This window comes from Myotis yumanensis, unplaced genomic scaffold (genome assembly GCF_028538775.1).
Source record: "Myotis yumanensis isolate MYYU_CA2020_CCGP unplaced genomic scaffold, mMyoYum1.0.hap1 SCAF_46, whole genome shotgun sequence".
NCBI lineage: Eukaryota > Metazoa > Chordata > Mammalia > Chiroptera > Vespertilionidae > Myotis > Myotis yumanensis.
Window position 1 is genome coordinate 178,385 of NW_027223797.1, and position 72,089 is coordinate 250,473.

The following is a 72,089-nucleotide window of genomic DNA, read 5'->3' on the forward strand; positions in this document are numbered from 1 at the left end:
CCGCTGCGTCGGACAGAGACCGGGAGCCAAACCTGGGTTTGAATAAACGACTCTTTGCTTTTGCATCGGAAGAGGCTCCCTGGTGGTGAATTATTGGGGACCCCGAACTCTGGGCATAACAGGGAACACATGAGAGGTTTGCCAGAGTTATAGGGCTGCTGGCAGCGAGCGCAGCCTTAACCATCAATCACATGTATCAGACATAACATGTCTGAGACAACTCCGTGTTTGCGGTGACATCATGATGAGAACAATGAGAATCAACTTTTTCACATTCAAACATCTAAATATCAAAGTTCCATATCCAGAGCCTCCCACTCCCTCTGTCTTCCTCCCTCCCTCCCTCTCCTTCCCCCTCCCTCCCTCTCCTTCCCCCTCTCTCCCTTCTCCTCCCTCCGTCTCCTTTCCCCTGCCTCCTTCCCCCTCCCTCCGTCTTCCTCCTTCCCTCCCTCCCCCTCCCTCCCTCTCCTTCCCCCTCCCTCCCTCTCTTTCCCCCTCCCTCCCTCCAGGAGTTTGAAAACTTCAACCAGGAGCTCCGGAAACACTGTTGAGTTGTTTGTAATTAGCAGGCGCCTCAATGACTCCCACCCACCAGGCCTGGGCCTTTGCTGCAGACCCGGGAGGAAGTGCAGCCGGCCCAGTCCAGGCCATAAGGCCGCATTTCCAGGGAGCACCTGGGACACACAGGGGGTGAAAGGAGGGTTACAGTCCTTCATCTGGGAAATAATCCAATAATCCTATCTAATAATAGACAAACATGGTAATCAACCACACCTTCCCTATGCCTTCCATTGGCTAATCGGCACACTATGCAAATTAACCACCAACAAAAATGGCGGCTAATTTGCATACTGCAGGCAGGGCGGGACAGCGCACCGCCATCCAGAGCAGGCCAGCCCCAGAAGCTGCCCGATATGGTAGTAACTCTATCAGTAAGCACTCTGAAAGTCAGTGGCATAAATGCACCAATTAAAAGACAGATTATGAGGGTGAATTAAAAAAAAACTCACTTTAAATATAAAGACACATATAGATTAAAAGTAAATGAATTAAGCTGCAGCCTGTTTTGCTCAGTGGATAGAGCATTAGCCCATGGACTGAAGGGTCCCAGGTTCGATTCCAGTCAAGGGCATGTACCTTAGTTGCTGGCTGGATCCCCAGTCCCTATCAGAGCATATGCAGGAGGCAACCAATCAATGTGTCTCTCCCTTCCCCTTCACTCTCTCTAAAATTCAATGGAAAAATATCCTTGGGTGAAGATTAACAAAAACAAAGTAAATGGATTAAGTAACATTAAAGAGATTATAAGAAAAATATATTCCAAATTTTGTTAGTTGTATAATGGTTATGTTTAAATTATTAACACCTAAGAAATTGGGTGAAGGGTACATATAATATGCTGCAGTATTTTATAGGTTTTTTTTACATGTATGCGATTATTTCAAATTAAAATATTAAAAAATTAAAAATTAATAAAATATTAATTGAAATGTATCTGCATTACATGAAAAATCTCCTAATTGGTTCTAGCATAATTTATTAAATTGTGCTAAAATTCACAAGGGTTCAATTAAAAAATATCTTAATTCTAAATGATATAATAGAAAATATATAATAGGGCAGTTATAAGCACTTATCTGAAAATAAAAATTTAAAGAAGTGAATTTAAAGAAGGGATTAGCCAAAGAAAATATATGCACAACCCATGGACACAGACAACAGTATGGTGATGGCCAGAGAGAAGTGGGGGACAAGAGCTGGGTAGAGGGGGCAAAAAGGGGGAAATAGGGACATCCTATATAATAATAAAAGGCTAATATGCACATTGACTGAACGGCAGAATGGCCGGTTGCTATGATGCGCACTGGCCACCAGGGGGCAGATGCTCAATGCAGGAGCTGCCCCCTGGTGGTCAGTGCACTTCCATATGGGGAGTGCCACTCAGCCAGAAGCTGGCTCATGGCTGGCCAGCGCAGTGGTAGTGGCAGGAGCCTCTCCCACCTTTGTGGCAGCACTAAGAATGTCCAACTAACGATTTAGACCCGATCCCTTGAGGGCCTAAGCCTTTAGTTGGACATCCCCCAAGGGCTCCCTGGCTGCCAGAAGGATGTCTGACTGCAAGCTTAGGCCTGATCCCCTGGGGAGTGGGCCTAAGTTGACAGGTGGACCTCCCCCAAGGGGTCCTGGACTGTGAATGGGCGCAGGCCAGGCTGCGGGACACCCCCTCCCCCGAGTGCACAAATTCTTGTGCACCAGACCTCTAGTCTATATATATAAAAGCTAAGTGACCGTTACAACCGAATGACTGGAATGACTGGTCGACCAGTCGCTATGACGCGCACTGATCACCAGGGGCCAGATGCTCAATGCAGGAGCTGCCCTCTGGTGGTCAGTGCGCTCCCACAGACAACTTCCCGCACCCACCCCTGCCGGCCGGCACCGCCCCCCATAGGCCATGATTGGGGGGCCGGCTGGCCAACTTTCCGGGGTTGCTGCCACTGGCCAGCAGGTCCCCCCCACCCCAGGACTTCAATCGCCAGCCAGGCCGAGGGACCCCACCCATGCACAAATTCATGCACCGGGCCTCTAGTCTATCTATATAAAAGGCTAATATGCTAAGTGTCCTTCCCACCTTCCAACCAGTCAATATGACCCACACTGACCACCAGGGGGCAGATGCTCAATGCAGGAGCTGCCGTGACGTGCACAGAGAAATGACACCATGTACCTGGCACCCAGAAAGCAATGCGTGGCTTCCCCCAAGTGGGACACAGGGCCCACCACCACCCCAGAGCGACACCCCACCAAATCACAGTGGACGCTGCCAAGACCCCGTGGCGCAAAATGCAGCCCATAGCCCAGCCCATCCTGGAAACGGTGGCTGTGGCCGCCAAGTAATGATGTCAGGTAGCAACGCCCAGCTTCCTGTCCCTAGTGACTAGCCTCCTTGGAGTTCTAGGAACACAGATGGAAACTTTTCACACTTCAACCAAATATCTGTGAAGTGTTTTCCCATGCCTCATCTCTTTTGATCCTCATGGAAGTCTTGGAGTAAGTAGATAGGAGACTCAGTGGAATCCTATTTTCTTTTCATTAACCAGAAAATGGAGATTTAGAAAGCTTAGAAACTTGACCCTACTGAAAAGAAGAAATGGTGGCCCTAACCAGTTGGCTCAGTGGATAGAGCGTCGACCTGCAGACTGAAGGGTCCCAGGTTTGATTCCAGTCAAGGGGGCATGTACCTTGGTTGTGGGCACATCCTCGGTAGGGGGTGTGCAGGAGGCAGCTGATCGATGTTTCTCTCGCTCATCGATGTTTCTAACTCTCTATCCCCTCTCCTTCCTCTCTGTAAAAAAATCAATAAAGTATATATTTAAAAAACGCGCTGTCCAAATGATAGGCCCAGTTACATGCTCTTGAGCCCTGGAAACCTGGCTGGTGAGAGTGAGGAGCTGGAGTGTAAATGCTGATCACACAGCCGTGCGTGGTTACTCCCGTGGTGCTGCACAGCTAGCTACAGAGGAGCCATTTTAGGGCTCCTTAGGATATAAACAGTTAGCTTTTTAGAATTTTCTTGAGTGTATGTTCTTCCAGTTCCTTATTTCTGTGCAGGGTGCATGCTGTTTAGTGTGCAATGAGGTATGTCGTCCCTATCTTGGAGAAAAATACACAGAGGAAGTTTAAACAAGCACAGGAAAGACAACATAGACAGACCAGCGACAGCACAATATGCTTTAATATTAATAAAAAGGCATATTATACCAAGTGTAGAGGAGTCAGAGGGACAGGAGTCTCTTCAGGAGCAGGAGGCGCGGGGGCTGGGCATGCTGCCCATGTGCAGGGAAGAGAGAAGGAGTGTCTTCATTACGCAGAGGTTGCAGGTTTGATCCCCAGTCAGGGCACATGCAAGAAGCGACCAATGGATACATAAGTAGAACAGCAAATTGATGTTTATCTCAACCCCCCACCTTCTAAAATCAATCAATAAAAAGATGCTACCTTTAACCAAGACTTAATCTGAAAACTCGAGTGTGTTTTTATGTGAGGACTGGAGCATTGTTAATGTTAACAAGCACATGATCGTAAGCTTTAGCAGAATGATCATTAGTACCAATGCCATGTTTGTAACTAGTAGTTTATTGAACCTTCTCCCCACAGTTCCCACTCCCCACCTCCCCCCTCACTGCTAACTCTAATCTTTTCTTTGTCGAGTGAACAAAAGCTAACATGACAAACAACTGGTCTGAGAACCTGGGCCCAATGCTGTGTGGTCTGGGAAGGAAGCTGCTATGGGTTGCTGCCCAGTGAGTTGGGTAATAAACTGAACACTTTCTCTCTCTAGAACTGGAAGTGGAAAATTAGACTTGTCCCAGCCATTCTCCGCTGGTAGTCTTAGTCAAACCTCTCGTTCTGAGCCACAGTGAAGTGATTCTTCCAGTCTCCAACTGCCCCTGAAAAGACGTGGAAGTCAGAGCTACTGGAGGACTGTGTGCCCTCTGTCCTGCTCTTGTATGCGGTGTCCACTCACCCTGCAGGAGGGCAGGGCTGGGCTCGGCATTCTTCCTGCCAGCCCATCCCTTTCCATCTGAAGGGAAGAGGACATCTGTCTGATTGTGAGGCCAGGAGAGCCTGCTGCCCCTGAGCCACATTATGGCGGGGGTAAAAGGGGGGGACACCACGTTAAAACCGCAGGCCTGGGGGCTCTCCTGTCTTTCCCCGTCCTCTTGCATGTCAGATAGCACAGAGCCATCTATATCATGGATGCTTTGCTCCATCGGACCTAAGTGTATTTCCACCTTATTATTGAGAACTCTGGAGGGGAGTGAGATAAGGCGGTGGGTTTAGGCACTAAACCGTACTCTCTAGTTGTGGCTACACATTGGTTTCATTTCGTCTGTGGTCTCTTAAATACTCCTTCCCCAGTATCATTTATTATGGACCTTGTCTTATCCACAGAAACCTCCCCACAGGCTCTGGGGTCCTCGGCAGTTCTTTCAAGGTCGTGACGCACAGAGAGAATCACCTTTCCTCATGATCGGAGACACCGAGCAGTCCATGACCTCCGAGGGGACTGCCGAGTAGTTCGCCATGGGATTTTGCTTCATAGCATCAAACGAAGTGTGATGGACAATTTTACCCAGGATGCTGTCATCCAGCTTTTTCCCAATAAATTCTCCCAGCTTCCAGATTTCATGCTTTGGGTTCTGTGATCAGAGTGAAAAGAAAAGTGAAGATTTGATATAAAACAGTTTAAAAAATATTGCATTAAATTAATAATGGTGATAAATAACATAAAATAAAAAACAATACTGCCTCCCAAATGCTCAACTTTCCAGAAATGACTCATTTTAATACAGTGACACAGATTTTTAAAAATTAACCATAGACAACCAAGATGGCAGCATAAGGTATATACCTGTACCTGCTGCCCCCCATAACCACATTAAAACTACAACTAAAAGACAAAAGGGCTATCATCCAGAATCACGGGAAAGCTGGCTGAGTGGAAGTTCTACAACTAGAAGAAAAGAAAAAAGCACACTGAGGCTGGGTAGGAGGTGCGGAGGCGCCAAGAGCAGAGGTACGGAGGCGCGCAAACCAGGATGCACCTGGGTATGCGGTTTTTTTCAACTGGAAGAGAGATATAAGCTCCGGACTGCACTGAGCTCATTTCCGGCGAGACTCTGGGGACCCAGACTCCTACGGGGAGAAACTGGAGGGTCTGGCATCAGGTCGGAAAGCGAGGGTGGCTTTATTGCAGAACTGCTCACAGGGATCATTGTTACTGTGGGGGCACGGGACTCGGGGACTCGGCGACGTGGGGACCTGGAGATGGCTGACCGACAGGCATCGCTGTTTGATCCACCCTGGTGATTCTCTGAGACCCCGCCCCACCCAATTTATAACCCCACCCAAGCTGTGTGCAGCGATGCAAATGAATTGCCTGTCCTTTTGCAGCCTAACCTAACAAACTGCAGCTGGGTCAGAGAGCTCCAAAATTTCCAAACCCCAAACAAAGAGGAGAAATCTGCAGATCTCACGGTAGCTCCTGCTAGGTGGACTCACACATTGGTTGAATTTGCACCTCCTTGGAGATCCAGGAGGCAGTGTGTGTACCCAGTGGTCAGATACCATAAGTGACACACTCAAGAGGCAGACTCAGTGAGCACCAAAGACCCATTGAAGCAAGTCCTGCCCCATAAGGGTGTCTCCAGCACAGCAGTTCTTCCACTATAGACACAGTGGGTCCTTGCAGTCAATTGGCCTGGAGGTCATTTCCTCCCAGGCATACCAACAGCAATCAAGGCTTAACTACAACAAGACTGTGCACCCAGCCCACAAAGGGGTGCACTAAGGGTGTCCACCTCAGGTGATTGGGGAGGCTGAGCCACTGGGCCCAATAGGACACCTACCACACAAAGCCACTATCAACACAGGGAAGCAACTAAAATGCGGAGACAAACATGTCACAAATTAAAGAAATGGAGGAAAGCAAATTACTGGATTTTGAGTTCAAAACCACAGTTATAAGGTTACTCAAGAATCTTCTACAAACTTCCGAGGAGGAACTTAGTGAGACCTTTAAGGATCTTAATGAGAATGCCAAAAAAAAAATGGAAAAGGACCAGTCAGAAATTAAGCATACACTGACTGAAATAAAGAATATTATACAGAGATCCAACAGCAGACTAGAGGGTCGCAAGAATCAAGTCAAAGATTTGAAATACGAGGAAGCAAAAAACACCCATCCAGAAAAGAAAAAAGAATCCAAAAATATGAAGATAGTGTACGGAGCCTCTGGGACAACTTCAAACATACTAACATCCAAATTATGGGAGTGCCAGAAGAAGAGAGAGAGCAAAATATTGAAAGCTTGCCCTGACCGATTTGGCTCAGTGGATAGAGCGTCAGCCTGCGGACTCAATGGTCCCAGGTTTGATTCCGGTCAAGGACATATACCTTGGTTGTGGGCACATCCCCAGTGGGGGGTGTGCAGGAGGCAGCTGATCGATGTTTCTCTCTCATCGATGTTTCTAACTCTCTATTCCTCTCCCTCCCTCTCTGTAAAAAATCAATAAAGTATATATTTTTTAAAAAAGATATTGAAAGCCTATTAGAAGAAATAATAACAGAAAACTTCCCCTACCTGATGAAAGAAATAGACTTACAAGTCCAGGAAGCAAAGAGAACTCCAATTTAGAGGAATTCAAAGAGGACCACACCAAGACACATCATAATTAAAATGCCAAGGGCAAAAGACAAAGAGAGAATCTTAAAAGCAGCAAGAGAAAAACAGTTAGGTACCTACAAGGGAGTACCCATGTGACTGTCAGCTGATTTCTCAACAGAAACCATGCAGACCAGAAGGGAGTGGCAAGAAATATTCAAAGTGATGAATAGGAAGGACCTACAACCAAGATTACTCTACCCAGCAAAGCTATCACGTAGAATTGAAGGTCAGATAAAGAGCTTCACAGACAAGAAAAAGCTAAAGAAGTTCATCACCACCAAACCAGGATTTATAAAATGCTGAAGGGTATTCTTTAAGAAGAGGAAGAAGAAAAAGGTAAAGATAAAAATTATAAACAACAAATACATATCTGGGGGGGGGGGGGTAAGAGATCAACCGAAGGACTTGTATGCATGCATATAAGCATAACCAATGGACACAAGACACTGGGGGGTAGGGGAGACCAGGGGACTCTCAAGGGGGGGTGGGGGGAGGAGACCTATGTAATACTCTTTGTAATACTTTAAGCAATAAAACAAAATTTAAAAAAATACATATCTATCAACAAGTGAATCTAAAAATTAAGTGAATAAAAAACCTGATGAACAGAGTAAACTGGTGAATATAATAGAAGCAGGGGCATAGGAAGGGAGTGGACTGACAATTCTCAGGGGGAAGGGGGTGTGGGAGGTGCGGGAAGAGATTGGACAAAAATCTTACACCTATGGGTGAGGACAGTGGCTGGAGGTAAGGGCATTGGGTCGGGTGGGAACCAAGTGGAGGGGAGCTATGGGCAGAAAAAAGATGGACATCTGTAATAATCTGAAGAATAAAGATTTATTTTTTAAAAAATTAACCATGCCCTAGCCGGTTTGGCTCAATGGATACAGTGTTAGCCTGAGGACTGAAGGGCCCAGGTTTGATTCCAGTCAAGGGCATATGGCCAGGTTGCGGGCTCGATCCCCAGTTGGGGGCATGCAGGAGGCAGCCAATCAATGATTCTCTCTCATCATTGATGTTTCTCTCTCTCTCCTTCTCCCTTCCTCTCTGAAACCACTTTTTAAAAAATTTTTAAAAAAAGAAAAAGAAAAATTGACCATAATTATTAAGCTTTTCCTGTTCTGAGATGGAAGCACCACTGAGTATGATGCAGTGTGTGGGAATGCTGCCCTAAATTTATTTCCAAATGTCCTGCTCGGGCCGTTCCTGGAGGGTCTTGGTCGGCCACGTGTGCAGCAGGGAGAGTCTGTAGCCTGGTGATGAGAATGAAGATACCACAGAGGCACGGGGCAGGCGATGGAGGCCTGACGGGGGAGGCTGCTGCTGGCTCTGACTTTGACAGAAACGCGCCCAGACAGTGCTGTGCGGCAGAGGATGGAGAGGACCTGTTGCACTCAGGAGGCGACTGAGAGGCGCTCATGGCTGACGACTCCAGGCCCAGCCCGTCTGACCGGTGCGTAGGTGTCTCAGTGCCTAGGGAGCAGTGTTCTCTCGTCAGAGGGAGGCAGAGCCCTGGGAGATTGTGGCCGTGGGACGTACCTGTTTCTAGAAGGAGTGGGGGGAGGGCAAGTGGAGGAGTTTACCCCAAGACTGTATCTTTTGCTTTATGATGAGCTTCTGCTTTAAAAGGTTGGATGTTTAATTTGCCCAGGCTGGGGGCTCAGTGGTTAGAGCCCCTGCCTGTGATCTGAAGGGCCACAGGTTCAATTCTGCTCAGGGGCACGTACCTCAATTGCAGGCTGGATCCCCGGCCCCAGTCAAGCCACGTGGGGAAAGCAGCTAATCCATGTGTCTCTCACATCTATGTTTCTCTCTCTCCCCCTCCCTCCCACCCTCTCAGAAAGCCAATGGGAAAAAACATACACTTGGGTGAAGATTAATGACAACAGAAAGTGCTTAATTTAATTGGCCTACAGAGTAGGAATCAGCAAGAGTGCGGAAAACTGAGCTTTGTGTGACTACGTTCAGGGAATATTCCAGAATAAGACCACAGAACATGTAAAAGGGTTTAGGGACTCTGAGGTTAGACTGCCTGTGTATTAGAATATTAGAAATGTAATAAGTTATTTATTTTGAAAAACCATAAAGTGCAATTTAAAACAAAAGAAGAACTCATAGACGTGGGGAACAGACTGGGGGTGCAGGGGCAGGACGGGGCTGCGCGGAGTGGGTGAGGGGTCAGAGGTACAGACGCCCAGCTGTCCGCTCAGTCAGTCCTGGAGTGTATGTGTAGCAGGCAACTGTGGTTAATAATACTGCGTTGCATACCTGAGAGGAGCTGCACTATAAGGAATAATTATAACTATATTTGGTGCAGATGTTAAGTAGACTTATTGTGGTGCTCATTTTGCAAGGTGTACAAATATCAAGTCATCCTGTTGTATACCTGAAACTAACACTATATTACACCTCAATTATCTCGATTCAAAACATAGAAAACGATTCTGTGTTTTTTCACTCTCAATATTTTATATCTGGCAGTAAAGCTAGAATTTGAATTCAATAATTCTGACTCTAAATCATTAGTATTTTCCCATTATACCATCATTTCTTAAACTGTTTCTTGAAATTGATGTTCCTCAATGGAAAAAATGTGTTATAAAAACGTTTCCCTCCTAAGCAGAATTTAAAATACATGTGCTGGAAGGCGAGGCGAGGGACCAGCAGCCGGGGGCTGCGGGAGAAGCGATGCAGGAGCCAGGACAGCCCAGTGCATTGCGCACAGGGACAGCTGTCGCCAGTGAAATGCAGCCGTTCTCTGTTCCCTGTTCCCTGATGCAGCCGCTACGCTATGATGTAATATTTCATGGTCAAATAGGAACGTGCCGCCCCTCACCATCTTCAGGTCCTCTTAGAAGAGGTAGAGGATGTGGTGTTGGTCTATGGCTTCCCAGAGCCCCAGCACACTGCAAGACAAGGTGGGGATGGGGCCAGGGAAATAGGATGGAGGCCAGGGGAATGGGACAGGGAGCAGGGCCAGGGGAATGGGATGGGGACAGGGACAGGGGAATGGGATGGGGACAGGGGAATGGGATGGGGAACAGGGCCAGTGGAATGGGATAGGGCCAGGGGAATGGGATAGGGGACAGGGGAATGGGACGGGGGACAGGGCCAGGGGAATGGGATGGGGACAGGGCCAGGGGAATGGGATGGGGACAGGGACAGGGACAGGGGAATGGGATGGGAACAGGGCCAGGCGAATGGGAAGGGGAACAGGGTGAGTCCCACTCACCAGCTGACACTCCACCAAGGAGAGAGCTCCCAGTGTCAGGTGGTGATCCCCTCACATCCAAGAAGGCAGGTCCCATGAGTCCTCAGGAAATGACCCTTTTGATGGTGTTGGAGGCTTAGAAAGGGGTTCAGAGCTGAATGCTCATACCTTTCCCAGTCAGAAAGCTCTCAAAATACTCCTCCCAGGTCCCAGGGGCCAGAAGCGCTTTATTCATCCTGTGGAAATGATAGTAAGACACCAGGTTGTCCTTGGGGTTTCTTGCCACATAGATTATCTGCGGGGAGAGGGGGGAGAGAAATAGCCCGTGAGGCCGCTGCGCGCTGGTTAGTGTCCACAAGCTCCGTCTGTCCATCCATCCATCCATCCGTCCGTCTGTCCGTCTTTCGGATGAGGATCCCGGATGTGGGTGTTGGGAGGTGAAAGGCTCAGAGCCGCGTGCACGCGGTTGTTGGGAAGAAGTGAAGGGTTTTCCTTTAATAAGTGAAGAGCTTTCCGAGGAAGTAGATTGAAGACCAGAGTGTCACTCAGAACTCCTGTTGCTCTTTACCTGACAGTTTTTCACCAGGAAAGACGGAGGCAGCAGTTAGAAGGGAAGGTGTGTTTTCAGGGTCCGTGGTGAGGGCATCGCATTAGCTTGTTCCAAGCCTGTAAAATGATTCTAATCATTTCCCACTATTGTTCGCTGTGCTTCACAATATGCTGCTTTCACTTCACCACCTGAGGGCCAACTGGACAATGTCAGGCAGCTCTGTGGTCTGACCCACGAGGATGTGTCCAACCGACGAATTAATGTTCTGGCTTGAACAATGTCTAACCATAACAAACAGCAAACCAAATAAATAAGAACCCAAATCCCAACCTGTTGACCAGAAAATCACTTAGGCTCCTCCTTGTGGAGTACAATTAATGTCTAATTAGAGGATCAACATTTAACTTCCTTCCATATGAACAGTGACTCCATTAGAAGAGATGGCTGGAGAACAGCATGGGCCAGATACAGTTTTTTAAAAAGACAGTCACAAGTATATTGATATACTTGTGTGAATGTCTAGAGTTTTGGGAGGCTATTTGATAGTCAGCATTCTGAGTCTGCATTTAGGAGTATAATCAAGTGAAGTTATTCCACACTCACCCGATCCTATGGACGGGATTAACCATTCGATGAAAGGAAAACTCATGTGAGTAGGTGCTCGTTGAGTTGGGTCAACATCACCTTCATTTTGTATTAAGTCCACCATCTCCTGAGTCCACATGGTCCCTTGTTCCACAGGGAGGTAGAAATGAGGAGACCATTAGGATACTGTATCCTTAAAGATGGCCAAGTGTTTGTTAGACATCTGTGTGCATTGTGAAGCCAGGTTTGTGATGGAATTAAGAAAACGTCATTCTTTATACCTTGTTTTACCATAGTATGATTTTTATGAAAAAGCTCCAATGTGAAGTAGACTTATGTGCAGTTCATTGTTTCCTGCCACAGCTATTCACTGGGCTGCTGTCCTGTTGACTGAGCTGCACTGTTCCTTAGTGTTATAATATGTTATGGTCATAAGAAAGCCCCTCTAAGGTGTGGAAATAATTAATGTGTGAAATGTTAGCTGTGTGAAGACCCCAATACTCTGTAACTTCCAAAATGTGGTGAATGCCCCACTATCTTCATGTGAATGTCCTAAGCCCTTAAAGTGTAAACACCCTGCTCCTAGCATAAGACACACCGTCTGGCCCACACTGATAAGACACAAGTTGTTTACTACTGGCTATATAAGCACCATATTTTTCTTCAGTGAACGTTTCCTGCCTGATGAGAGGTGGACTCCACATGAGACTCCGTGGACTTTCACTCCGTGAGACGAGCCCCTGACTGATTGCTGTGCTGTATGAGCCTGACCCAACTGTGGCCACCTGTCTGTCTCCATCTTCGTCGTCCGTCTTTCGGTGTGCATTGCCTGGTGGCCTTTGCTGGAGCCTAGGACCCACTAGGAATAAGTAAATAAACCCTGTGTGATTGCATACTAATTCTGTCTTGTGTGTTCATGTGTTCTGGTTTGGCTCAACTGTCTAGGTTTGAAGTACCAGGGATAGGCCGTTATTGTTGACCCCTGGTCATCTGCATATGTCCCACTAAATCTAGACAGATAACTAATTAATTGGGGCATAATTGGGATAATTGGCGTAGCCAGCAGGATTCCAAAACAAATTTCTCTGCAGCGCAGGCGGATAATTATTTAAAATTGTCAAAAACACTCAAGTTACCAATGAGATCAAAGAAGAAATTAAAAACATCCTGGAAACTAATGACAATGAAAACACAACAATCCAAAACCTACGGGACACAATGAAAGCAGTCCTCAGAGGGAAGTTTATAGCTCTACAGGCCTACCTCAAAAAACAAGAAAAAATGGTAGTAAATCATCTAACTCTACAACTCAAAGAATTAGAAAGAGAGCAACAAGAAAAGCCCAGAGTGAGCAGAAGGAAGGAGATAATAAAGATCAGAGCAGAAATAAATGACCTAGAGACCAAAAAAACAACACATAAGATCAATGAAACCAAGAGCTGGTTCTTTGAAAGGATAAACAAGTTTGATGAACCTCTAGCCAGGCTCACCAAGAAGCAAAGAGAGAGGACCCAAATAAACAAAATCAGAAATGATAGAGGTGAAATAACAACAGACCCCACAGAAATACAAATTATTGTTAAAAAATATTATGAACAACTCTACTCCAACAAACTAGACAACCTGGAGGAAATGGACATATTCCTAGAAAAATACAACCTTCCAAAACTCAATCAGGAAGAATCTAAAAATCTCAATAGACCAATAGCTATGGAAGAAATTGAAGCAGTCATCAAAAAGCTTCCAGCAAACAAAAGCCCAGGGCCAGACTGCTTCACAGGGGAGTTTTACCAAACATTCAAGGAAGAACTAAAACCTATCCTCCTCAGACTATTCCAAAAAATTCAAGAGGAAGGAACACTTCCAAGCTCATTCTATGAAGCCAGCATCACCCTAACACCAAAACCAGATAAAGACAACACAATGAAAGAGAATTACAGGCCAATATCCCTCATGAACATAGATGCCAAAATCCTCAACAAAATCCTAGCAAATCTGATCCAGCAGTACATCAGAAAGATCATACACTATGACCAAGTAGGATTTACCCCAGGGGTGCAAGGATGGTACAATATCCGCAAATCAATAAACGTGATACATCACATAAACAAATTGAGAGAAAAAGACCACATAGTCATTTCAATTGATGCAGAAAAAACATTTGACAAAATCCAACACCCATTTTTGATAAAAACTCTCAGCAACGTGGGAATAGAAGGATCATACCTCAACATAATAAAAGCCATAGATGACAAGCCCACAGCCAACATCATACTCAATGGGCAAAAACTAAAACCATTTCCCTTAAGAACAGGAACAAGACAGGAATGCCCACTCTCACCATTCCTGTTTGACATAGTACTGGAAGTACTAGCCATTGCAATTAGACAAGAAGAAGAAATAAAAGGCATCCAAATTGAAAAAGAAGAAATAAAACTGTCCTTATTCTCAGATGACATGATATTGTACATAGAAAACCCAAAAGACTCCATCAAAAAACTATTAGACTTAATAAATGAATTCAGCAATGTAGCAGGATACAAAATTAATGCCAAGAAATGTATGGCATTTCTATACACCAATAGTGAATTACAGAAAGAGAGACTAAAAAAGCAATCCCATTTACCATATCATCAAAAAAATTAAGATACCTAGGAATAAACTTAACTAAGGAGGTAACAGACTTATATGCGGAAAACTACAGGACATTGAAAAAAGAGATAGAGGAGCACATAAACAGATGGAAGAACATACCATGTTCATGGATTGGTAGAATCAACATCATCAAAATGTCCATACTACCCAAAGCAATCTATAAATTCAACGCACTACCCATTAAAATACCAATGGGCATATTTCACAGACCTAGAATGAACTCTCCAAAAATTCATCTGGAATAAAAAAAGACCCCGAATAGCTACAGCGATCTTGAGAAAGAAGAACAAAGTAGGTGGGATCTCAATACCAGATATCAAACTGTATTACAAAGCCACTGTTTTCAAAACTGCCTGGTACTGGCACAAGAACAGACATATAGATCAATGGAATAGAATAGAGAACCCAGAAATCGACCAGAACCAATATGCTCAATTAATATTTGACAAAGGAGACAAGAACATACAATGGAGTCAAGACAGTCTCTTCAATAAATGGTGTTGGGAAAATTGGACAGATACATGCAAAAAGATGAAACTAGACCACCAACTTACACCATACACAAAAATAAACTCAAAATGAATAAAGGACTTAAATGTAAGATGGGAAACCATAAAAATATTAGAGGAATCCAAACGCAACAAAATCTCATACATACGCCGAAGCAATTTCTTCACTGATACAGCTCCTAGGGCATTGGAAACTAAAGATAAAACAAATAAGACTACATCAAAATAAAAAGCTTCTACACAGCAAAAGAAACCATCAACAAAACAACAAGAAAGTCCACTGCATTGGAGAACGTATTTGCCAATGTTATCACCGATAAGGGTTTAATCTCCAACATATATAGGGCACTCACACAACTTAACAAAAGGAAGATAAACAGCCCAATCAAAAAATGGGCAAAGGACCTAAATAGACATTTTTCAAAAGAGGACATTCAGAAAGGCAAGAGACATATGAAAACATGCTCAAAGTCACTAATCATCGGAGAAATGCAAATCAAAACAACAATGAGGTACCATCTCACACCTGTCAGAATGGCTATCATCAACACATCAACAAACAACAAGTGCTGGAGAAGACGTGGAGAAAAGGGAACACTCGTGTACTGCTGGTGGGAATGCAGACTGGTGCAGCCACTGTGGAAGACAATATGGAATTTCCTCAAAAAGTTAAAAATGGAACTCCCAGTGATTTGACCCAGTGATCCCACTTCTAGGAATATATCCCAAGAAACCAGAAACACCAATCAGAAAGGCTATATGTACCCCTATGTTCATAGCAGCACAATTTACCATAGCGAAGATCTAGAAACAGCCCAAGTGCCCATCAGCAGATGAATGGATTAGAAAACTGTGGTACATCTACACAATGGAATACTATGCTGCTGTAAAAAAAGAAGGAACTCTTACCCATTTGCAACAGCATGGATGGAACTGGAGAGCATTATGCTTAGTGAAATAAGCCAGGCAATGAAAGAAAAATACCACATGATCTCACTCATTCATGGATAATAAAGACCATTATAAACTGATGAACAAAAATAGATACAGAGGCAGAGCAGCATCGAACAGACTGTCAAACTACAGCGGGAAGGTTGGGGAGGGTTGGGGGGTGGAAGCGGGGGTAAGAGATCAACCGAAGGACTTAGTATGCATACATATAAGCATAACCAATGGACACAAGACACTGGGGGGTAGGGGAGGCAGGGGGAATGTCAAGCAGGGAAAAAAAAGGAGACATATGTAATAATCTTTGTAATACTTTAAGCAATAAAACAAAATTAAAAGAAATAAATAAAATAAAGGGCCAGATGGTTGAGAACCACTGCTCAAAAAAACAAAACAACAACAACAAAAAGACACTCAAGTTTCAGTCAGAGTATTAAGGAAACAGCCACCGAGTTTAAAGGGGATTAATCTGGCACCAACTGAAAGCGAACTAGTCTCTAAGGACACGGGTCAGTGGTCGTCCACCGCCAGGGCCTGCCCAGGAGAGTCTGACTCCCGACTGGCTGAGGCCTGAGGGTCGCAGCAGCCTCTCTGTCCTAGTGGAGCCGAGTTGGCGGATTACAGCAACCAACCTGTTCCCAATCCGGAGACTCGACACCGGAGCGTAACCGGGTTCAGTCCAAAATCAAAACTCCCCTTCAAATTAAGAGATTTAAATTAAAGGAAACTGAAAGTAAAAGGAAAATGAATTTTTTTTGAAGAATAAATTTACAGCAGAGCAGAACTTATGAACAGAATTTTGAAGAAACTAGTTAAAACTCTCCCTAATTTTCTAAGAAAACTAACAACGCTCCATCTAGAAACCACGTACTGCAATAGGAACACACCGCATACACAAGGATTCTGTCGGTTTGGTGGGTACGCACCAAGACTCCGCCTCACTCAACACCATGCAGAAGGTTAAAGACTTCTTCAACAAGCTTTCAAAAGAAACAACCCTGCCGAGCCTAACATACCATCAGAAAGCAAATGGAGACGGTAGAGGACGCCCTGAGGGCCAAATATAAAATCCAGACAGCCCCTGGCCTCAGCAAAAACATAGTAGATCCTAACAATCTGAGTCCAATAATACAGTGGTTCTCAACCTGTGGGTCGCGACCCCTTTGGCCTTTGAACGACTTTCACAGGGGTTGCCTAAGACCATCCTGCATATCAGATATTTACATTATGATTCATAACAGTAGCAAAATTACAGTTATGAAGTAGCAACAAAAATAATTTTATGGTTGGGGGTCACAACTTGAGGAATTGTATTTAAAGGGCCAGAAGGTTGAGAACCACTGCAATAATAGAAAGAAGGCCACAGGAGGTAGTAAGAATATTACTACAGACAATCCATCACCTGCAGGAGGACACTGACAAGGGAAGATCACTAGCACAGAAGGTCGTTGCAAAATACTCCAGCAAGCCAGTAGTAGTAAAAAAGAAGGTAATCAGATTGGAAAATGAAGCAATCAGTAGAATGCACCTCCTTTTCAAGGCAGGAATTAGCAGAACTCAGAAAACGATTGATTAAAGGAGAATTAACGGACATAGTATGAACTTGGAGGCGACACATCTATGTTAAGTGCAGATGAACTCACAGTAGTAATAGATGCAATACAATTAGCCAAATTAAAAACAGCACTAAAGGAAATTGCAGAACAACATTCAAATACAGTAAGATCATTATGGAGCTGGATAGGAGATGTGTGGAGAAGAGCATTCCCAGCAGTGGACCTGTCTTCAGGACAGTTGTCAGAACATTGGGGTCTCTTACACAATTACAGACCCAGTTAAGGAAATGGGTGATTCTAACAAGCCTCTCTAAACCACCATGGGAAAATTCAGAGGTAGAAGGGATAGTCAAGGTACTAATAAGAAACGCCCAGATGGCTACAAAATGCAGCCTCAGAACCTTATCGCAGGGTCCAGCACTGCAGAGGATTTTAAAAAGAAAATCCAACTGCACCAAGACCTGTTAGCAGAAAAGAAATTCGCCTTCACAGCAGAGGAATCAAAGAAATATTCATTCCCCATGCAACAGTATAGGGGACCTCCAAAGCCCTTACAAACACGCCAAACCAATCAAAACAGGCAGAATGACCAGTACAGACAAGGACAAGCTAATTACTGGAGAAGGAACAATTCATTCTTCAAGAACAATAATCCATTCAGAAGTAATAATAACAACTCAGTCAGAGACAATAGTAATCCATTTAGAAATAATAATCTATTCAGGAATAATCAATCCACCCAGCCACAAAACCCATTCAGACAAAATGACCCTTTTGGGAACAATAACTTATTTAGAAATCGAAACTTTAAACGAAATCCCAACCCCTTCCAAAATGGACAAGGCACTAACCCCTTTAAACAAAACTCAAATCAAATCAGGGAAACTGGTAGGGCTCCCACCGACCACAGCAAGTTCAGCAGTAGGGGGCACAAACAAATTTACCCACCCCTACCCTTTGGAACCCTCCCCAACATAAATATTACAGAAACATTTCTCATGGAACATGACAATAGACCATACATAACACTACAAGTATCACTACATGGAAGTCATTTTCAAAACCACTCATTTTTAGTAGATACAGGAACACAAGTCTCTTTACTAAAAGGCACAGTAACACACAACAAAGTAGTCACAGAAGGAGTAATGGGCAATGTAATCTGAACAGCACCCACTCCTGAACGCATATAAAGGAAAGAAAATCCCAGCAACCTTTTTGATAGCACCAGAAATTCAAAACATTATAGGTATGGACTTAATCCCACAACTCTTTAGTCACATCATACATAAACCTACATTACATAACATACAGACATTCTTAACAGCACTACAAATACCTCCATTAACATTACCAGAACCAAATACACATTCATTCACACCTCAAAGCCCTCTAAAAGGAGGACATGATGATGGAACCAAAGCACTTAAAAAACTTCTGGAAGAGGCTAAAATAGAACCAGGCAGGTCACACATTTATAACAGCTCAATCTGGCCTGTAAAAAAGCCTAACGGCACCTACAGGATCACAATAGACTATCGCAACCTGAATAAGGCCTCACCAAAGAGAGATGGCTGCCTGCCTGACGCACAAGATGTAATCAATATGACCCAAAAAGCCGACCCAAAACGCATGGCAGCAATTGACCTATCAGACATGTTTTCCGCCATCCCAATAGCTAAGGAATCCAGACCTATTACCACATCTACATGGCAAGGTAAGCAATCGCAATTCAAAAGACTTCCACAAGGATACAAAAATTCACCTACAGTTGCACACAATTTACTTGCCAATAACATCGACCCCACCAAATGTAAATCTACAATTATACAATACATAGACGACATCCTACTCTATAACAATGACAAGGATACCCTTCAAACTGACTTAGACGCACTAGTATCTCATTTGAGATCACTAGGCTGGATAATTAATCCTGACAAAATCCAGCCCCCAGACACCAAAACAACATTTTTAGGCATCCACTGGAGTTCTGCAGGCGGAAACATACTGAACAAAGTAATAGAGAAATTGCTAAACCTAAAAGGCCCAACCAACAAAAAAGAAACACAACAATTAATGGGACTTTTCATGTACTGGAGACAACACATACCATATCTGGCAGACATTGCAAAACCCATATACAAAGTCACCAGGAAAGCAGTATCTTTCATATGAACCCAAGAACAGGAACAAGCATTTAAACAATTAAAGGATTACATACACCACTTTCAATCCCTACAAAGTATCAGACCAGGAGACAAAATAATACTAGGCATTAGTTTCATGGCAGAACATGAAACTAGCTGGGGACTAGACAAAAGAGGAACAGAAGACGAAAAACTAATGCCTGTAGGATTCTGGACTCAGAGATTCCCTAACTCTTACCACAAATTCTCTCATTTTCAGAAACTAACCTGGACACTCTATGTGGCATTTTGCACATGGAGCCCCTGACTGGACTTAACCCAATAACCGTGCACAGCACATTGCCCCTTAAGGCATGGCTCAAAATGTCAGCTGAAGAATTGGCAGGTTCCCAAATGGATGAAAAGGTTCTCTCGGGGAAGTGGTACATTAACACACGAGAAACCTCTGGCTCCAGTGAACCAGCCCTCCTCACCAAGGAGGTCAACAAACTTGAGGTGGAACCACCTACCCGTGCCAACAAGTTTGTAAGACCACCCAATCCGATCAGTGTGAAAGGGCCACAATATAGCCCTGAACTTAACAACGCCTGGTTTACAGACAGATCAGTTTCTGTAACCGGTGACCCGTGCGAATGGAGAGCAGCAGCCTTCAATCCAGCGACATCACAAGTGCTAACGACGACTAGTAGGTCCAAATCTGCTTAACATGCTGAACTCATAGCTACATATTTAGCCTTTAAGGACTCAATTGACAATCATAAGCTCAAAATTTACGTCTTTTCCGACTCATGGGCAGTCTGTAAAGGAATCACTGAATGGTAAAAAGGCTGGTTAATTAATCGCAAACCTTTATGGTCACAAGACTATTGGATAAAACTCTACGGCCTCTCCAAGCAAATTAAAATATACATGACACGAGAAACCAAAATGGCGGCATAGGTAAACACCAGAAATTGCTGCCTCCCACAACAACTTCAAAAGTACAACGAAAAGACAAAACGGACATCATCCAGAACTACAGGAAGGCTGGCTGAGTGGAAATTCTACAACTAGAAGGAAAGAGAAAAGCATACCGAGACTCAGAGGAGCTGCGGAGGTGGAGTGCAGAGGTACGGAGGCTTGAGCGCTCGGAAAGGGGCTGGCACCTGAGGATGCTGCTGTCTTTTTTAATCGGGAGGGAGTCTCAAGCTCCCGACTGCTCTGAACTCTAGTTGCGGGAAGTCTCTGGGGACCCAGACTCATACGGGGAGAAACTGGACTGTCTGGCAAAGGCAGAACTCTGAACTCAAGGGCTGCTTTCTCTCAAAGGTGCTTGCAGCGATTACCAGGACACTGAGACGTGGGGCCCCTTAGGGCAGGGCTGAGGATCAGCCATAGCTGCTTGCCCTGCCCTGCTGATTCCCTGAGACCCCACCCGACCCAGGCTGCAGCAGAGGCTTTTGCATAGGAATGCCCTGGCCCTTCGCAATCTGAAAATTACCTAACAAATTGCAACTGGGCCAGACAGACCCAGAAATTCCAAGAGAAGTCCCCAGGCCCCACAGCGGCTTACATTGCTTCACAGCTGGGCCTCATCTGGGCACCTCCAAACCCCAAGAAAGAAAGGGGAATCTGCAGATTTCTTTGTAGCTCCTGCTGGGTAGCCTCAGGAAGAGGCTAAATTAGCAACTCCTTAGATCCAAGACCCAGTGTACCCAGTGGTCAGAGTGGGACCATCCAGATTACAACTCCTCAGATCCATAAGGGACACACTCAGGGGGCAGACTCAGTGAGCACCAAAGCCCCACTGAAGCAAGTCTTGCCCCAGAAGGGTGTCTTCAGCACAGAAGTTCTCCCACTGCAGACACAGCTGATTCTCACAGCCAATTGGCCTGGAGGTCAATTCCTCTCAGTGATACCTACAACAATCAAGGCTTAACTACACAAGACTGTGCACAAAGCCCACAAAGGGGTGCACCAAGAGTGTCCACCTCAGGTAATTGGAGAGGCTGAGCCACTGGGCCCTATAGGACACCTAGTGCACAAAGCCACTCAGGGAAACATAAAAAATGTGGAGACAAAGGAAACAGGTCACAAATGACAGAAATGGAGGAAAGCAAACTACTGGATATAGAGTTCAAAACCACGGTTATAAGGTTTTTCAAGAATTTTCTGGAAACTGCTGACAAATTTAGTGAGACCCTGGAGGATATGAAAAAAGACCAACTAGAAATTAAGCATACACTGACTGAAATAAAGAATAATATACAGAGATCCAACAGCAGACAAGAGGATCCCAAGAATCAAGTCAAAGATTTAAAATACCCAACCGGAAAAGCAAAAACAAAAAAGAATCCAGGAGAACCAAGATGGCGGCATAGGTAAACACCAAGACTGCCGCCGCAAACAACCACTTCAAAAATACAACTAAAAGACGGAACAGACATCACCCAGAACCACAGGAAAGCTGGCTGAGGAGAGACTCTTCAACTAGAAGGAAAGACAACAGCAAACCGAGGCTCAGAGGAGGCGCAGTGTGGAAAATACAAAGGTACCGAGGTGCGCGCGCAAAGCGGGCTGGTGGCTGAGGGCGCCGTTGTCGTTTTCAGTCGGGAGGGAGTCTCAGACTCTGAGCTCCAGATCCGGGCGAATCTCTAGGGACTCAGACTCAGACGGGAGAAGCGGGATTGTCCGGCATCAGTTGGAATCTGAGGACAGCTTTCTCTCCGAGGTTTGCAGCGGCTGCCGGGGTTCTGAGAAGCAGAGCCTCTGGGAAGGGACTGAGAGCAGCCATAACTGCTCCCTCCACCCGCCCTGTTGATCCCGCCCCGCCCAAGCCCTGCACAGAGCCATTTGCCGGATTGCCTCAGGCAAAGGCTAGATTAGCACCTCCCCAGAGGACGGAAGTTTTCCACACAGCTGATTCTCACAGCCAGTCAGCCTGGTGGTCAAATCCCTCAGTATTAACTAAAAAAATCAAGGCTTAACTAGAACAAGACTGCGCACAAAGACCACAAGGGGGTGCACCAAGAAAGCATAAAAAATGCGGAGACAAAAAAACATGACAGAAATGGAGGATATGGAGCTAAAAAACGCAATTTTGAGGGCTTGCAATAAACTTGTGGAGAGCCTCACAAAAAATAATGAGACCCTCGATGCTACGATAAAGAAACTAGAAATTAAGCATACAAGGACTGAAATAAAGAATATTATACCCAATAGCAGACCAGAGGAGTGCAAGAATCAAGCCAAAGATTTGAAATTCGAAGAAGCAAAAAACACCCAACCGGAAAAGCAAAATGAAAAAAGAATCCGAAAATACGAAGATAGTGTAAGGAGCCTCTGGGACAGCTTCAAGCGCACTAATGTCAGAATTATTGGGGTGCCAGAAGATGAGAGACAGCAAGATATTGAAAACCTATTTGAAGAAATAATGGCAGAAAACTTCCCCCACCTGGTGAAAGAAATGGACTTACAGGTCCAAGAAGCGCAGAGAACCCCAAACAAAAGGAATCCAAAGAGGACCACACCAAGACACATCATAATTAAAATGCCAAGAGCAAAAGACAAAGAGAGAATCTTAAAAGCAGCAAGAGAAAGAGACTCAATTACAAACAAGGGAATACCCATACGACTGTCAGCTGATTTCTCAACAGAAACTTTGCTGGCCAGAAGGGAATGGCAAGAAATATTCAAAGTGCTGAATACCAAGAACCTACAACCAAGAGTACTTTATCCAGCAAAGCTATCATTCAGAATTGAAGGTCAGATAAAGAGCTTCACAGATAAGGAAAAGCTAAAGGAGTTCATCACCACCAAACCAGCATTATATGAAATGCTGAAAGGTATCCTTTAAGAAGAGGAAGAAGAAAAAGGTAAAGATACAAATTGTGTACAACAAACATGCATCTATCAACAAGTGAATCTAAGAATCAAGTGAATAAATAATCTGATGTACAGAATGAACTGGTGATTATAATGAATCAGGGACATAGAAAGGGAATGGGCAGACTATTCTTGGGGGGGGGGGGGGAAGGGGAATGGGAGATGCGGGAAGAGACTGGACAAAAATCGTGCACCTATGGATGAGGACAGTGGGTGAGGAATGAGGGCGGAGGGTGGGGCGGGAACTGGGAGGAGGGGAGTTATGGGGGGGGGGAGGAACAAATGTAATCTGAACAATAAAGATTTAATTTTAAAAAAAAGAAAAGAAAAAAGAATCCAAAAATATGAAGATAGTGTAAGGAGCCTCTGGGACTTCAAGTGTACCAACATCTGAATTATAGGGGTGCCAGAAGAAGAAAGAGGGCAAGATATTGAAAACCTATTTGAAGAAATAATGACAGAAAACTTCCTCTACCTGGTGAAAGAAATAGACTTACAGGTCCAGGAAGTGCAGAGAACCCCAAACAAAAGGAATCCAAAGAGGACCACACCAAGACACATCATAATTAAAATGCCAAGAGCAGCCGAAACCGGTTTGGCTCAGTGGATAGAGCGTCGACCTGCGGACTGAAAGGTCCCAGGTTCGATTCCGGTCAAGGGCATGTACCTGGGTTGCGGGCACATCCCCAGTAGGAGATGTGCAGGAGGCAGCTGATCGATGTTTCTCTCTCATCGATGTTTCTAACTCTCTATCTCTCTCCCTTCCTCTCTGTAAAAAATCAATAAAATATATTTTAAAAAAATAAATAAATAAAATAAAATAAAATGCCAAGAGCAAAAGACAAAGGGAGAATCTTAAAAGCAGCAAGAGAAAGAAAGTCAGTTACCTACAAGGGAGTACCCATATGACTGTCAGCTGATTTCTCAACAGAAACTATGCAGGCCAGAAGAGAGTGGCAAGAAATATTCAAAGTGATGAATAGCAAGAACCCACAACCAAGATTACTTTATCCAGCAAAGCTATCATTCAGAATTGAAGGTCAGATAAAGAGCTTCACAGATAAGAAAAAGCTAAAGGAGTTCATCACCCCAAACCAGCATTATATGAAATGCTGAAAGGTATCCTTTAAGAAGAGGAAGAAGAAAAAGGTAAAGATAAAAATTATGTACAGCAAATACATATCTATCAACAAGTGAATCTAAAAATCAAGTGAATAAAAAATCTGATGAACAGAGTAAACTGGTGAATATAATAGAACCAGGGGCATGGAAAGGGAGTGGACTGATAATTCTTGGGGGGAAAGGGGTGTGGGGGTGCAGGAAGAGACTGGACAAAAATCATACACCTATGGATGAGGACAGTGGGAGGGTTAAGGGCAGAGGGTGGGGTGGGACCTGGGTGGAGGAGAGCTATGGGGGGAAAAAAGAGGAACAACTGTAATAATCTGAACAATAAAGATTTAATTTAAAAAAAAAGAAAAAGGAAAATGAATCTAAGGCATAAAGACTTATGATAAAATGAACACCTATGAACTCACCTCCCAGTTTATTGTTAGGTTTAATGTAAGGTTTAATCTGAGATTTAAGATTTAATCTGACCAAAGCCAATAAATTGACCAAGACAAGCAGGGTAAGAGCAAAATATCGCGTTTATTGGAAGCTCTCGGGCAAGGTCCCACGGTCTGGGGGTGCAGGCCGGGGGAGTCACACCCGCTATGCCTGGCAGAGCTTTTTTATGCTGCTGTTGGACCAATCAGGTTTATCTGAGGTAGCTTGTGGAGGGTGATTGATGAGCGGGAAGTTGGTACAGCTGCACCCTGGCCATCTTGAGAAGTCTCCGGTGGTTATTTATTGGCCATCAGCACAACAGGATGCTCTGGTGGGTCCCAGGATGGCAGCTATTGTCCAGCAGGATGTGGCTCGGCAGTTCTGGGTTGTTTTGTTCAACTCAGCTGGTGGGATCAGGAAAGACCCTATTTTCCCAGCCCCAGACCTTACATTTATGATGGGCAACAGGACTATCCCTTAAATCCCCCCCCCCCACCCCTCTCAGAGATAACCCCCATTGAGAGCTTTTTGTTTATTATTCCTTTGTATTTCTTCATAGATTTATCACCTAGGCTTTGTCCCAAAAACATCTTGAACAATTTTGCATGGTTTTTTTTTCTCGTAATATAAAAGGAATCATTTTCATGCATTCTTTTACAAGGCACTTTTTTTTGTTCAGCATTATATTTCTGAGACTCACTTGTGTGGTTCTGTGTAACTGGTATTAATTAATCCATTTAGCTATTGATTAGCATCTGGGTTATTTCTATTTATTTTGCTATTAGAAATAATGCTGCTAGGAGCTCTTTTGTATATTTCCCTAAGTACACCTATGCAACGATTTTTCCAGGGTGTATTTCTTGGTGTGGAATTGCTGGTTCATTGGATATACCTTCAAAGTTATTAAATAATGGTAAACTGAATTTGGTTTCTAAAGAGAATTATACCAGTTTACATTGTCACCAGAAATACATTGGTGTTCTATACCCTTTGCTAATCATTGCTATTACAATATTGTTTTTGATTGCCAGTCTGGTTGGTATAAAATGTTTTCTCATGGGGTTTACATGTTCATTTGTTCAATTACTAGCAAAGCATAGCATATTTTCATGTTTATTGGCCATGTTTTTGCCCATTGGGTGGGTGGCCCTTTGCCTATTATATGTGATGCATGTATCTTCTTCCAAATGTCTTTGACTCCCTTTGTGTATCTTTCAATAAACATTCTTTAAGTTTAAAATAAAATAAAATATACAATGATGCATGTCAACGCTCACGCCACAGACAAAACACCCACATGCTCCACAACCCAATAGTAGATACATTAGCAGAAGGCATCACACCTGAAGACAACATCACTATCGTGGACAAATCAAAATCATTAGCAATTAATCTAAAATTAGTAAGAAATGAAAATAATGACTAGTCCATCACCCTTCTTCCTAAACTTAAATTTAGGAAAGAAAATGGCAAATACAAATTGCTCCCATCTACGTCAGAACTCACCTTTGCACCACAATCTATACAACAGATACGTACAACATTAGGATACCTCAAACATTCTTCTCTTGCCCCTTGGTTCCTTAAGATGCAGGGGTCCTCAAACTTTTTAAACAGGGGTCCAGTTCACTGTCCCTCAGATTGTTGGAGGGCCGGACTATAATTTAAAAAAAACTATGAACAAATTCCTATGCACACTGCACATATCTTATTTTGAAGTAAAAAAACAAAACGGGAACAAATACAGTATTTGTATTGCATGTGGCCCGTGGGCTGTAGTTTGAGGACCCCTGCTAAGAGGAACCTAAAGGCACCCATTAAACTCATCAAGCAAGCAATCAATTCCTGTGAACAATGCAAAGGCACTCACACGTTTAAATCTCTTATAACACCCAGACTGACTAATGCATTTGTGCCTAAGACTTGATTAGGCTTGCCTAATCAAGCCTTACAAATTGATTTTATTGGACCACTTCAGGTACCCTTTGCAGACAAATATGCATGCACTATTGTTGATACAGCAACTGGAATACTTTATGCTTATGCCTCAAGACATCCAAATGCAAAAACCACTATTCAAGCACTCTCAACATGGTTCTCATTCTATGGACCACTGCAAATCTTTCAATCAGACCAAGGCACACACTTCACAGCATCATCAGTCCAACAAGAAGCACAAGACTTAGCCATCGATTGGAATTTCCACCTGCCTTATAACCCACAAGCAGCTGGACACATAGACACAATGGCCTCCTCAAACACAAACGGCAAACACTACTCATGGACAGGTCATTCAAGACACTACAAGAATTACTAGACAAAGCATGTCTACAACTAAACTCCACACCTAAGGCAAATAGACTTTCCCCAATAGAAGAATTACTCCAACCACACATCTACACTAATAAAAGAGAAACATGGTAATTAGCGTACGACCGCTACCTTTCCCATTGGCTAATCAGTGAGTATATGCAAATTAACTGTCAGCCAAGATGGCGGCCGGAAGCCAGGCAGCTGGAAGCGAACATGAGGCTTGCTTGCTCCAGTGACTGCAGACTCCAACGTTCCCCGCCTGACTTGCCGGCCTCTGAGTTGCAACTCTAAGCAACTATGTACTATGTTGCAAATAAGAAGCTAAACAAAACCCCAGAAACCAGCTTTCAGCCTGCCGGGATCTCAGAGCTGAAGTTATACATTGTTTCGATTATAGAACGGCAAACAAACCAGATAGGAAGCCTCAGAGCTAGAGCCAGAGCTAAAGCTGGACCAGAATAAAATTAAAAAAAAGAGAAAAAAAAGGAGTGGTTGGGAGCTTCAGTCAACAACCGCCAGCCTGAAAGCAGCCCTCAGCCCCTCACCCAGACTGGCCAGGCACCCCAGTGGGGACCCCCACCCTGAAGGGTGTGTGACCAGCTGCAAACAGCCATCATCCCCTCATCCAGGCTGGCACCCCAGTGGGGACCCCCACCCTGATCCAGGACACCCTTCAGGGCAAACCAGCTGGCCTCCAGGCCTCTATCCTATATAGTAAAAGGGTAATATGCCTCCCAGCACCGGGATCAGCGGAGCCTCGAGGCCTCCTGGCACCGGATCAGTGTGACAGGGGGCAGCGCCCAAACCCCCTGATCGCCATGCAGCTCTGTGTGTGACAGGGGACGGGGCCACAACCTCCCTATCTACCCTGCTCTGTGTGTGACAGGGTAGAGCCATAACCTCCCCATCGGCCCTGCCCTGAGTGTGACAGTGGCGGCGCCCCAACCCCCTGATTGGCCCTGCTCTGTGCGTGACAGGGGGTGGCGCCGCAACCTCCTCATCGACCCTGCCTTGAGTGTGACAGGGGGCGTTGCCCCAACCCCCTAATCGGCCCCACCCTGAGCGTGACTGAGGGTGGCATCGCAACCTCCCAATCCGCTCTGCTCTGTGCATGACAGGGGGTGGCGCCCCAACTCCCCAATCAGCCCTGCTCTGAGCCTGACCAGGGGCTGCACCTAGGGATTGGGCCTGCCCTCTACCACCCAGGAGCAGGCCTAAGCCAGCAGGTCGTTATCTCCTGAGGGGTCCCAGACTGCAAGAGGGCACAGGCCGGGCTGAGGGACACCCCCCCCAGTGCACAAATTTTTGTGCACCGGGCCTCTAGTTGTAAATAATTCCATTGCAGATCATGAACCACCCCTCAATATCACCAAAAAATTACCCTATAAAATCTTAACCAAATCCGCTAAGGCTGGCTCCTTATCCCCACAGGAAATAATCGCCCACTCTGGATCATCGCTCTTCTGGACTGTAAACAGTCTAGGACACCTACAACAAACCAAACTACAGAACTCTACCCTCTGGCATGACCCAACTGCTCACCCAAAAGCTTCTATATTGATCTCTACACACTTCTCTCACTCCCCTTCTCAATCCTTCCCACACTAGTTCTAGTGTTGACTCTCAAATGCCTCCTTAACAATGTGCTTAAGGACTGTCTGCATCTCCCTCTTTGGATTCCTCCTCCTTATAGCACTCTTAGCAACCCCACTGACACTCCATTGGATGTGGTGTGGTGTCCGTATCTTTCATGTGACAATACCACCACCACCGAGCCCGCCATCACCGTCCACGCGACCCTAGAGACCTTAAAAAACCCCTGCTCCGCTCTTTATAACTATACCCTCTGCATCCTAAACAAATAGTACCCCTCTCTTTTTCAGTGATCAGGCACTGGAAACCCGGAACAACTAGATGAATTTCTAGAAGAAATCTCAGCAGTCCCAGTACCCCCACAATCCACACCAAACCAATCCCCCACTTACCCTACTGTTCTCTCTACCCCACTTCCAATTAACCCTCCTTCAGAACGAGCCCCATACCCAACAATTCCTCCTTACCCTGGTATTGCTCTTGACAATTATCGCATACGACTTCACCCCCTGATATGTAATGATTCTTGGTACTGCTGGATACCCAACTCTTATTCTGAAAACCCAGCAAACCTACAGACTAGCCTCACAGGCCCAGTGAGACAAAGTCTCCATAACCTGCTGGATGATATTCAAGCATTTTTTAAAATATATTTTATTGATTTTTTTACAGAGAGGAAGGGAGAGAGATAGAGAGTTAGAAACATCAATGAGAGAGAAACATCGATCAGCTGCCTCCTGCACACCCCCTACTGGGGATGTGCCCACAACCCAGGTACATGCCCTTGACCGGAATCGAACCTGGGACCTTTCAGTCCGCAGGCCGACGCTCTATCCACTGAGCCAAACTGGTTTCGGCAGATATTCAAGCATTTGCTGAATATCTCCCAGAGCAAATTACTATTAATTACCTCCACCTCTTACAGCACTACACTCGCTTGGTGGAGGCAGCCATCTACTCTCCTAATAGAGACCCAGATCCTATCCCAACTACTCTCATTAGCAACCTCCTTCATTGCTTCTTATGCTCCACTATCAATCCCCACCATTTCCCCTCACGCTGCCAATATGGGAATGCATACCCAGTATCACTCAGGAAGAAATCACCATGCACTTTAGCACAAGACATCATTCAGGATTTAGAACAGGGAGACATGCAATTAGATATTTTCTGTTACCGCTAGTCTTTATGCTCTCCCTTATTACTGCCACCTCTGCTAATGCTACCACTACTATTGATACCTCCAATGCCTCAACCCATACTTCTATAATCACTACTTCTATCTCGAACCCTACCACTGCTCCCTCTACTACCACAACAACAATCCCTTCACTTATCTTTCTTACACATCCTACCCATATACCTAAACTGAAAAAAATCGGGAAAACACTATGTATACCCAACTGTACACATAGTGACAAATAATACTTCCTTATTCTCATACTCTATAGGACACTTTGATTTTAATACCTCGATCTACTACCATAGCACCTATAAACTCTGCCCTGCATACCTTCCTGCACACTCTTGCCAAACCCTTGCACTAAATTCTGAGCAAACGACTCTTAGAGCTCATTACTACACCCAACTGAAAAACTGCACACCACTTCAATGGTTTCAAGATGCACTCACCACTAGATCAATATCAATCATAGACACACAGCATTGTGAACCATCAACTACAACATATAAAACCATTAACAAATCCTCTTATTCTCAACCCATCCAAAACATAGATCCCTTTGTTACTCATGTATACAAAGAGCAAATCTCAATGTCATTCCCTTTATGGAAAGACTAATGCATTTCTGGTACATGGGTGAAGAGGGAGACAATTTTGAGGATTATGAGAATTTGGGTTATGATGAATACACAAATGACACAATTACAACATCTACACCTACAACAACACCTACAGGAATACCTATCTTTAACAGACATCCATTCTTTTCACCACCTACTAAACCCAACTCTCCCACTAGGATTCAATGAAATGGAACATTTTAATATGACTCATATAATCACAGAAAACAGTATTACATATTATCAATACTACCTCATAGGCTTTCCTAACTTTCCAATCTTCGGCAACTTCTGCATTGACTCATGTCACCAACACTTATATCACCTCTTACAACACCACTAGAGGACGTCATAACCCCTCAGGAATTTTTAACCTCAGACTAAAATTTCTGGCCATACATATTCCACAAGTTCTTACAGATCTCATTACACCACTTGTATTTAAAAATTTCAACAATCCTTTACTCCAAATTAATAACAATCTTAAACTTGGTAAAATAGCTCGCATATGCTTCATTGCATTTATCCCGAATGACACCCAGTCCAACATAGAAAATTTCTTTAAACAGAAAAAAATGATGACTCTGATTTAGTTCTTGGAGCATACATTGAACTTCTTACGGTTCTCAATTGCTTCAATGCCATGGAGAAAGTCTCTCCTCAAGTCTTATGGCTTCTCCAGGCACACACTGTCAGACAACACGAATCCGTTAAATGGAAAGTATCCCAACCCGAATTTTGGGGATTTTGGAAAACAAACTTCACAACACCACATTTCCCAGGAGTCATATCCAACACACACACATTACTTGAAGACAAACCTGTTTACTCCTTTAATGGATCTCACCTCTGTAACACTACAGCAACCAGACACAGAGCATACATTCTTGCAAATCTCACTAACATACCCCTATCTCCCAACTTTCATGCAACATACCCTAAACTCCCCATTGTGAAACTTCCTAATATAACACACAGCAATATCTACAATACCCTCAGAAACACTCTCTACTACACCCTTGATGGAGACCCTTACACATGGGCAAATGTTTCATGGTCGAAAGGAAACTACAAATTCCCAGTCTTCCTACTTAAAAGGACTACGCCCATGTATAGCCTTACAGGTGGCTGTGTCTCTCACCTCCAATTCGTGGGATTCAAACTACCCTACCTACTCCAGACACATCAAACCTATGCTTCTTCCTTCAATTCTCTTCACACAAATCCATATTCTTATGGCCCATTCCCTATTACCTCCTGGACTAACTTTTCTATTCCTTTCAAATTCACTACTGGCAATAGCGTAGACACTGCCAATTCACCCAGCGACTCCACCACATACATTTATCAATACCCTAAAACTGTAATCAGACCTAATATCATCTCTAATCCTGACCTAAGACACCATTCATGTTTAAATATTCAGGACGACCTTGTAAACCTTACATATAACATCTCATATGGTCTGAAACCTATTGCATGGTTCTACAATTTTGGAGCAAACATTAATCCAACAAACACACACAGACTTTCAGGAACCCTATCACAAAGATACCAACAATACATGCTCCACTATATGGATGGTGCATGGAACAAATTATACCTACACTCTTACTCACCCATTACAAACCACACTGTATTACACACAACTCTCTTTTGCGGATTGCTTTACAAAAAACCCTCTTCAACCTTGCGTTATTCATAGAGGATGTTATAACAGCACAGTATGCCTTAGAACATACCACTACCAACCACTATTCTCTTATGGCATCACCAACCCTCAACCTTCTACATCTCCACCACCACCAATTATAACCCAAACAAACAACCCAATGAGAATTATCTACAGACCTATAATCCACTCTACAACTATTATTTTTACAAAACAAGATTTTCTAGTAACTACTATCATTCCCCAATGCGCACCCCTCAGAAATAAACTCCAAGTTAACCTTCCATCACTGCCATCTATTGGACAAACCAACCGCAGACACTTGCTTCAACTTGGACTCGCTGTTGCAGCTCTTTCTCTCACGGTCTCTTTAGCTAACACTGTCAAAATTGCCGAAATATCTTTAGACCTACAAAAATACACCAAACTTCAAAACTCTAGATATAATGAACGCTTACACCTTATATCTAGAAATTTCCACTCAGCCTATGAATTAGCAATCCAAACCCAACAGCAACTGAAACTACTCTCAGCCGGAGCAAAAACCATGGATGACAACATCCGCCAGCTTCACGTAGACCTTCAGGATCTCAATACCAGGTTCTCAGACTTCCAACTACTTTATTCCTGCCAACAAACCCAAAACTTCCTCACTGTGCTCTTAAAGACATTCATACCCTATGCTTCTGGGACATGGCTTCAACCCAACCTGGAGTGATTCAACCGCTATGGTTGATTTCTCTAAACCTGTTGGCTGCGATTTATTCTCTTGCCAACTAACTATTCTTCCTACAATAGGTGGCGAACACCTGGTCGGATATTCTGCCCTAAATCTCCCTGCACTCTTACCTGACGGTACGTGGGCTAAACCCGATTCTGACCTACTTTATGCTGAACCTTACTTCTCCCCCCGAAACTCCCTTGTTGAATTCACACCTAATATCTACATTGCTGCCAACCCACTTCAACTGTCCCTCTTCTCAGTCCCCATGAACCCCCATACCCCAGAACCCCTTATATATAACTTCGGCCATTTTTATTTCCTTACCTGCTTTGTGAATATTACATATTATGATTATACCTCTAATTCTGACCTTCCTCTTGATTCTTCTAATAACTGCACCCTTCTTTCTCACCCTATGAATATTATATATCTTAATGACACCCAATATTCCTCCTTTATTGAAAGAACTTCCCTATATTTTCATCCCTCTGTACCTATCCAATTCTCTATCTCCCTGAAGCATTACACCAACCCATTTCCATTAATAACACCATTTCTAAGTTAAAAGAACTCCAGAAACACTCTGATGACACCATCAAGAAACTTGGAGCAACATTGAAAGCCATCGACCACCTACTCCTGACACCCAACAGCATGACCCTCAACACAGCTGCAGACCTGGCCGACCTTGACAAACACTGCGACTTCAGGACCACCATCGCTTCTCTCTGGAGGACTGTACCTTGCACCCCACACTGGAATCTCTTTAACCCCCTCTATTACATCCAAAAAGGATGGAACTCTGTCACCTCTACTTGGCAAACAGCTAAAACCATTTTATTTGTCTTAGCCATTATCTACCTCCTCTCCTTCTTCATTAGATTCCTACGCTGCAGAAAAAATAAAATTAATTTTTGGCTCCCTGTGGTCCCCCTCCCCATATGTCCCTCGGGGACCACCAGGTGGAATGTTATAATAATGTTATGGTCATAAGGAAACCCCTCTAATGTGTGGAAATAATTACTGTGTGAAATGTTTGCTGTGTGAAGACCCCAATACTCTGTAACTTCCAAAATGTGGTGAATGCCCCACTATCTTGATGTGAATGCCCTAAGCCCTTAAAGTGTAAACACCCTGCTCCTAGCATAAGGCACACCGTCTGGCCCACACGGATAAGACACAAGTTGTTTACTACTGGCTGTATAAGAGCAGATTTTCTTCAGTGGACATCTCCTGCCTGATGAGAGGCGGACTCCACGTCACTCCGTGAGACGAGCCCCTGATTGACTGCTGTGCTGTGTGAGCCTGACCCAACTGCGGCCGCCCGTCTGTCTCTGTCTTCATCGTCCGTCTTTCGGTGCGCATCGCCGGGCGCATTTGCTGGAGCCTAGGACCCACTAGGAATAGTTGTGATTGCATACTAATTCTGTCTGTGTGTTCATGTGTTCCGGCTCGGCTCAACTGTCTAGGTTTGAAGTACCAGGGGATAGGCCGTTATTGCTGACCCCTGGTCACCTGCGTATGTCCCACTAAATCTAGACAGATCATTAATTAATTGGGGCATAACTGGGACACTTAGGAAGAACAGCTCTCCGCTCCTGACCTGCAGATTTGAGGGCTGCTGAGCAGGTCAGCAGTGCAGAACCACAGCTCCCCTACTCGTCCCCAAATCAGCCTGGGTCCCTTTCCTGCTCACCCACACAGAGCGGCTTTGTACCAGGCCCACAGGAAGGCCTGCCTGGGGAACGAATCAGTCACCAAGTCTAGAGCCCTTTTGTTCTTTGCTGTTTTATTCACGCCCTTCTGAGGAAGTAAAACGAAATGTGCGTTGCTGGAAGAATTAATCGCTTAAAACTTGTAGGTCATTTTAGTTTCAGTTTCCACGGCGATTTGCTGTGGCCTCACTCTGCCCAGCCAGCAGCCTCCTCTGAAACCCGGTCATCTCTTTATTTCACTATTAAGGCATTTCCCGCCCCCTCCCCTGCTCCCTGCCCGCCCCACCTGCTTCAGGGTAGGTGCAGATGAGCAGGTCCTCGGGCCTGGCCTGGAAGTCCCAGATCTGGTCCCAGCTGTCGCAGGTGGGCGTGGGTTGCAGGATTCCCTTCACATAGTCCACAGTCATGCGCTCTGTCCCATCCCATTTCAGCTCCATTCTGCTCAAGGCCATTGGTGTCGGGAGTCGAGTGCTATTCCCACAGACTGCGGGCTCTCAGTCAGCACAGAGCTGTGGTCGGACACCCTACAGGCAGCCTCTGACCGCAGCCTCCTGGGAGCCTGCGCGGGGCAGGGAAAAGCCGCTACCTGGTGGCCCCGCCCCGAGCCGGCCTGTGGTTTGGGACTTCGCACTCAGGCGCTTCCTGGCCTCGGCCCTCCCCCGACTGCGGCACCCCGGCCCCGCCAATCCGAGCGCTGGGGTCCTCCCCCGACTGCGGCACCCCGGGCCCCGCCGATCCGGAGCGACACCCCGGGCCTCGCCAATCCGAGCGCTGGGTGCTGCTGGCCCTGCCCTCGGCATCAATGCAACAAGGGTCAGGGCCAGCTCTCACGTGTCACCTGTGCTCATGGGATAAGGCGCAGGCGCTTCAGCTGTCTCTCCTGGGAGGTCTACGCCGAGTGCAGGGGTGACAGATGGCAGCAGCGAGCCACTTCCTGGCGGCCGGAGGGCAGGCCTGTGGCTGTGACCCACGAGGTCCCGGATGGGACCCTCCCGGCCCAGAAACCGACAGGCTCCGCTCTGGGTTTAAAGAATAAAACAAACTGGCTCATGAGAGGAGGTTCCTTCCTGCTGGAGCGTGTAGTGTTCCTACCAACAGGCGTCTCTTCACGGCTCTTAAACAGGTTGTCTCAAAAGCAAAGGGAGTGACAGGGGGGGTTGCGTTAGGACTCGCCCCACCTGCTTCCTCCTTGGGGCTCACTCCAGAGGCGGCTGTGGGCTCGTTTCCGGAGCAGCCTGGCTCCTGAGAGCCGCTTTCCTCCTCCCTCGGGGCCCCCTCCTCCTGGCTGACCAGCTCTCCATAGGCCGGTTCCTCTCCATTGTCCCTTCAAATGCTAAGTGCGATTGGTCACCAGCCAACTTCCCTGTCGTCCTGTGATACAAGAGAACAGCCATCGCTCTGCTCCTGTTTCTCTTCCTGGCACAGAGCTCCTAACCTTTGGAAGTGCCTGTGGTTGGAGCGCCCTTGCTTATTCATGAGGAGTCCCTCCCCACCACACCTGGGCAGATGCTAATGAGGGGCCAGGGGGCCCTGGGATAGTCTCCCAGTGGAGCGGGCTGGCCACACCCGGAAGAAGCGCATGGCTAGAGGGTGGGAACTTTTTCAGGCCCATCCCCACCCTGCAGGGAGGGGAGACTGGCTAAGGCCCCAAGAAAGCTCTGGCCACTGAAGCTTCAGTGGGTGGTGAGCACGTGATGTTCTGGGGGGGTGACAGGCCCAGATGCCATGGGAAAGGGCCTGGACCCTCTCTGCCCCTCTCCCCAGCCCTGGAACTATGCACTTCTCCCACTAGACGGCTGGAGAGAGAGCAGCTGGGTGAGGCTGGTTAGGTTCTCTCCTGGGCTTTGAAGCAAAAATACAGAAAGAAGTTGTCAGTCTGTTGTGAGAATGGCCCCTAAAGCTACTAGTGAGAAGGCGGAAAACAGGCAGGAAGGTTCTCTTAGTGCCTGTGTGTGGCCTCTGAGAGTTCCATCCCAGACAACAGCAACACAAACCAGGCAGACATGGCCCCGCCCGTTTCACTGGGGGTTAGAGCATCGGCTGCAGGCCGAGGGGTCGGGTTCAGCTCCAGCCAAGGGCACTTACCTCCATTGCAGGCTCGATCCTCGGCCGGTCAGGGCAAGTGCAGGAGGCAACCAATCGAAGTGTCTCTCATGTCAGTGTTTCCCTCTGTCTCTCACCTGCCTTCCACCCTCTAAAAATCAAGGGCAGAAAATATCCTTGGGTGAGGATTTCCCAAAATATAAAAGAATTAGGGGAAAAAGCAAGACAAAAATGAACCTAAAAGCTTTACTTCTCTCAATGGACTGGAATTCCTGTTAGGTCGGGATGTTAGGTCGGAGAGAGCGCAGGATCAGATACATACAGACATGGGATGAGACAATGGACTTCCTCTGGAATTTCTCACAGACCTGGGATTTCTCACAGGTCAACGTGCCAGACACAGATGGCTCCTTCTCCCTGAATACCTTGCTGACCCCCCTGCAGCTGAAGCCTCCTCAACTGAATACCTCAGCTCATGTCCCCGCCCCTCACCCAACCGCAGTATAAAAAAAGCGCCCCCCTCCATGTTGGCGTGAATCCACGTGCCCTGTCTTTGGGGGTACGTGGGTCTCCCGGGGACGCAGAATAAACTTTCCTTTCCTTTCTTTTCTGATTCACTGGACTCTATTTCTTGCGCCGCCTCCTGAGCCACCTAACCTAACAATTCCTTTGTTCAAAAGTTAGTGAAAACGATTTCTCTTTTTGCCTTGACTCCTGGGCCCAGCCTGGGTTCTGACCAACCCTGAGGACTTCTCATTAGCCGTCCTTTGGGTGTAGGGATCCGTTGCTATACATGGTGCCTTTGAAACTTTTACTGAATCACAATAATATGGTACCAGCTCCTCGCATGTGGACCGTGAACTCCCTATGGAGCTGTGCGTCCTGGGAAGTGAGTGCAGGTACCGCGCTGGGGGCTGTGTCCACAGGAGACGGGAGTGACTCTCCCGAGCGGAGGGAGGGCTGAGTGGGAGACCTGAGGAGGAGGACAATGGTCGGTTTCCTGCAGGTGAGAGGGCCTCCTGCAATCCGCGGTGATCACGGTCAGCTCAGGGTTCAGGCAGCGCATGGTGGAAAGGTGAGGGCGTCCACCTTTGTGATCTCGGGCGACACAACGTGAGCCGCCAAGCTGGTCTGCCCCCCAACCTGACCCCCCAACCCGACCCCTGTCTCAGAGCTCCCACCTCCTGCACAAGCTTTGCTGTGGGTGGAATTAGGACCCGGGCAGCTTGGAGCGTCCCTCCCGTTTCTTTTCCTGTTTACTCATGAACTTTTCCTTCTCTGTTGGCAGGTTTTTCTTACCTTTTGTTTCTCTGGAAACGCCTAGTCTTGGCAGGTGCGATGCGGCCCAAGCCCTGGGGGTGCTTCCTGGTGGATGCAGGCCCAGCCCAGCGGCTGCAGGTGCCGCAGCTCAGGCTCAGCCCCCAGCCTCCTGCTCCTCTGCTCAGGGCGCCCGCCGGGGAGTGAAATAGGCCCCACCGCTCCCCACACTGGGCCGCAGGCTCCAGGCAGAACAGCCTCTGCGGCCCCCGCCCCCACCCCACCTCGCACCCAGCTGTTTCCCTGAACCACACTCCCGTGTGATCCTCCTGCCCTTGGTCATGCTTCCTCCTGCCTCTGTCATCGAGGTGCCAGGAGTCCTTACCTCAGTTTCTGCTTCTAGGAAATCTGCCTGAGAACCTGGAGCAGCCTACCGCTTGGAGGGAAAAATGGATGCTTCAAAGTAAAATACATTTTTCCTCTTATTTTGTACTTTTTCTCTAATTCAAGCTATTAGCCACAGCTTTTTAACTTTATAAGAGCATGAGTGACATGTTTTATTCGTTTAGAATTAACTAGTGACTGTTATAGAAAGAGACCTAGCACTTGGCCCTAGAGGTGGGGGGAGGGGGATAAGAGAGAGACCTGCTCCCCTCTCTCCTGAATGCCCCCCCCCCCTTGGGCTTTGCTGTTGAAGAATTACTCCCCTGGGTCTTGAAGGGTCGCTGGGCCTTCTCGAACCTCTCGAACCTCTGAAGGAAGTGACCTTGTGAGGTTTTAGAAACACAGTTGACCCTTAAACAACGCAAGGTCAGGGGCGCCAACCCCCTCGCAGTCAAACACCTGCGTTGACTTCTGATCCCCCCAAGCCAACTCCCAGTCGCCTGCTGGTGACCGGAGCCTTACCAATAACAAACAGTCAAGTGGCACGCATTTGTGTGTTACATGTTACAGACTGTGCTCTTCCAATAAAGTGAGTTATAGTCGTAACCGGTTTGGCTCAGTGGATAGAGCGTCGGCCTGCGGACTGAAAGGTCCCAGGTGGATTCGGGTCAAGGGCATGTACCTTGGTTGCGGGCACATCCCCAGTAGGGGGTGTGCAGGAGGCAGCTGATCGATGTTTCTCTCTCATTGATGTTTCTAACTCTCTATCCCTCTCCCTTCCTCTCTGTAAAAAACAAAAAAAAATTAATAAAATATATTTTTTTAAAAATGAGTTAGAGAGAACATGTTATTAACCAGGTAACTGCCACGCATCCAAAACGGAAACCATCCCCACTGCGTCTGTAGACGCTTATGGCGTACGAAGGGTTAAGAGAATCATAAGGAAGAGACGATATTGTATAAAAAGCTGGGTATACGTGGACTTGCTCAGTTCAAGCGGGTTTGTTTCAAGGTGGCCTGTAACTGGTTAGGGAGGCCGCCTGCACTGCGGTGATGGGGAGAGGACCTGCCGGGCGGACCGGGTGCAGCACTAGTGGCCAGGGCCGGGCTGCAGGGAGATGCCCGGGTCACGTCCCCGTTTCCTCCTGTTTCTGTGGCTCCATCCCATGGGGCTTTTTCTTCTCTATTGAAAATATTGAAACGAGGATTTTTAGGCTTAAAACAGACAGGTTTAGGAACTTTCAGAACTTTTAGAAGTTAAGGGGACAGTAACAAAAATACACAGCTGCAAAGTAGCAGCAGGTAAATTTCCATAGAATGGGGAGCTGAAAAGCTGCATCAGGGGCATTTCCATAGAATGAGGAGCTGGGAACGGGAAGGTCTATATTTACAAAATACAGAGTAGGAAGCCTCCCATCCAGAAGGAGGAGAAGGAAGTCCAGAGGGAATAGGAAAACAATAAGGAAGGAGGGGGCAGGACCTCAGGTGTCCCCTGTGAGGTTCGACCTTTGAGCTCAGAAGTTACTATAGTGACCAATGGGGGGGGGGGAGGGGGTATCAAAGCACCAGGATCTGCAGCCTTTATAGGCCGCAGGGAAAAGGAGGTCAGTGGAACTCTTCCCCTCCCCACGCGGGAGTCTGTGCTGTGAGAGTCTTCCCCCCCACCCCCCCACGCGGGAGTCTGTGCTGTGAAAGTCTTCCCCTCCCCACGCGGGAGTCTGTGCTGTGAGAGTCTTTCCCCTCCCCACGTGAGAGTCTGTGCTGTGCGAGTCTTCCCCTCCCCACGTGGGAATGTGTGCTGTGAGAGTCTTCCCCTCCCCACGTGGGAGTCTGTGCTGTGCGAGTCTTCCCCTCCCCACGTGGGAATCTGTGCTGTGAGAGTCTTCCCCTTCCCACGCGGGAGTCTGTGTTGTGAGAGTCTATCCCTCCCCACGTGGGAGTCTGTGCTGTGCGAGTCTATCCCTCCCCATGTGGTAGTCTGTGTTGTGAGAGTCTTTCCCTCCCCACAGGGGAGTCTGTGCTGTGAAAGTCTTCCCCTCCCCACAGGGGAGTCTGTGCTGTGAGAGTCTTCCCCTCCCCACGGGGGAGTCTGTGCTGTGAGAGTCTATCCCCCTCCCCAGGCGGGAGTCTGTGCTGTGAGAGTCTTCCCCTCCCCCCGCGGGAGTCTGTGCTGTGAGAGTCTTCCCCTCCCCACAGGGGAGTCTGTGCTGTGAGAGTCTTCCCCTCCCCCCGCGGGAGTCTGTGCTGTGAGAGTCTTCCCCTCCCCACGTGGGAGTCTGTGCTGTGAGAGTCTTCCCCTCCCCACGCGGGAGTCTGTGCTGTGAGAGTCTTCCCCTCCCCACGTGGGAGTCTGTGCTGTGAGAGTCTCCCCTCCCCACAGGGGAGTCTGTGCTGTGAGAGTCTATCCCCTCCCCACGTGGGAGTCTGTGCTGTGAGAGTCTTCCCCTCCCCCCGCGGGAGTCTGTGCTGTGAGAGTCTTCCCCTCCCCACGTGGGAGTCTGTGCTGTGAGAGTCTCCCCTCCCCACAGGGGAGTCTGTGCTGTGAGAGTCTTTCCCTCCCCCCGCGGGAGTCTGTGCTGTGAGAGTCTATCCCCTCCCCACGTGGGAGTCTGTGCTGTGAGAGTCTTCCCCTCCCCCCGCGGGAGTCTGTGCTGTGAGAGTCTTCCCCTCCCCACGTGGGAGTCTGTGCTGTGAGAGTCTCCCCTCCCCACAGGGGAATCTGTGCTGTGAGAGTCTATCCCCTCCCCACGCGGGAGTCTGTGCTGTGAGAGTCTTCCCCTCCCCACGTGGGAGTCTGTGCTGTGAGAGTCTCCCCTCCCCACAGGGGAATCTGTGCTGTGAGAGTCTATCCCCTCCCCACAGGGGAATCTGTGCTGTGAGAGTCTATCTCCTCCCCACAGGGGAGTCTGTGCTGTGAGAGTCTCCCCTCCCCACAGGGGAATCTGTGCTGTGAGAGTCTATCTCCTCCCCACAGGGGAGTCTGTGCTGTGAGAGTCTATCCCCTCCCCACGTGGGAGTCTGTGCTGTGAGAGTCTTCCCCTCCCCACGCGGGAGTCTGTGCTGTGAGAGTCTATCCCCTCCCCATGTGGTAGTCTGTGTTGTGAGAGTCTTTCCCTCCCCACGCAGGAGTCTGTGCTGTGAGAGTCTATCCCCTCCCCATGTGGTAGTCTGTGCTGTGAGAGTCTTCCCCCTCCCTCATGGGAGTCTGTGCTGTGAGAGTCTTCTCCTCCCCACAGGGGAGTCTGTGCTGTGAGAGTCTTCCCCCTCCCTCATGGGAGTCTGCATTTGTTCTTCAATACATTGCCACCTTTGCTATACCACCTTCCTTTCGTGGATTCATTGATGGACTCCAAAGGACAAAGAACCCAGGAACCATCCTGCCCAGAGGGACACTGCATGTTCCAGTCCAAAACTCCCGCGTCTCTATGACCCAGTGCAGCTCTTAGCCCATGAAGTGAGCACCAGAGTGAAAGGAGTTAGAGCAGAATTGGGTGGAGAGGGGAGGTGGGAGAGGATGAATGGGCTGAAACAAACCGAAAATGTGTTTTGCAGGCAACAGGAAGGCAGGAAAACATGACGGGTAGCAGAAACACAGGGTGTTTTGAAACAAGGATGTTTTTCTTACAAGTGACAAACATTTTCTTGCAAGTGATAAAATGTTTCTAAAAGGCCAGGAACCAATCAGTGAGAGGCACCACAGGGAGCAGCGTTACCTGACATAAGGGGAGAGCAGAAGGCTTGGGGGCAACCCATGTGAATCTCCCTCCTGGGAGATGAGACCCCAGGAACAATTCTTGCTCTCAGTTCCGGTATCACCAGTTTGTTTGAAATACAGTTCACTTGGGCCCATGCTACAGTTCTAGCCGTTAGGGGAAGGGCAGCTATAAGAATAGAATCTCAGTTGTTTAATAAGCTATTTATGTATATAAAAGGCTAAGCAACCATCTGACCAGCAGTAGCCATGATGCGCACTGACCACCTGGGGGAAGACACTCAATGCAGGAGTTGCTGAATTGCAGTGACTTGACAGCAGTGGTTCTCAGGTGACGTACCCAGAACCAGAGAGGAGGGAGCCCGATTCCTCGCAGGGCCATGCAATTCCACCTTTGGCCATGGGTTATGTTGTTGCTGGGGCACTGTCAGCCCCAAATCTGGTTTACCACTGAGCTGCGGTGATCGTAGACACCCTTTGAGCTGCGGTGCCACCCCAGGTGTGCCAGCCAGGGAGGGACCACGGGAGGTTGGCTCCAGGGTGTGTCCATCCCATCTCACCCAGTCCCGCCCTGCCAGCCACCTTCTAACTAATTTCCTTTCAATGTTCAGGAATCTGTGCACCAGGCCACTAGTTCACTATATTAGCTGTAGAAAGGGATTGTTCTTGCAGACCCTGGGGCACTGGAGGACGTGCTGCAAAAAGACAAGCAGGGCTGAAAAGATAATGCGGCCATGAGCCCAGGTGGGGCCATTACTCAGAGAAGAAGATACATTTTAAATGCAGGTCAAAGGCAGGGCCTATCTCAAGGGAGACCACATTCTGGGCTCATCTTTGCAGGTTCCCAGGCCCATCTTTGCAAGGAGGATGGTAGAAAACAGACCCTGGGAATCACTAGTGTTAGACTTTTCCCACCCTCTAACCCTATGGTAAGGGCTGGTTTGAAATGAAATGTCTGAGCGCTTTCTTTCAGGGTATTATGCCTGCTCCTCTTGGATCACGGGCCATGTGAGTAAACCACCACAAAGATTCAACCTGTCTCTTCACATTGACTCACTCGGGGCAGCAGGACCTTCCTGTCTGGTTCACTCCTAGCTGCACCCTTCCTGGGGGACGGAGCCTTGTTTGTCACCTTTTGATGCTTTCCATTTCTCAGCATGAGTAAGGCACTCAGTATGTGTCTGTCATCAAGTGAATGGAGTTGGCCTTTTTTCTAGGTAGGATTGTATTGTACAGAACTTTTGAAAGAAACTTTCCAATTCTAATTATAACAGAAGATGGGAAGAGGATATGTAGATGGAACAAATTATTAAATGTATATTGTATGTTACATGCTGTGTACTGAAGTTAATCTGAACACTCACAACCTGCAGAGAGAGAAGGGACATGTTGGATATTTGTGCTGGGTAAATGCAGTCACATTGGGCTCATCCAAATGAGCAAATCATACATTCAAGAGTAAGAATGTCCAGGGCATTGTTCACAGACCTCCAGGAGGTCGAGGAAGCCGCCAGTGGCCTGTGGAAGCAGCACGCTTCTCTACCTCACAGAGCCCAGTGAGAGCAGGTCACGTTCCCAAGCTCTGGTTTCTAGAGCTCCATGCAGAACAACAGCGAGGTGCTGGCCATGTTCTTCTCAAAGTGCTCCTTACATTGCTTGTTCTGAGCTTCAGTGAACTGACTTTTCCAACCTCCCAGGACTCCTGAGAAGAGCAGTGTAAGTAATATTTTTATGAACTTTGACCATTTTTTGTTTGGGTAATCCCTTTCCTCTCAATACTTACATTCCTTTCATAGACATCAGCTCATCGTCCTGCTGCCATTGAATGATAAGTGAAGTTACAGGTCATACTCCCCAGGGCACAGTGAGGCCCTTGTAAGCAGGGAGCTGTATTCTGAGCACTGGGGAGGGCCTGGAATCCAGGTCCTGGTTATCTGACTCTTGGCTTTGCACCCTGAACTTTCTCACCCACCAGTCCGTTGTGGCCCCTCAGGACACCTCACAGTCTATGTAAGTTCACTGGAGCTCGTTTTCTTATCTTCTCTTTCCAGGTCACTGAGCACTGATGTGAGTGGCTGCCTCCTCAGAGTGTTGTCTGCTCCTCCTATTTGTAGCTTTATTCAGTCAGAATTCATAGTTAAATACAAGTGAGAATTCTCCTTTCCAGTCTGAATTATCATTGCTGTTAACATATGAATAAATTCAAGCAATCTATACTAATAAAAGGATAATATGCTAATTAGATTGGACATCTTCCGGACGTCCTTTGGGACATTCTTCTAGACAAAACCACTGCGGCTGTGAGGGCCGGTCCAGCGCCGAGGTCCCTTTTGCAGAGGCCTTGAGGGAAGATACCACAGGAGAAGGCAGAAGGGAGAAGGCAGCAGTTAGGCAGTCAGGGGGATCAGGCCAGGAGGGGAGAGCAATTAGGGCAATCAGGCCGGCAGGGGAGCAGTTAGGGGCATCAGGCATGAAGGCAGGTGAGCGGTTAGGAGTCAGTGGTTCCGGATTGTGAGAGGGTTCCTGGATTGGAGAGAGTGCAGGCCTGGCTGCGGGACCCCCCTCCCCTGCATGAATTTCATGCACCAGGCCTCTAGTCTATATATATAAAAGGCTAATATGCTAAGTGACCACTGGTCCAGTCACTATGACAACTTGCTTCATAGCCAAGTAGAAACATTTCACACTTTAACCAAATGTCTGTGGAGCATTTTCTCATGCCTCATCTCATTTCATCTGCACAGAAGTCCTGGAGTAGGTAGATAGGAGACTTGGTGGAATCCTATTTTCTTTTCATTAGCCGGAAAATGGAGATTTAGAAAGCTTAGAAACTTGACCCAACTGAAGAGAAGAAATGGTGGACCTTGAAAATGACTTCAGTTTTTCTCACTGCGCAGAATATAGTCAGACTCTGCTGCAGTTAAATATTTCACCCTTTGTTCTCCCTGCGTGATCCAAAATATAACCTGCTTTGTGTTGATATTTATTGCTGTGTTGCTGACAATTACCTGAAAGAGAAGTTGGGGTGCTTCACTGACTGGAAAAAAGGTTAGCTACATCAGAAAGTAGGTCTAATTAAGCAAGTTTATTCTATATCTATAAAAGGTAAGTTGACTCGCGCATGCATGGTACATACAAAGCTCTCGCTGGTGCCAGTCGCATGCGTATGTTTCCATCTGTCATTGTCAATTGTGAATTTGGTTGATACTTCTATTATAGAGAATGGGCGAATAGCAATATTAAAATAATTCTTCTAATTAACTAGTAGCCCAGTGCACGAAATTCGTGCACATTAAAAGGGAATTAATTGCCCTAACTGGTTTGGCTCAGTGGATAGAGCATTGGCCTTCGGACTCAAGGGTCTCAGGTTCGATTCTGGTCAAGGGCATGTACCTTGGTTGTGGGCACATCCCCAGTGGGGGGTGTGCAGGAGGCAGCTGATCGATGTTTGTCTCTCATCAATGTTTCTAACTCTCTATCCCTCTCCCTTCCTCTCTGTAAAAATCAATAAAATATATTTTTTAAAAAGGAATTAATTAGCAGATATATTTTAACATTGCTATTTGCCCTTTCTCTATAATAGAAGTGTGAGAGATGAAAGGAAATTAGTAAAATGTATATGAAAATAATATATAAATTTATTAATAAATAAGCAGTAACAAAAGGATATAACAACAACAGAGGCATGACATAAAAATGACAAAAACATGATATGATAACAACAAAAACATGACATAAAAACAACAGTGATGCAAACAATGACTGATAAAGTGATTAAACTTATTCTAATATCTCCCTGTACACCACATGAAGAGTGAAAACACTTTCAGAGTGCTTGACTAATTTCCCTTGTGATGAAGTACTTAGAACTTTAACTGTAACGTCACAAACTCGAGAGAAAGCAACATATAACTGACCATGTGCAAAAACGAGTTCAGGTAGGAACATGCACACTCTGTCTAGAGTTTGTCCTTGTGATTTATTAATAGTCATCGCAAATGCTGGCATCACGGGAAACTGTCATCTAATCAATTTAAATGGGAGGCCAGTGTCAGATGGGGACAAATCAATTCTTAGAATCAGAACAGCCTCTCCCTCTGCAGATCCTGTTAATACTTCAGCTTCGATAATGTTAGGTTGTAATCTTTTGATAATAAATCTGGTACCATTACAAAGACCCCATTTACTATTAAGATTTCTCAATAGCATAATGATTGCACCCACTTTCAATTTTAATTTATGACATGGCATTCCCGAAGGAGTAATACTATTCAGAAATTCGATGGGGAAATTTTCCTTTGTTTCGTTGTTATGGGGTGGGGCCCCAACATTAGTAACAAAGAAACAGAATTAAAACTTTATTGTGGGGAGCCGCTACAGTGTTTTGGACAGGTTCAAGCCTTGGACTGATGAGAGGGCACCGTCCTCTCATTGCCACGTGCAAGTCCCAGCTTGGAGGGCGGGGCCCTCCCAGCACAATTATAGCCAACAGCTGTAGTTGTAAGCTTGAACCTATGGTCTGAACAAGTGGCCCCACATGTGTGAGTGATGTGGGCTTGATAGAGTTCAGGTACATGTAGTTGAGTAGGATTAAAACCCAGGAGAACGTTTGTAAACATCTTGGTCACGCCCTTACTTTGCCTGGTAGCATCTGCTATAAAATAAAGGCATGGCTGTGGGCGTGGTCACTGTCTCTCAGAGAAGCAACGTCCCACCAAGACCCCGCTTTCATTCTCTTGTCTGTCTTTTCTAAGCCTTTCAGCCGCCCCACTCAGGTTCACCCCGTGCTGGCGCGGCACACTTTAGAAAGATCTGCCTCCACACTCCCAGGGCAGGTTCCTGCCTCAAACTCTGCCCTTACAGAAAACAGCTCCAGGAAACAGCCTGGGGGAGGGTGAAGCCATTGCCAGGACAACTCCTGTAGGACTGACTTCCTTCTGCTCGGTCGCTGTTCGTCTGTATGTGATGAACACCACTTATGGTTTTTGTATAAGTAGATTTTTTTTCAATGTGTAGGAATTTGTGCACTGGGTCACTAGTATAATATAAAGGAGTGGTAGGGTTGGTTAACTTTGGTTCATGCTTATGCAATAGAGCAGTGGTTCTCAATCTTCCTAATGCCGCAAACCTTTCATACAGTTCCTCATGTTGTGGTGACCCCCAACCATAAAATTATTTTTGTTTCTACTTCATAACTGTAATTTTGCTACTGTTATGAATCGTAATGTAAATATCTGATATGCAGGATATATTTTCATTGTTACAAATTGAACATAATTAAAGCATTGTGATTAATCACAAAAACAATATGTAATTATATATTCAATATGTGTTTTCCAATGGTCTTAGGCAACCCCTGTGAAAGGGTCATTCAACCCCCAAAGGGGTCTCTACCCACAGGTTGAGAACCGTTGCAATAGAGTATTCATTCATATTTTTAGCTTCAATAATTAAAAATGGTCAGAGAGATCATAGAAGACAATTTCTCTCCTGATTGCTCCATGCTGTCTGATTCATTTAAGCTAAGCATGTCAAACTCGCAACCTGTGGACCGCATGTGGCCCACAATGAATATTTTTGTAGCCCAGCCAATATAATGGTATGTAGAAAGGTTTTAATAAAAACTTAGTAACTTAATTTTTACAATATCCTGTTATACATAACGAATCTGTGCACCTTGAAAGGAACTGTGGGCCATGAGGCTGCGGTGGGCACAGGGACGGGTCTCGGCCCATCCTCCTTAACCCCACCCAGCCCCTCCTGCTGTAGCCCAGGTCCCCTATCTGCTGCAGGCTGCTCCGGCAGCCACCTCTCACACCCACTGATGGTGCTGGCCCTGCTCGCACCAGCAGCCAGCACTGCGGTGTGACCAGCGGCTGCCAGGCCTGATCGCCTTTCAGTGGGGGAGGTGAAGAAGCCCTCAGGGGCAATCGGGGCAGGCAGTCGCTGCCTGCTCGCACCCCATGACGGCACCGAGCAATCGGGGCTGGCGCTGGAGGCCAGCAGCAGGTGCACACGCATGCTGGGAGGGACTGTGGCGCACAGGAGCAAAGAATTTTCAGTAACCACCAGAGGCTCGCCCAGTTGACTGCGACCAGCGGCCTGTCTTGGTCTGACCCCCCCACTCACCAGCTTCACCATCCTGATGCAGCCAGTGCCTGCCATGTTCGGCGCATGCCCCCTGGTGGTCAGTACACATCATAGCAACCAGCTGTTCCGTTGTTCTGCCATTTAGTCTATTTGCATATTAGCCTTTTATTATATAGGACTAGAGGCCCGGTGCATGAAATTCACTAAGGTACATGCCCTTGACTGGAATCGAACCTGGGACCTTTGAGTCCGCAGGCCAATGCTCTATCCATCGAGCCAAACCGGTTAGGGCTCATTAGTCTTGTACTGACTTGTTTGGTGTGTGCAACAGGAAACATTTCGCTTTCGGAGAACCAGAAAAATGGGTTTATTTGCATTACACTTATTAATCTGTGCAGTTATTCAGTGTCTAGTAAGTTAATGTTCAAGATAAAATATTAATTTTTATTAAAATGTTCTATTATTTTATGTTAACGATGATTCATTTATTTCAGCCCTTTATATTTAGCATGTCTCTATCGAAATAAACCTGCCTTTCTATGAAAATGGAAGCTTTGGGTTTTTAGCAACCATGTAAACGTACACCTTGTGTATCTGGCCTGTGTGATGTGCTCCTGCGCTTCCCGGGGGCAGTGTACGCTGTCCTTTGCCGTTTCCCGCTTTTCTCTGGGAAACAAGCCACTTGGCCAGCTCTCCCGCCTGCTCTGGCCTTAAGGAACCCCCCTCAGAAAACGCTGGGCCTAGGGATTCATTGGAATGTCAGGGAACCTTTTTATGAATGGATCACGGTTTTCCTCCTCTCAGAGGAAATACAAAGAGCACGGATACATCACCTTTTCTCATGAGGGAGAAAGACAGTGATTCATTTTAGCATCATTGATGTAGTTGGTCCTGGGGTTCCTTTTCATCAGATCAAATGAAGTGTTATAGACAATGTCGTCTAAAACCTCACTCCCTGTTCATGGCCCTTAGGACCAAGCAAAGTTCTCAGCCGGAGGCACACGGCCCTGCCTGGTCTGGGCTCAGCTGGCTGCAACGTCCTCTTACGCCCTCCTCCACAGCAGCGCTATTTGGCGGTTCTCTCATCTCCGTGGCCATTGCTTTCAGGGTGTCCTGCTCTGCCCTCCTCTCTTAAACCAGGAGGCCTTACACCGATGGGCATCATGAGGCCTGTGCCTCTCCTCTAAACTGCGTGCAAACGTGCAGGTGTGGCTTTAACAGAGGTGAAGACGTGGCTGCCTGCAGAGTCTCAGTGGGCTTTGTGAGCATTGAAACGAAAAAACCTTTAATTTAGATGTTGGAAGGTTTTTAGAGGCCTACGTTCATTCTCACTTCGTTTACTTTTTCTTGCCGTCTTCTTTCATTGCTCTAAATTTCATATATTTATGACAAATTTGTTCTCAACACATACCAGTCTTCCAAGCTACATGCTTATCTGGCATTTCAGATTGAATGGGTGAAAAATTAAATCCATATTCAGGGAAACTTACTCTTCCTTCCTCATTCACTGTTTTCATTAATGGTACTACTGAAACAGGAACTTTGGGGGGTGAAAAAGACAGGTTTAGGAAAGTTTAGAAATTAAGGGGACCATGGAAGAAGCACAGGGCTGCAGAGCAGAAGGTATATTTCCATAGAATGGGGAGCTGAAAAGCTACAACAGGTGCATTTCCATAGAATGAGGAGCTGGGAACAGCGGAAGGTCTATATTTACAAAATAAAGAGAAGGAAGCCCCTCATCCAGAAGGAGGAGAAGGAAGCCCAGAGGGAATAGGAAAACAATGGGGAAGGAGGGGGAGGACCTCACGTGTATGTTCAGGCAAAGGAAGGGGCCTCCTGTGCCGGCTCCTATGTCCCGAGGGGACTGGGCGGAGAGGCCAGCTTTGGGCCAGGACACGCCTTCCTGATGCTGCCAGAAGGAAGAGCAGTGGGAAGGCAGCTCAGCCAGGGGCCATCCCAGGTCCCGGAGGGCACTTCCTGGTCCCGAGGTGCCCACAAAGGTGGGGAGTTGAGAGGTGCCACCGAAGGAACCTGGGGCAAGTGTCCAGGAACCACCCTTCCTTTCTCTCTTCCTTCAGAGCTAGCGTTCGGTGCTCTGAGCTCGCCGCTGTGACATTGGGAAGAAGGCCTTCCCCACCACGGGCAGAACTGAGCTTCGTTAACCTGCACCTGCTGGAGGCCGCTCGTGCCTCCAGCCAGACAGGCCAGCTTGCAATTCCACCCAACTTCCAAGTCCGAATCGAGTTACTCAGTTCTCGGGGCTCGGTTCTTTCCTGTAAGTGTGAGGTTAGGCTGATATTTAATGGGTCTCACAAGATAATTTTTTCTTAAATTAAGGCACAATGAACATGCAGTAAAATGCAGAATCTTAAGCTTACATCTTGGTGGACGCCATGTAACTCCTCTTAGGTCGGAGAGAGCCCAGGATCGGATACATGCAGACATGTGACGAGATAGTGGACCCCCCTGGCATGTCTGGCAGATCAGCATGCCAGACACAGATACTGGCTTCTCCCTGAATCAACACCAACCCCCACGCGGATGCTGACTCATTCCTGAATACCTGGCTGGCCCCCCTGCAGCTGAGATTTCCTCGCTGAATGCCTCAGCTCATGTCCCCGCCCCTCACCCAACCGCAGTGTAGAAAAGGCGCCCCCTCCTTGTTGGTGTGAATCCACGTGCCCTGTCTTTGGGGGTACGTGGGTCTCCCGGGGACGCACAAATAAACCTTTTCCTTTCCTTTCTTTTCTGATTCACTGGACTCTCTATTTCTTGCGCCGCCTCCTGAGCCACCTAACCTAACACCTCTCAGATCAAGAGAACATCCCGCCACCTCAGCAGGCCCCTCCTGCCTCTTTCCCCAATTCCTCACCACCAGCTCAGGCCCCGGCGGCGAGCAGGGTGCTGACTTGTTGTCACGAACAAGTCTTGCCCGTCCTTGAACTTTATATACTGGCCTCATGCCTCTATGGACCCTTCTTGGCCAGCTTCATCCTTTCAACACGGGTTTTTGACATTTCTTGATAGAGTTGTGGGAGTCGGTAGTTTATGCATTTCAATTGCTGTGCCATTTACCCGAATAAGCCTCCTAGTCTGTGTGATTCCTCCTCTTTGGATGGACAGATAGGTTGGTTCCCGTTTGGGATGGTTATGAATAGTTTCGATGAGATTTAATGCTCCCTTTTTGTGTGTGGACATGTGCGTTGAGTGTGTGCCTGGGCACTGAGCTGCTGGCACAGGTGTGTTTAACTTGAGTAGAAGCTGCCGTTTCTACACAGCCGGGCCACAGCTGACATCAGAAGAGCTTCCTGGAGCTTTCCCTGCGGGCGAGCCTCTCCCTGGGGCGGGAGGGGCCGCAGCGGGTGCCGGCCTCACCTCGTGCTGGGTGCTGGCTTCACCTTGTGCTGGCTGCTGGCACCGGGTTTCTCTCGCTGTGCAGTGAGCCCAGCATTGCCCCTGTGCCGCTCTGTGCCAGGCTGCTGAGGACTCAGACTTCCCAGGTGGTACCTCCGCCAGAAAGTCTCGCAGCCTCCAGACTGACCCCGCCTTAGCGGGCATCTTCCCTGCCACCATGAAGGGGTGGAGGGGCCGTTCTGCTCACCAACGTCCCAGTGTGTTGCCCTGGGAATGTGGGGCGCGGACATTAAGCGCAGATTTCAAACGGGGTCGCCTGGGAGACAGCATCCCCAGCTTCACGCAGCTCCTGCCACTGCCCCCCGGGCTCATCCTCAGAGGAGCCCTGCCCGGGCCCCTGAGCAGAGGCAGGAGGGAAAGTGCTAACTGCCTGGTGCCGAGTGCTTCATCTCTTTTAGGTAAAGTCTAAATATGTTTCCAGTCTTTCACAGCTGTTAACCCTTCCCGAGGATGTTTTTCCATTGTTTTTTTTTTTTTTTAGAGAGAGTAGGAGAGGGAAGGGGGGAAAGAGAGAGAGAAACATCGGTGAGAGAGACACATTGATTGGTTGCCTCCTGCACGCTCCCTGATCAGGGCCAGGGATCGAGCCTGAAACCGAGGTAGGTGCCCTTGACCCGGAATCAAACCCTTGACCCTTCGGTGCACACGCCGACGCTCTAACCACTGAGCCTCGGCCAGGACTGCACTGCCGTTTTTTGAGATTTAAAAAGGTCAAATACGCCAAACCGGTTTGGCTCAGTGGATAGAGCGTCGGCCTGCAGACTCAAGGGTCCCGGGTTCGATTCCGGTCAAGGGCCTGTACCCTGGTTGCGGGCACATCCCCAGTGGGGGGCGTGCAGGAGGCAGCTGATCGATCTCTCTCATCAATGTTTCTAACTCTCTATCCCTCTCCCTTCTTCTCTGTAAAAAATCAATAAAATATATATTTTTTTAAATAAAATAAAAAGGTCAAATACTGCCTGACCCAGTCTTCAATTGGTGCCTCCCTGCCCTTCCGCTGCTGCAGGCTCCTCTGCCTAAAGAGCCTGCGGCCACGATGCCTGCAGCCTCAGCTCCCGGGCTCCTCGGTGTCTCTGCGCTGCCCTAGGTGAGCCGCAGGTGTTCCTTCCCTTGGAAGCGGCTCCTTTCTGCGGCGTCAGCGGCGTCAGGGTGGCTGCTGGCCACGCCCACCACCAGCCCCCTCCTCCGTGCAGCCCCCCAGGGCTCCCCGCCCCCCCCCCCCCCCCGCCCCGGAGTCTCCCAGCCCCTGCCTTCCAGCAGTTTCAGTCACTGACATCGTTCCTTTGTGATATGTGAGTGTCTTTCTTTCCTTTTTTGCCAATTTCAAATATTGCACCCTGACAGGTCCTTGCAGGTGGGACTGTGCTGGGGCCTTAAGCACGATGGTCGCTCACAAGGGGGTGGCGCTCGCTGTTTGGGGAGAAGGAGCCTGGGCCGAGCTTTCCCGGAGGAAGGGGCGGGGAGACACGGGAGGGGCTGTCGGGCCGGAGACTGGCCGCCGGTGGGGAGAGGGGAGGCTGGGAGAAAGGCTTAACGTGCGCCCTTCTCAGAAAGTTCCAGCGGAGCTGCGGGATTCTCCCCGGGGAGGGAAGGGCAGGGGGGGGCCAGGGCAGGGAGGGCAGGGGAGGGCAGGGGGGGGCCAGGGCAGGGCAGGGGGGGGCCAGGGCAGGGAGGGCAGGGGAGGGCAGGGCAGGGCAGGGGGGGGCCAGGGCAGGACAGGGGGGGCCAGGGCAGGGAGGGCAGAGGAGGGCAGGGCAGGGCAGGGGGGGGCCAGGGCAGGGCAGGGGGGGGGCCAGGGCAGCGAGGGCAGGGCAGGGCAGGGGGGGGCCAGGGCAGGGAGGGCAGGGCAGGGCAGGGGGGGGGCCAGGGCAGGGAGGGCAGGGCAGAAAGTCTCAGGGCAGGGCAGGGGAGGGCAGGGAGGGCAGGGCAGGGCAGAAAGTCTCAGGGCAGGGAGGGCAGGGCAGGGCAGAAAGTCTCAGGGCAGGGAGGGCAGGGCAGGGCAGGGGAGGGCAGGGAGGGCAGGGCAGAAAGGGCCAGGGCAGGGGAGGGCGGAGCGGGGCCCTTTGACCACAGGGAGGTGGCAGCTTGTGAGGAGGCAGAACCTCTGCCTCCTGAGTGACAGGTCCCTCCTGTGACTGTGCGGGCGGCTGGGGACCTGCGGGACCAGCCCTTCACTCACCAACGACTTCCTTTCCAGGCTCGGGAGGAACCGCCTCGCTTCCAGTTCTTGCCGGAAGCTCTGAGCACGTTTAGTCATTTCTTAAGAAATGAAAAGCGGGAGAAGGTGCGAAATCGCCCGAGGGCCTGGGTCCCGGCTCCCCGGGTCCCTGGAAGGTCAGGGAGCAGCGGTCTCCTCTCCTGGGTCACTGACTGGCTCGGCCCGTCCCCAAGTCCCTGGGAGGCGGTGAGGTCACCCTGGAGAGACTGGGAAGTCTGTCCCCCACGCTTTCTCCTTGAAGTAAACTTTAAAAATAAATAAAAAGCACTAATTTTTATAACACACACAGCAGTCTATTTTCTTTCAATGGATCCTATTTGAGAAAGCCTGGGAGCTGCTGGCAGCAGCTACAGTGACTGTGACAAGAATGTGCGAACGTTCCCTCCTGACGCCCCAGCTCTGCAGCGTGTCATCCTCATGCAGCTCCCAGTTGCTGGCCAGGTGCCTCTGTCAATGAGGAGACAGTGTCCACAGCGCGAGGGCAGCCTGTGGCTGGTCATGGGGTTTTCTGTATCTTCCAGTGAAGTGTCCTGACAAGTCTTCCACAGCCTCTTTAAAAAAATTATATATATATATATATATATATATAATTGATTTCAGGGAGGAAGGGAGAGGGAGAGAGAAATAGAAACATCAATGATGAGAGAGAATCATGGATCAGCTGCCTCCTGGATGCCCCCCACTAGGCATTGAACCCGCAACCCAGGCCTGTGCCCTTGACCGGAATCAAACTCAGGACCACAGGCTCTATCCACTAAGCCACACCAGCGAGGGCCTTTCACAGTCTCTTCACCAGCTTCTTACCCACAATTCTCTTACCTTCTGAACGTCAGTATTCCGGGTTCTGTGTGGGTGGGGGGAGCATCAGGTCATCATTAGGGATTTGGGTGAGCGAGTGCATGACAGCAAGGAAATACCATCTGGGAGAAGTTCTTTCAACTCGTGCCACCTCAGCTGTATTTCATTTAGTTCAATATATTATTCCCCTTGGCTCCCTCTGACCCTGGGCTACCGAGAGGCGCTGCTGTGACCGGGTGAGCTCAGTGCGCCGTGGCCCTTCTGCTGCTTCCTGTGCTCGCTGCTCTGTTTCCAGGCAGTTTGGCAGCACACTGGCGGCCTTGGTCCTTTCAGGTGGGCGCAGGCTCATTCACGGCACAGACACATGTTCTGTGGCCTGGAAACACGCGTGTCCTGTGTTGTGTACAGTGCTCTGTAAATGTGGGTCGGGTGGGCTTGGCTGGTGGTATTTTTGAGTTGTGTATTTTGTTGGTTTTTGTCTAGTGGTGTGAACTGAGTGATGTGGAAGTCTCCACATGTCATTGTAAATTTGTTCATTTCTTTCAGTTCTTTTAGGTTTCACCTCAGGACTATAGGTCTGTTTCTTGGTGCATGCACATTTCAGATTGCTATGTTGTTTTATTGAAAAATTGATTCATTATACAATATCTTTTTCATTTGCTGGTAATTTTCTCTGGTCAACTTGATCTGATATTAATATATTTATGTCTGCTTTCCTTTTGAAGCATCCATCCTATCTAATAATAGACAAACATGGTAATTGACCGTACCTTCACTACACCTCTCATTGGCTAATCAGCACGATATGCAAATTAACCGCCAACAAAGATGGCAGTTAATTTGCTTAAGTAGGCTCCAAGTGGTGGAGCGAAGCCTGATGGCCCCGGGCCTGCAGAGCAGTGACGCCTGACGTTTCCTGGGCCAGCGGAGCAGCGAGGTCTGACGTTTCCTGGGCCAGCGGAGCAGCGAGGCCTGATGGCCCCGGGGCTGGCGGAGCAGCGAAGCCTAACGTTTCCGGGGCCAGCTCCACCCAGAACTCAGACAGAGCGAAGGCCTGGGCCCCAGGTGCTGGAGGCAAACTGGTGCCAGCAGCCAGGGGAAAGGAAGGCCTATTGCACGAATCTCTTCATGCAGCAGGCCTCTAGTCTTATATAAAAACTGCTATTTAAAATTTTAACTGTGCTGTTTTGGCTCCTGTAAATACTTGCTTGCTTAAATAATAAGGAAAATAAGACTACTCTCATTTCAGAGAAGCCATAAACCTTCCCCAGACAAAGTTACCAGTGCTGGCACCAGGCCAAGCCTTTGGTTGAGGTCTCAAAGCCCCAGCACATAGGGCTCTTTAAGAACTTGCAAAGGGGACCGGAAAAACCCCATATTTGGGAGACAAAGAAGGTGAAATGGTATAAATAGGGAAAGTTCCTCCATGTTGGGGCCCAGAATTTGAAATACAGTTTTCTCTCAGCCTGCACATGATAATAATAATCTACACTAATAAAAGAGAAACATGGTAATTAGCGTACGACCGCTACCCTTCCCATTGGCTAATCAGCATATCCTTATGCAAATTAACTGTCAGCCAAGATGGCGGCCGGAAGCCAGGCAGCTGGAAGCGAACATGAGGCTTGCTTGCTCCAGTGACTGCAGACTCCAACGTTCCCCGCCTGACTTGCCGGCCTCTGAGTTGCAACTCTAAGCAACTATGTACTATGTTGCAAATAAGAAGCTAAACAAAACCCCAGAAACCAGCTTTCAGCCTGCCGGGATCTCAGAGCTGAAGTTATACATTGTTTCGATTATAGAACGGCAAACAAACCAGATAGGAAGCCTCAGAGCTAGAGCCAGAGCTAAAGCTGGCCCAGAATAAAATAAAAAAAGAGAAAAAAAAGGAGTGGTTGGGAGCTTCAGTCAACAACCGCCAGCCTGAAAGCAGCCCTCAGCCCCTCACCCAGACTGGCCAGGCACCCCAGTGGGGACCCCCACCCTGAAGGGTGTGTGACCAGCTGCAAACAGCCATCATCCCCTCATCCAGGCTGGCCAGACACCCCAGTGGGGACCCCCACCCTGATCCAGGACACCCTTCAGGGCAAACCAGCGGGCCCTCAGGCCTCTATCCTATATAGAAAAAGGGTAATATGCCTCCCAGCACTGGGATCAGCAGAGCCTTGAGGCCTCCTGGCACTGGATCAGCGTGACAGGGGGCAGCGCCCAAACCCCCTGATCACCCTGGGGCTCTGTGTGTGACAGGGGGCGGGGCCACAACCTCCCTATCCGCCCTGCACTCTTCGTGACAGGGGAAGGTGCCCCAACCCCCTGATCAGCCCTGCTCTGTGCCTGATGGGGGGAGCTCCCCAATCCCCTGATTGCCCTGTGGCTCTGTGGTTGACAGGGTGCGGCGCACCAACCCCCTGATCGGCCCTGCTCTGTGCATGACAGGGGGCGGCTCCCCAACTCCCCAATCAGCCCTGCTCTGAGCCCAACCAGGGGCTGCACCTAGGGATTGGGCCTGCCCTCTGCCACCCAGGAGCAGGCCTAAGCCAGCAGGTCGTTATCTCCTGAGGGGTCCCAGACTGCAAGAGGGCACAGGCAGGGCTGAGGGACCCCTCTCCCCCCCTCCCCCCCAGTGCACAAATTTTTGTGCACCGGGCCTCTAGTAACAACAATAATAATAATAATAATAATAATAAAGTGCAACTCCATCTCTCTAAGCATTGCTTGGTTCGTTTACATCATATATTGTCTTAGTTCCAATCTGTCTTAGTTCCAACACCCCAGACAGAGTTATATAATTTTAAAATTGTATTATATGTAGTTCTAAAATTTCTATTAGTTCTTATATATTCTGGTGTTTTTTACAGAAATTTGAATGCTTTATACTTTTTAGTAGCTTCAAACATGTTTATAATTTCTTATTTAAGTACTTTCATAATGGAAGCCTTAAAATCTTTGTCAGATAATCCTGATATCACTGGCATTTCTTTATTGACTTTTCTTTTTTTTTAGTTTAGATTGAGGGCTTTCTGTTTCTTGGCACAATGAGCAATATTTATTTGAAACTTGGACATGCAGTTGTTGTGCTATGAGACTCGGGCTTATTTAACTCCTCCCGCTGCAGCTGGCAGACTGACACCCTCCAGGGAATTTCAAGTCTCCTCCCAGCTTTCCTTGGCGCTGGAGGGAGCAGGTTCCTTCCCATGGACGAGCGCCCCCCTCGCCCTACACCACTGGGGTTAGAAACCCAGCTCAGCTCTCTGGCCCGGCCCGCAGAAGGGTCAGAGGATTCGTTATTCCTGTTGCAGTGGAGCTACAATCTCCCACGCCCGGTGCGTCATGGCGGCCCAGGCCAGGGTGTTTGGATGAAGCAGGGTAGTTATTACCTAAAAGATTTCTGTCTTTGTGAGATACCACTTTCCTAGCTTTTTGGATAGAGAAAGCGGCTTCTTTGAAGGGCATTTTTGTCTGTACTTGTTTGTGTTTCTGGGTTACAAGCTTCTTCGGGACCAAGTCTGTGTCAGACAACACGCAGACAGAAACCCCAGGCAGAGGCTCGTAAGCACATTCCGACAGGCACTGGCGCATGAGGACACACTCCCAACACCCTCACTCGCAAGTAACTGTGAGAGGAAACCCCAGCCACTCCTCACCTTCTCATGTTTTGGGTTGGAGATCTCTCATTAATTACTGATTCTCTCCACCTTTCAGAGCCTCTCTATGTTTGTTTTAGACATACAATATCTAATGATTTTAGTAATGTGACGGGGAATAATAACTTTATACTCTGACTAACCATGAAATTGAACTAGAATAAAATGTACTAACGAACTTACACGAAGGACCTCTACACTAATGTTTCCTTATGAGCATCCTGCAGGCACCAGCAGCTTCAGGCTGTACAAGGAATGGCGTTGGCCACATGATGCTGGCTTACACAGGCTCTCAACCACAGGAATGTGGCTCGCAGGACCTGTTCCAGGTGCTGACATTGAAGATTGTATCAGGACCAGCAAGGACACTCCGCGTGTTCACAGCCCCTCCGCCAGGTCTCTCTGTTTCTCTTGTCTTCTCCCTCCCTATAAAAACCCTGCACGAACGGGACAGTAGAGTGGTCTTTGGGATGGGAGTCCACCGTCTTCTCAGGCAGCTGGCACTTGAATAAACCATTTTCCTCACACCAGCCCCTGCCTCTTGGGACCGGCTTTCAAAGTGGCCAGCAGCTGAACCTGGTTTGCAATCAGGATTTGGCGAGCAGCCCCAGAGGCGCGCTCAGCTGCTTGTGGCCCTCTGACTCTGTGCCAGGAACTCACAGGGACTTCCCAGAGCTGTGGAGGGGTCTTTTAAATCTCAGGGACTCTCCCTGTCCCTCTCACCACATCAGCGCCCTATAAATGATTTGCTGGTGAAAGTAAATGGTCTTTGGGGGGTCAGCTGGCTCCAAGATTGAGCAAGTCCAGCTGGCATACACCAAAAGCCCTCTCACTGCCGCCTGGGCTGGCTGCTGTCTGGACTCAGCAACGAGGCATTTCTGGGTTGGTTAGCAAGGAACAGAGCTCAGTGGCTTTAATCGGGTTTTCCCACGGGAGGATTTTGGGTTTGATTTGAGAGCCCCATCTGTCTGGAATGTCTCTTTGGTTACAGTTGCTATTTGCTTGCTTTCTTATACTTGGCAGACTTGGTTCGGGGGCTGCTGTCTGTGCACCCGGGAGTCCTGTGCTGCTGCCGTTTGGCTTTGTGGCATTTGGGCCTCGTGAAGGTCACTCATGGCATCAATGGGTGTAAGGTGCGCCTAAGGCGGGTGTCTCGGGCCCTCCTCCCAACAGGATTGAGTTGGGATCATTTGTTTCTTTGAACTTAGTTTTTGTCTTTTGAACTTTGTTTCTGTTTTAAATTGGGTGATTCAGTCGCAATTACACCAGAGTGTCCATTAGGTCGCATTCTAGCTGCCTGTTCGACTTACAGCTATAAGCCGATAACGAACTGGACTTGTTTGGCTAAAGGTCTAGTAGACGGAATAAGATCTCTTATGTGCAAACTTTCATGTTGTTAGATTATAAGTTTTCTACTCAGAAAGGATCTAAATTGATGGTTCAAAAAGGTGGAAAAAATCTCCCTCCCTCCCAGATAGTAAAATTCAGAAACAAGAAAAAAGATGAGCACTGACCAGTTTGGCTCAGTGGCTAGAAGGTTGGCCTGTGGACTGAAGAGTCCCAGGTTCAATTCCGGTCAATGCATGTACCTGGGTTTCAGGCACATCCCCAGTGGGGGGTGCGCAGAAGGCAGCTGATCGATGTTTCTAACTCTCTATCCCTCTCCCTTCCTCTCTGTAAAAAATCAATTAAATATATTTTTTTAAAAAGAAAAAAGATGAGAAAGCAAGTCTTGAAACTCTACATCCCCCTTTTGGAGGTCCAGGAGCTGCTGCAGGCCTGGGAACAAGGGGGGGGGGGGGGGGGGATTAACGCCATCGCCAGCCCCATACAGGCTGTGGGACTAACAGAGGCTCCTGCCCATGCCCTCAATGGGAAGAAAGGAGGTAGCATTCTGAGAAACTGAAGGGGCAGCCCTGGCCCGTATTCAGCTCATTGGAACATTGTCCTGGGCACCAGAAACCTGCAGGTTTGATTCCCGGTCAGGGCACATACCCGCATTGCTGATTCAGTCCTCCAGGAGGTAGTCAATTGCTGTTTCTCTCACGTTGATGTCTCTCTTTCTCTCACCCTTCCTCCCTCTAAAGCCAATTAACATATTTTAGGGTGAATATAAAATAAAAAACAACAACACGAAAGCGACTGAAGTTGCTCAAGCCTGATATCTCCCATAGTTTCCCCACCTTCTTCAACATTGACAAGGACAGTGGGTAATTAAACTGCTCGGCTTTGAGCGCACTAAAGCCATGCACTAATCACCAAGACTCTAAATGGGCGACCTAAGTTAATTGATGTCTTTTATTTTTTAATCTTTATTGTTGAGAGTATTACAAATCTCTCCCCCATTTTCCCCCATTGCCCCATGCACCCGGTTCCCACCCCGTGCCAGGCCTTCACCACCCTACGGTCTATGTCCATGGACAATGCATATGCATATAATTCGTTGGTAAATCTCTTCCCACTGCCCCCCTGGGCCCCGCCCCCCTTCCCTCTGAGATTCCTCAGTCTGTTCCATGTCTCCATGCCTCCGGTTCTATTTTATTCATCATTTATTGTGTTCATTAGATTCCACATATAAGTGAGATCATGTGATATTTGTCTTTTTCTGACTGGCTTATTTCACTTAGCATAAACATCTCAGGACCCTCCATGCTGTCTCAAAGGGTAAGAGATTCTTCTCTTTTATATCTGCATAGTGTTATGCCTAGATTTCAGGATCCCCAAGAGACCACCAGGGAGCCAGCCGAGTCTGATGCAAAAGCATAAGAGTCTTTATTCGAGCTAGCTCGTGCTCTCCGTCCACCACACTCGCCGACGCAGCAGCAGGGGGCAGAGAGAGAGAGAGCTTTGTGGGTAGAGGGGTTTTATAGGGGGTTGGAGTAAGGGGAGGAGAGAGGACTGTGGGCCCTGCCGATTGGCCAGGCGCAAGTCGGTGTCTTGTTACACAGGATGTGGTCATATCTATGGCGCGCACATCCCTTGATTATCATTGGTTAGTTTAAAGAAATCCTAGGTGTGGCTAGCAGAGGCTTGGGCTTCCAGGAAGAGGATCCTTGCTGAGCACATGGCTGCTGCCCAAAAATGGAGGATTTGGGGCAAGATGGAGGGCATAGCCCTCGCCCTTTCACATAGTATTCCATGGTGTAAATGTACTTCAGTTTTTCTTATCCACTCATCTGCTGATGGGCACTTGGGCTGTTTCCAGATGTTATCTACTGTAAATAGTGTCCCTATGAACATAGGGGTGCACACATTCTTTCTGATTGGTGTTTTGGGTTTCTTGGGATATATTCCTAGAAGTGGGGTCACTGGGTCACATGGCAGTTCCATATTTAACTTTTTGAGGAAACTCTGCACTGTTTTCCACAGTGGCTGCCCCAGTCTGCATTCCCACCAGCAGTGCATGAGGGTTCCCTTTTCTCCACATCCTCTCCAGCACTTGTAATTTGTTGATGATAGCCAGCCTGACAGGTGTGAGATGGTACCTCATTGTCGTTTTAATTTGTATCTCTCAGATGAGTAGTGACATTGAGAATGTTTTCATAGGTCTCTTGGCCATCTGTTTGTCCTCTTTAGGAAAATGTCTATTCAGGTTCTCTGCTCATATTTTTTTTAAAAAATATATTTTTTTATTGATTTCAGAGAGAAAGGGAGAGGAGAGAGATAGAAACATCAATGATGAGAGAGAATTATTGATCGGCTGCCTCCTGCACACCCAGTACTGGGGATTGAGCCCGCAAGCTGGCCATGTGCCCTTGACTAGAATCAAATCCAGGACCCTTCAGTCCACAGGCTGACACTCTATCCATTTAGCCACACCGGCCAGGGCTCCTGTTTTAATTGGATTGTTTGTTTTCCTTTTGTTGACTTGTATGAGCACTTTAGTTTTTTGGAAATTAACCCCTTACAGATGTATCATTGGCAAATAAATTCTCCCACACAGTGGGCTCCCTTTTCCTTTTGATGCTGGTTTATTTTGCTGTGCAGAAGTTTTGAGTTTGATGTGGTCCCACTTGTTTATTTTTTCCTTAGTTTCTCTAACCCTAGGCAATGTATTAGCAAACACTCTGCTCCGTGAGATGTCTGAGATTTAGTTGCCTACATTATCTTCTAGTATTTTTATGTTTCATGACTTACGTCTTTTATCCATTTTGAGTTTATTCTTGTGTGTGGTGTGAGTTGGTGGTCTGGTTTCACTCTTTTGCATGTACTGTGCAATGTTCCCAGGACCGTGTGTTGGAGAGACTGTCTTTACACAGTGCTTCGTGCCAGGAGGCAGGGCCAGCACACTCACCACCAGGCTCTGCTGAGCTCAAGGCAAGGCCAGGCTTCCTGGGAAACCTGGGCTGTTTGGAGCCGGTCGGAGTTTCATGAGGGCCGTGGAGATGCGGGGCTGAAAGACTGCGCCCTCACGTTCTCAGCTCAGGGCCAGGAGGCTCTCAGCGTGCCTCTTGCCTCACCTGCTTCCAATGCGGACCGGCCGGGACCAGTTTGCCATCCAGCCAAGTGATCGTGATCGCACATCAGCTGGTGGCTGCCCTAGCCCGCTATTCCCCGCCCGCGGGCCGCCAGGCTCAGGTGCACCTCCGGCCAAGCCCAGCCCTGCCCCCAGCCCAGCTCCCAGCCCAGCACCCTCACAGGCTCCCCCAGGCCTGGCCGGTTCCCCTGTCAGGTCCCCGTGTACAGACTCCTAACCGACAGTCACTCCCTCTTACTTTGTTGACCTCTTTCTCCAAATGCCTCAGCCTCTCTGATTCTCTCGGCATTTACTGCAGCCTCAGTCGGCTCGGGTGGGGAACCCCTGCTCGCTGAGCTCCTGGTGGGGAACCCGAGCGCAGGCCCTGCTCTCTGAGCTCCTGGTGGGGCCACCGGTGCTGGGCCCCCCGAGCTACAGGGCGGGCCTGCATGGTGCCCAGTGGGAAGCCTGTCTGCGAGGCAGCCTTTCTCACCACTAGCCTCTTTCCTCTGCCACCTGCAAACATTCCAGTCCCTGTCCATTCACTGCGGACAAGCCCTGAGGCCAAAATTGCTAAAACAGCCCTGGCCGGTTCGCTCAGTGGATAGCACCTCGGCCTGCAGACTGGATTCTGGGTCAGGGCAGAGGCTCGATCCCCAGTGGGGGGTGGGCAGGAGGCAGCCGATCCTTGATTCTCTTCATCACTGATGTTTCTCCCTCTCTCTGCCCCTTCCTCTCTGAAATCAATAATACATATATTTATAATGCCAAAACAAACCCAAAAAGAAAAAGAGGGGAAAAAAATTCCTTGGGGCTGCTGGATCCTCGGAGCTACAGATAGCAAACCGCGCACAGTGTTTCCGAGGGCAGAAGAATCATTAGGGTGCGAACAGGGGACAATCCGGGTCCTGGCCACGCGCCCCCACAGACAAGGCTCCCTCTGGGGGGCGCCCTGCAGCTGCGCCCTCCCACCCTCCTTGGGCAAAGCGCCCTCGGGAGCCCTGCGGCTGCTTTCTGGGGGAGGGCCTGGCTTCAGGCCGTGTGGGGTGGGGGCGGGGTGGGGGGGAGAAAGCCACAGCCACAAGGGGAACCAGGCCTTCGGGTGCAGCACCTGCCCCACAGCCTGGGGGACAGGACGCCACCCTGTGCCCGTGGGGCATCTCCATGCCCCGAGTGTGGCCAGGAAGCCCGGCTGGGGAAGCCCCTCCGGCCCTGACGACCCGCCCTCCCCCACTCCCCCCCACGCTGCCCTGAGCAGGTCCCGCAGCCAGTGCCGCCCCCGCTGCGGTGATGGCTCAGAGGAGGCCCTGCTCACTGGGTAAGTTTCCCCGCAGCCAAGCTGGGAAGGGCCCGTCCTCCATGAAGAAACTTCCCTGATGCGGGGCGGGGCCCTCCGCCAGCGGGAGCGAACCCCTCTGCTCAGCGTGGAACAGCCGTCGCTGTGCAGGGTCCCCGAGACCTTCCGGGGAGCCCAGCCCCAGGAGCGCCCACCACACCGGCTCAGTGAGCACCTGGGGCTCCCGAAGACAAGCTGCCAACCTGGGGGTTGCAGCCCCGCCGCAGTCTGGGGGGCTTTACGGGGCACCAGGGACACGGTGCTCGGGACTGAGGACCCAGTGAGCTGCCCTGGGGGTGAACTCCGCGGTGCTCGGACCCCTACGTCCCTGAGCCCCCACCCTCACCCCACCCCCCACCCCCCACCCCCGCCCTGCCAGCGAGGCGGCCAGGCCACTTGGGAGCCGGGTCATTGGCAGCCACCTGCCCCCCACTGGGCTGGAGCCCTCCCTTGTGGCCTCAGCAGACCCCCAGGCGCCCAGGGCCCGGCCCTCCTCCGGACAGCGGGGCTGGGGGCAGAGGCAGCGGAGGCAGGGGACAGCGGGGCTGGGGGCAGAGGCAGCGGAGGCAGGGGCAGTGGAGCTGGGAGCAGGGGCTGGGGGCAGGGGCAGTGGGGTCGGGGCCAGCGGGGGCAGGGGCAGCGAGGGCAGGGGCAGCGGAGCTGGGACAGCGGGGGCGGGGCCAGCGGGGGCAGGGGCAGCGGGGCTGGAAGCAGGGACAACCCGGGCAGCCTTGTGAGCGGAGGCCCACACACTGGAGGCCACTAGCTCCTCGAGCTGAAGGCCGGGTCTGGGTTCTGGGGGCGCCTGGGGTGCGATCAGAGCTGCAGAGTCGGGGGTCAGTGGTGGGATGGAGCCGCGGAGAGGCAGGCGCTGAGGTTTGCCTCCTCTTCCCCGCAGTCAGCCGCTCGCCAAGCCCCTCCTCCCTCCGCCCCCCACTGTGCGCTGGCCCCGAGGGGAAAGAGCCCGTCTCACACACCAGGAAACAGAGGACACGCGGGACAGTGCCCGCCTCACACACCCGGAAAGAGAGGACACGCGGGGCTTGGCCACGGCTGCCCCAGCCACTCTGTCCCGCGGGGAGCCCCAAGCCTGGAGAGCGGGACTGCCTGCCGGGCGGGGGCACAGGCTGCCGCAGCCGGCTCTGCCTCCAGCCCAGGGGACCGAGCACCCCCTGTGCTGTGCGAGCTCCCGGGCAGCAGCGCCCAGTCTCTGTCCCGGGAGAACCCCTGCCTTGCGGGTGGCTACCCTGTGTGCCAAACCACTCCCCGCAGGGGCCACAGCACCGGCTCCCGCCGCCTCCGACCGTGGGAAAGGCCTGGAACACAGCGCGTTCAGGAAATGGCATTCCACACGCGGGCGCCAGAGCCAACAATTAATGAAGGAAAATGTTGCAATTGGCTCTCCATTCGTCACGATTATTCAGTGGCATGATTTGCAGACAATAGAAACATTAGTAAATGTCTCCTTGACTTTGCCCTGAAACTTTTGTCACTGACCAACATTTTCCCCAAATTTGAAGAGTGTGCAGAGCATGGGCCACATCAGCCCTTCCGCCAGCAGGTGCCCCGCTGTTGAGCAGACACTTCACTTACACAACAAGGAAGCACAGCAGGAGTGCACACGGCGCCAGCACCATTATTATCAAAACGGAGAGAAATATGTAAGTCATGCATTTGAATCATATAATTAAATGTTCCGCAGCTACAATTTAAAAAATGAATAGGTTTTTAAAAATTCACTCACTATGAAGAAAAGATTCAAAAAGCCAAGTGCACTTATCGGGTTAATAAAGCATTTTACTTTATTTTTTATTGTTGAAAGTATTACATATGTCACCCTTTCCCCCCCATAGACACCCTCCAGCCCCCCTCCCCACCTTAGGCCCTCCCCACCCTATCGGCTGTGTCCATGGGCCATGCATAGTGCATACAAGTTCTTTGCTTGATCTCTCCCCACCCACCCACGCCTTCCCTCTGAGATTCATCAGTGTGTTCCATGCTTCCATGTCTCTGGATCTATTTTGTTCATCAGTTTATTTTGTTCACTAGATTCCACATATGAGTGAGACCATGTGATACTTGTCTTTCTCTGACTGACTTATTTCACTCAGCATAATACGCTCCAGGTCCCGCCATGCTGTCTCACAGGGTAAGAGATCCTTCTTTTTCACTGCTGCGTAGTATTCCATGGTGTAAATGTACCACAGCTTTTTAAAAAAAGTATTTTTTTTTTATTGATTTCAGAGAGGAAAGGAGAGGGAGAGAGAGAAAAACAACAATGATGAGATAGAACCACTGATCGGTTGCCTCTTGCACACCCCACCACAGGGGATTGAGCCCACATCCTGGGCATGTGCCCTGACCGGAAATCTAACTGTGACCTCCTGGTTCATAAGTTGACGCTCAACCACTGAGCCACACTGGTCAGGCAACCACAGCTTTTTTATCCACTCACCTACTGATGGGCACTTGGGCTGTTTCCAGATCTTCGCTATTGTAAATTGCACTGCTATGAACATACGGTTGCGCACATTCTTTCTGATTGGTGTTTCGGTTTTCTTAGGATATATTCCTAGAAGTGAGACCACTGGGTCAAATGGCAGTTCCAAATTTAATTGTTTGAGGAAACTCCATACTGTTCTCCACAGTGGCTGCACCAGTCTGCATCCCACCAGCAGTGCACGAGGGTCCCCTTTTCTTCGCATCCTCGCCAGCACTTGTCATTTGTTGATTTGTTGATGGTAGCCATTCTGACAGGTGTGAGGTGGTACCTCATGTCATTTTAGTTTGCATCTCTCTGATGATCAGTGACTTTGAGCACTTTTTCATATGTCTCTTGGCCTCTGTATGTCCTCTTTGAAGAAGTGTCCATTCAGGTCCTTTGCCCACGTTTTGATTGGATGCTTGTCTTCCTTTTGTTAAGTTGTCTGAGTTCCTTATATATTTTGGAGATTATCAGGTGTATCATTGGCAAATATGTTCTCCCATACAGTGGGCTCCCTTTCCATTTGCTGATGGTTTCTGTTGCTATGCAGAAGCTTTTTATTTTGATGTGGTCCCAGTCCCATTCGTTTACTTTCTCCTCACTTCCCTTTGCCCTAGGACAGTGGTTGGCAAACTAGGGCTCGGCAAACTGCGGCTCGTGAGCCACATGCGGCTCTTTGGCCCCTTGAGTGTGGCTCTTCCACAAAATACCGACTTCTGCGCATGGACCACGAAGTTTCAATTGCACTGTACGTGCGCATCCGCATGTGGTATTTTGTGGAAGAGCCACACTCAAGGGGCCAAAGAGCCACATGTGGCTCGCGAGCTGCAGTTTGCTGACCACGGCCCTAGGAGATGCATTGGTAAGCATATTGCTACTAGAGATGTCTGAGATTTTGCTGCCTATGGTTTCAACTAAGATTTTTATGGTTTCACAGCTTACATTTATTTTAGTCTTATTTTAGTCTTTTATCCATTCATGTGCATGGAATCAGTTGGTGGTCTAGTTTTGTTTTGTTTACATGTATCTGTCCGATTTTCCCAACACCATTTATTAAGGAGACTGTCTTGACAACATTGTATGCTCTTGCCTCCTTTGTCAAATATTAAATGAGGGTGATGGCTTGGGTCAATTCTGGGGTCTCTGTTCTGTTCCATTGTCTATACTCCTACTCTTGTGCGTAACCGGCTTTTTTGATTACAGTGGCTTTGTAGTATAACTTGATATCTGGTATTGTGATCCTTGCAACTTTGTTCTTTCTCGAGATTGTTGCCACTATTTGTGGTTCCATATAAATGCTTGGAGTATTTGTTCTAGTTCTGTGAAATATGCCATTGGCATTTTAATAGGGATTACATTGACTCTAGAGGTTGCCTGGGGTAGTATGGGCATTTTAATGTTTAATCCATTAACTTAGTGTATTCTTCCACTTGTTTATATCATCCTCTACTTCTTTTTTCAATATCCTATAGTTTTCTGAGTGAAAGTCTTTTACCTTCTTGGTTAAATTTATTCCTAAGTATCTTAATATTTTTGTTGCAGTGGTAAATGGGATTGTTTGATTAGTTTCTCTTTCTGAGAATTTATTATTGGTGAATAAAAATGCCATCAATTTCTTGGTGTTAATTTTGTATCCTGCTACATTTATGAATTTGTTTATTAAATGTAGTAGGTTTTTGGTGGATTCTTTAGGGTTTTCTATATATACTATATCATCTGCAAATAATGAGAGCTTTATTTTCTCCTTTCCAATTTTGATGTCTTTTATGTTTTCTTCTTGTCTGATCACTGTGGTTAGCACTCCAGTACTATCTATAATAATAAAAGCGTAATATGCTAATTAGACTGGACGTCCTTCCGGACAACCTTCTGGATGAAGCCGGGGCTGCGAGGGAAGCCTGGGTCCTGGGTGTAGAGGGAAGCTGATGCCGGCAGCCGGGGGAAGGAAGGCCTATTCTTGCACAAATTTTGTGCATCTGGCCTCTAGTGTTAAATAAGAGTGATGAAAGCAGACATTCCTGTCTTGTTCCTGCTCTTAGGAGAAATGGTTTCAGTTTTTGCCCATTGAGTATGATGTTGGCTGTGGGTTTGTCATATATGGCCTTTATTATGTTGAGGTGTGATCCCTCTATTCCCACTTTGCTGAGAGTTTTTATCAAAAAAGGGTTTTGGGTTTTGTAAAATGCTTTTCCTGTGTCTATTGATATGATCATGTGTTTTTTGTCTTTCAATTCGTTTACGTGGTGTATCACATTTATTGATTTGTGAATATTGTACCAGTCTTGCATCCCTGGAATAAATCCTACTTGGTCATGGTGTATGATCTTTTTTACATATTGCTTCATCGATTTGCTAATATTTTGTTGAGGATTTTAGCATCTGTGTTCATCAGGGATATTCGTCTGTAATTCTCTTTCTTTGTCGTGTCTTTATCTGGTTTTGGAATTAGGGTAATGCTGGCCTCATAAAAAGAGCTTGGAAGTATTCCTTCCTCTTGGATTTTCTGAAATAGTTTGAGGAGGACATGTACTAGCTCTCTTTGAAAGTTTGGTAAAACTGTTCTGTGAAGCCATCTGGACCAGGGCTTTCGTTTGCTGGGAGTTTTTTGATTACTGCTTCAATTTCCTCAGTTGTTATTGGCCTATTCAGGTTTTCTGATTCTTCCTGATTCAGTTTTGAAAGATTGTATTTGGGGGGGTGGGATTTGTCCATTTCATCTACATTGTCCAGCTGGTTGGCATATGGTTGTTCATTAATAACGCATTTTATTTATTTTTATTTATTTACTAGAACATGACACCTGGCCGGTGTTGCTCAAAGGTTAGAGAGTTAGTTGACGCCCTGTAGGGTCACAGGTTCAATTCCCAGTCAAGGGCTTGTACCTGGGCTGCAGGTTCGATCTCTGGCCTGGTCGGGGCGCATGTGGGAGGCAACAAATTGATGTGTCTCTGTCACATTGATGTCTCTCTCTCTCTGTCTGTCTCTCTATTTCTTACGCTCTCTCTCCCCTCCCCACTCTCTTCCACTTTCTCTAAAAAGCAATGGAAAAAATATCCTCGTGTGTGGATTTAAAAAAAAAAGATATAAAGGAATTTATCAAAGGGTAATTCACTCGCAGGTTGTAGGGTCAGAGCAGACAGAGGACACAGTCGTTCAGCATAAAGTATTCTCGGCTAAAAGAACCCAGTCGCCGCCCTTTTAAACAGCGGGATCTGGTACCAAGGGCGGACAGGATGGTGGGACACAGAGAGCAGCAGTGCCAGGGGCCACCGCCTGGTGGCCTTGTGATGGGTGACTGCTTATGACCGGTACTATCACCGATTTGAGACTTCTCTCGGCGGCCATGCCATTCCAGCCATTTCTCACGAAAATAGTTACGGCTACATTTGCGGAACAGAGTCTCAGCGGGAAGACTTGGCTGTGCTCACTGCGGACAGCGAGGGGACCGAAGGGCGCGGCGTAAGAGGCACCGGGACGCGAGGCGGAGTCAGTGTCCACACCTGCGCTGACACACGGAACACATCCCAGCAGCACCGCAGGGGCAGCCGGGAAAAGCGGGGGCCTGTTCCCCTCCCACACTGTCACCCCGAAAGCAGCTGGCACCAGGAATCACAGGCGGCCGCATGGACACATGAATTTATGTGACCAGCTCTTTTTGAATCTGAACTGTTGAGAGCATTACAGATACCCGCGCCCATTGCCCCCGGCCGCCAGGTTCCCACCTGCCCAGGCCTTCACCGCCCTGCGGTCTGTGCCCAGGGCGGATGCGTATTTGCAGGTAAGTTCTTTCGTTCATCTCCTCCTGCCCCCTTCCCTCTGAGACTGCTCGGTCTGCTCCCCGTCTCTAGGCCTCGGGTTCCTGTGGTGTCAGTTCCTGGCATTTGCCCCAACCAAGCCCTCCTCTGACAATGAGGGATCTGCATTGCAGTCTCTGCTCACACGGCCCCCCAGGCGGAAACACACACGTAAGTTACAGTGTAAGTGATGAGAGTGCTTACCCACCTGCCGACTCACGGTTGAAACGGTCAGAGCGTTTCTGAGGAGAAAACACAGTTCTCATCACTTGCTCAAACTTCCTTTTCTCTTACTTGCTGAATTTTGTGATTGCTTTTCTGCAGATAAGATCCAAGTTTACAAATTTTTCATACTGAGACAAGAATAATATACATTTTGAACTACTTTTTAAATGATATACAATTTTTTATTGTGAACTCGATAGTATATATATTCATCCTGATGAATTTTCAGTATACTCACTAGTCCTCTGTACATAAAGATAGTTTCTATATTTAAAATATTTATTTCTCATTTTTAATTATTTTTATATTATTTATTTTTACTTTTGCATTTAAATATATATATATTTTTTAATATATTTTATTGATTTTTTACAGAGAGGAAGGGAGAGAGATAGAGAGTTAGAAACATCGACGAGAGAGAAACATTGATCAGCTGCCTCCTGCACATCTCTTACTGGGGATATGTCCGCAACCCAGGCACATGCCCTTGACCGGAATCGAACCCGGGACCTTCCAGTCCGCAGGCCAACGCTCTATCCACTAAGCCAAACCGGCCTCGGCTAAATATATTTTTATTGTTGATAATATTTACAGATATCTCCCATCCCCCCTTATCCCTCTCCTCCCAGCCCCTACCGCCCCCCGCCCCCGCCCCCGCCAGGTCTTCACCCCCTATTGCCCGTGTCCATGGGCTGTGCATGGAAGTATGTAAGTTATTGGGTTTATCTCTTCTCGTCCCCCAACCCCACATTGAGGCATGTCAGTCTGTTCCATGCCTCCCTGCTTCCGGTCTTACTTGGTTGGTCAGTTCATTTTGTTCATTAGATTCCACAAATAAGTGAGATCATGTGCTATTTGTCTCTCAGTTGGCTTATTTAACTTAGCATAATATTTCCCAAGTCCCTCCATGCTGTCCCAAAGGGTTAGAGATCCCTCTTATTTTTTTCTTTCTTTTCTTTTCTCTTTTTCTTTGTTAGTCCTTAATTGAGGCTATTTTTCCATTAACTTTTAAGGAGAGTGGAAGGGAGAGGGAAAGACAGAGAGAAACATCAATGTGAGAGAAACACATCAATTGGTTGCCTCCTCCACAAGCCCTGACCAGAGCCCTGACCAGAGACCGGGCCAGGAAGGAGCCTGCAACCAAGGTACAAGCCCTTGACCAGAATTGAACCCGGGACCCTTTGGACCATAGGCTGATGCTCTATCCAGCGAGCCAAACCATCGAGGGCAAATCCCTCTTTTTTATAGTATTCCATGGTATAAATGTCCCACAGCTTTTTTATTTTATTTTATTATTGATTTTGTTACAGAATTTACTAGGCGACCAAAAGATACACAGGAGTACTCAGAGATTCAGGATGAACCCATTTATTTTCAGATGTTTCACCTGTACTTGTACAGTGACTCAGGGGCTCAGTTCTCCAAATCCTGAGTCTGTGAATATGGAGCAAGCTTTCCCCTTATACCCTTTGGTTTCTTTGTCCCCCAAATAAGGATCAGACTTCCGGACCTTTCTCAGGCTCTGCAAAAAGCCCCGTGTGTTGGGATGGGGGTTGTGAGACCACACCTGAAGGCCTGGCCTGGTGCCAGCGCTGATAGCACCTCC

The 72,089-nt window shown here is 48.0% G+C and overlaps 1 pseudogene; it reads right to left on the bottom strand.

The window, feature by feature from the left end:
- Positions 1-3,766: 3,766 nt before the first annotated feature.
- On the bottom strand, positions 3,767-35,226 carry LOC139000939 (sulfotransferase 1C4-like; annotated as a pseudogene).
- Positions 35,227-72,089: the final 36,863 nt, after the last annotated feature.